The sequence below is a fragment of the Adiantum capillus-veneris genome, chromosome 8, assembly GCF_014529385.1.
Source record: "Adiantum capillus-veneris isolate H3 chromosome 8, ASM1452938v2, whole genome shotgun sequence".
Classification (NCBI taxonomy): domain Eukaryota; kingdom Viridiplantae; phylum Streptophyta; class Polypodiopsida; order Polypodiales; family Pteridaceae; genus Adiantum; species Adiantum capillus-veneris.
Genome location: NC_140938.1, coordinates 12,422,077 through 12,494,165, shown reverse-complemented (window position 1 = coordinate 12,494,165; position 72,089 = coordinate 12,422,077). Strand labels below are relative to the sequence as shown.

The following is a 72,089-nucleotide window of genomic DNA, read 5'->3' as shown; positions in this document are numbered from 1 at the left end:
TTTGGTGAGAGCTCTTGAGGTGTGTGGCTATGGAGTCCTTGAGCTTCTCCTTGCTCATGAGACTTGATTAACACTAATCAATGATTCATTCTCTTTCACTATGCCTCTCTCGTGCTTCTTATAATTGCATATGATGCTTAAATTAACTATATCTTAACTAATTAGTGATTAATCTCTCTCTAATCTTGTGTGATTATCCTCTCTTGCTTGTGTGTGCATGTAGGTTTGATTGGAGTGTGGTGCTCGATAGATCTATGTGTGTGTGCTTGCGATTAGTGTGTTGCATGATAGGATCAGTGTTGTGTGCGTCTTGCAATCGTAGTGTACGTGATTCGGTTGATTAGAGGTGAAGAGAAGTGGATGTGGATTGCGGCTTAGCTCCTCCATAGGCCGAGAAGCTCACCTTGTAGAGTTAACCATTTGTGTTGCCACGATTAGCTCACTAACCGTGTGAGTGTTTCCATGGACCTAGCCGGGTAGCTTATCCCTCTAGATTGATAATTTTGTTGGTCATTGGAGCTATCGCAACGATGGAACTCCCAACATCATGCAACAATCCACAAATTTCTTTAGTCATATTAAAATGGAGATGCAACACACCAGCTCTCACTAAAGATTGCATTACTTGTTTTTAAAAGTGTACGATGGGTGTCATAAAATCTTATATCTAACCAACCCAAATGATTTTCTCATATTAAACTGATCATTTAATGTGGGAGAATAAACGAGAACAAGGGTTAGGATATAGACATGTGCTTATGGATCTATCTCAACATGGGGCCAAGGTTAAAGGGTCCAAATGAGAGATGGTCTGTCAAAGGACACTAATAGTTAATGGAACTTAAAGACCTTAGGGTTAGCTTCATTAAAGACCTCCAAAGGTTAGTGTTAAAAGTCCTTAGACCGTAGGTAAGCTAGGGCTATCCTTGAGGTGGGAACCCGGCCCAAGCTTGAGGTCCTTGTCGTGCTTGCTGACTAAGGTACTCGAGGTGCTTGTCATGCTTGTTGACTAAGGTGCTTGAGGTGCTTAATGAGTAAGGTGCTAAGGTGCTCCATGACTATGGTGCTTGAGGGGCTTAAGGTGTTCCCAAAGTCAACCACAATCCCTACTCGTGGGGGGGTGAGCCCTTATTTTAGGGGCATGAGAGAGAACACACACACCCTCACACATGTCAAGCCTTGTCTAAAGAAGCAACAAGGACACATATCAAGTTCCTCTCCACGTTGCCCTCATAAGGTGCCTACAGCCTATTAGTTGGTCTCTCAAGGGGTCCAATGATAATCTAGCTAATTTAATTAATTGATTATGCATCTATCAAGTCCTCTCTCTCGAAGGGGAAAGGGGGACACTTGTCCCAAGGCTAGCATGGCTACTTGATATACACTATGCATGTGATTGGCTAGACTTGTAGGGGTCCAATCAACTTCCAGCATGAGCTACGAGGGGGGGGGGGGGGGGGGGGGGGGGGGGGGGGCAAGTTGGGGGTGTACTTGGGGGGTATACTCTCTCTCACACACACACACACTCACATGCTCATTCTTGCTTGGCAAAGTGCAAGAGCTTGTTGAGAAGTTGAGAGCCTACACCAACACTCTTGGCTATGGAATGCAAATCCAACCAAGAGCCATGCTTCAATGCTTAAGCTTGCCATCTTCTTCTTCATCATGATTATGCTATTATGCTATGCTATGCAAGAAGAGTGATGATAAGTGAGGAATTATCTCTTTCTCGTATGTTACTTCTTCTTTCTCTTCCTTACCCTCATTCCCCGCTAGCTTTCTCCACCTTCGAAGGTGTTTGAGGCCTTGGGACTGAGGCTGGGCATGGTTAATGCTTTTACAAAGTTTATGTTATGCTATTGATGCATGAAGCTTTCCATCTTCATTGCATCACCTAGGTCACAAGGAGCACAAAGATTTTATTGTATCAAGTCTCTCTTTATGGGAGAATCTATAATACAAAAGCCTATTGGAGGGAGGACCGGCTCCACATAAATCCGGTCCTCAATTGTTGTCATGTTCTTTAATTCTCTCTCTTGCAAAAGTATTGTTCATGCCAAGTTAAATAAGTCTAACGGTTATGTTGCTACCACTAATTAAGTTCACCCTTTATGATCTCAAAGTAGTCTCATAAAAATGCTCACTCTAGTTATCTTAATTCCGTTATTCTCAAAGTTCATAGGCCATTTAATTACATTGGTATCAGAGCTATTGGTTTCTCTTTTCTTGCTTAAGAAGAGAGGTCCTTAAGTTGTCCATGAAAGGTTGGACCTGTTCATTGCAATATGGTAAGTGGGACAAGGATCTTGGTTGAAATGGACTTAGTTCGAGGTACGCCATTGGAAACCGACAGGTTTAGCAAGCGAGCACACTTTATTCCTGTCAAAATGACTATTAAGGCACACCAAATGGCAACTCTCTTCATATCTGATTTTCAAACACCATGGATTGCCAACATCCATCGTGTCAGATAGAGATCCTAGAATGACCAATAATTTTTGGAAAGGTCTCTTTGAAAATCTAGGTACAAGATCGAATTTCTCTTCGGCCTATCACCTACAAATGGATGGCCAAAGTGAGATAGCCAATCTTACGATACTCGACCTACTAAAGACTTATGTTACAGAAGTAGATCAACAGTCACAATGGGAAAATCCTCTTGTAGATTATGCGTACAATAATATTGTCCATACTAATACAGGAAAGGCACCTTTTGAGATCATACAGGGAAGACCTAAAATTCCCTTGCTACTTAAAGTACATTTGGAAGATCCTCGATGCTGATGAGTATAGCCATGACCTACAAGAATCTTTCCAAAAGATTAAGGAGGCTATATCCATCTCTCAACAAAGGCAAAAGGTTGTTGCTGATAAGCACAAAGGGGCCGTAACATTCAAGGAAAATGATTGGGTCTTACTCAAGTTTCCCAAGGCTTGATTGAGGCAAACAACGGGCAAAAATACGGGCCATCAAAAGTATTATGCTAAACTAGCAAAAAGATACTATTGGGCCTTTTCAAATCTTGAAGCCAATCAATGAGATGGCTTCTCAACTTAAGTTGCCCAGCCATTGGCTCATACACAATGCTTTTCATGTGAGCCTACTTAAGCCCTACAAAGGAGAGCCACCACGAGAACCAATTATTGAAGACCCCCCAAAAATTGAAGACCAAAAAGAGGTGCTACAACCCGAAGCTATCCTTCGGCATGAAGACAAGGTACTACGACATGGTAAGATTATCCGACGGTATCTTATTAAGTTCAAAAATTATCCTTTTGAAGATGCTAGATGGATGCAAGGAATACAACTTAAGGATAGTATGAACCTTGTCAATGCTTACAATGCTACATTAGAGTAAGCAAATGTACAAATTTCTTTTAAATGACTCATGTTTTTGTCTTAAAAGACTAGTCCTCTTTTTAATTGTGCACAAATTTAACTAGTATGCCTGCTTAGAATCATGTTTGTGATGACGACGGCAGCTATGTCTCCCAAACCCCAAATGGATTAGTCATCCATCTTGGAATGATGTTGTAGGGTAAAAAGGGATCCTCTACCCGCTAAGAAACATCGACTAATGACTAAGGCGTTATCTCTTCTACCTCATAGTCGAGGACGACTATGATTTCAAGAGAGAGGTAATGTCATAAAATCTAATATCTAACCAACCCAAATGATTTTCTCATATTAAACTGATCATTTAATGTGGGAGAATAAACGAGAACAAGGGTAAGGATATAGACATGTGCTTATGGATCTATCTCAACACGGGGTCGAGGTTAAAGGGTCCAAATGAGAGAAGGTATGTCAAAGAGCAATGCTAGCTAATGGAGCTTAAACACCTTATGGTTAGCTTCATTAAAGACCTCCAAAGGTAAGTGTTAAAACTCCTTAGACTATAGGCAAGCTAGGGATTTTCTTGAGGTGGGAACGCGGCCCAAGCTTGAGGTGCTTGTCGTGCTTGCCTGACTACGGTGCTTGAGGCGCTTAATGACTAAGGTGCTAAGGTGCTCCATGACTAAGGTGCTTGAGGGGCTTAAGGTGTTTCCAAGTGTGAGGTGCTTGTCGTGCTTGCGTGCTGAGGTGCTTGTTGACTAAGGTGGTTGAGGTGCTTAATGACTAAGGTGCTAAGGTGATCCATGACTAAGATGCTAAGGTGCTCCATGACTAAGGTGCTTGAGGGGCTTAAGGTGTTCCCAAAGTCGACCACAATCCCTACTCATGGGGGGGTGAGCCCTTATTGTAGGAGCATGAGAGAGAACACACAGACCCTTACACACGTCAAGCCTTGTCTAAAGAAGCAACAAGGACACGCGAAGTTCCTCTCCATGTTGCCCTCATAAGGTGCCTAAAGCCTATTGGTTGGTCTCTTAAGGGATCCAATGATAATTTAGCTAATTTACTTAATTGTTTATGCATCTATCAAGTCCTCTCTCTCAAAGGGGAAAGGGGAACACTTGTCCCAAGGCTAGCATGGTTACTTGATATACACTATGCACGTGATTGTCTAGGCTTGTAGGGGTCCAATCAACTTCTAGCATGAGCTACAAAGGGGGGGGTCGACCAAAGCAAGCTGGGGGTGTGCTTACTCTCTCTCTGTCACACACTCACATGCTCATTCTTGCTTAGCAAAGTGCAAGAGCTGCATCTCCTTCTTCAAGCTTGTTGATAAGTTGAGAGCCTACACCAACACTCTTGGCTATGACATGCAAATCCAACCAAGATCCATTCTTCAATGCTTAAGCTTGACATCTTCTTCATCATCATGATTATGCTATTATGATATGCTATGCAAGAAGAGTGATGATAAGTGAGGAACTATCTCTTCCTCGTATGTTACTTCTTCTTCCTCTTCCTCCCTGCCCTCATTCCCCACTAGCTCTCTCCACCTTCGAAGGCGTTTGAGGCTTTGGGACCGAGGCCAAGGATGGTTAATGCTTTTACAAAGTTTATGTTATGCTCGTGATGCATGAAGCTTTCCATCTTCATTGCATCATCTAAGTCACAAGGAACACAAAGATTGTATTGTACCAAGTCTCTCTTTATGGGAGAATCTATAATACAAAAGCCTATTTGGAGGGGGGACCGGCTCCACATAAATCCAGTCCTCAACTGTTGTCATGTTCTCTAATTCTCTCTCTTGCAAAAGTATTGTTCATGCCAAGTTAATTAAGTCTAATGGTTACGTTGCTAACGCTAATTAAGTTCTTCTCTATGTTCTCAAAGTAGTCTCATAGACTACTTCTCTTAATTCCGCTATTCTCAAAGTTCATAGGCCATTTCCATTATAGCAGGTATGCACCACTATATTTTCATTGTTGAAATAGCTTGATATTGAAAAGGAAGGTTAAATATTTGACTCTTCTAGCTCGGTACATCTTTATAATAGTCTTGAGACTAACATGTCTTTTACTTTGCTCGTTACAACTATATTTACTTAGGCTTCTTTGTCTAGAGTAGAACATCCCAAATTCACTTCTTTCAATATGAAAAGCTATTTGCATCAAACATGGGATGAATATGCTCATAAGGAAAGGTTCACAAAATAGACATACAAGGCTCACAATTGTGCACATATATAGGTGACCTTTTGTCTACAATATCAATGGCTCTCAACAACCAAATGTTTCTCTTTGCATCCAACTCCACTAAGGATTCAAACAGAGGACTTAACCCTCGTCAATCACACAAAGCTTCAAGTTGTCGGCATTGGTGATTGCTTTTGAAGGGAAGCACATAAATGCAAAAAAAAACAATCCAAAGATTTTGGCCCCACCTTCATTAAGCGTATGTCATAATCAAAGTGCAACAAGAGACAACATCTTGTACAAGTCTTGATAAGGTCTTTGTAAGTTGAAATCTTCAAGGAACACTACCATTAAGTGTTGCCTCCCAAAAGATACGTGTGCCCCCTTCCCAGGGCGGTCACTTATCAAAACCTCCCTACATCATGTGGGTTCAAGAGTTTATTGAAAATACCTCAATTCACATACTATATTTACACTACGAATAATCATCTTCAGTTAACTCACGTGATATGATAAACATTTTGAGAAGTGACTGCCCCGGGGTCCCCTTCTTCTTGCAAAAGTAAATCTTCTATCAATATTCCTACTATGTTTTCCTCTTTAGAAGTCATGACTCCTCTTGGATCCAATCAACTTAAAAACGTTCTAGTTTTAATGACTTGTTGATCACTATGGACATGTCTTCATTTTGACTATCATGCAAACTGTTCCAATTTGTACTTCATATTCTATATGGTTTTAGCTAGGCTTCAAAATTCAAGCTTGATATTTTTCATCTATGCTTCAATAGGCAAGCTTCATGGGTTGTGAAGGTAAACCTCCAACTACTTCGAGTAGACATGGTGCATAAGCTCTCTAAATTTGTGTTATAGTTTATCATGGATGTGAAGAAAAGTTTTTACTTTTTGGATGTATAATACAATCTTATTAAAGAATGTTTGTGACATATTGGACCACTTAGAAAGAATAAGATGACCTCTATAATGCTTGGATACAAAACCCAACACGGACCTCGTAGCAAGTATGCATGTAGAATTGCCTTAGCCTACCAAATGGTAAAGACTTAACGTTTAGCATTATGGTAGACTCCTATGTACATAGTGCAATTTTGATTGAAAAGAGTAGCATCCCACAATCATGGTGACTAGCCTACCTCTAAAATGGGAATTTTTTTTCTCCTCCTCGCCATGTACTCAAGGGTATAAGAGACTGACATGTCGAATTGCGTGCAAGGTCAATCACCTCGTATGCATCATTGAAAGGCACTAGTGGATTTTAAAAAAAGTTATCATTAGGGAGGAAGTAAAGGGAACAACACTTATACTGGTGATGGTTCTTTGGTGGGTGCACACAAAGATGATCAAGAGATAGAGATTCAAAGAGAGAGAAGATAGAGATAGACATAGGGAATTACCTCTATTCCAATGCACCAACATTAAAATTAGACTCAGTTGCTATAACCAATGGTAGCGTAGTGGTGTTAGTTGATGTTTCTAAGCAAGTAGTCTCTCTAGCCCACTATTTGAAAAAAACAACAAATACTACCAATATGTCTACACTTGCTTCTGTGCCACTCTATGTGGATACTTTGCCAACATGGATTTTGTGTGTCCAGTCAAAAGTATTGGGTAGTCAGGGTGATGCTTCATAGGGTATATGCCAAGAGGGCCTTCCACAACTAGATTCCACACCTTAGACATAACCCTCATCACAGTTTGTTGTACCATTTGTAGCTCCCTATGCCGAGCAACCGTAGCCAGTCTATGCTTTGGGCACATTTCCTAGCAATAGCTTTTGCCCCAACACAAGAAGCTGGCATGCCATTCTTGATGTACCCTCTGCCTCCTGGTTTTGATACTTATCTGGCACCATACCTCTCGCCTCCACATCCTTTCCAACATTTTACCCACATCAACCTCCTTCTTCAGAGCATTAGTAGCATGGAGGTGTCATTGCATTGTACTTATCCATTATTATTCTAGTGTTTGTAATGAGTTTTGATTAGTAGCTTCACTCACTTGAAGTGTGAGTGGTCTTGTGGCGGGCCACCTATAGTAGGGCTACAATGTCATTTGCACCAAATAGGCAGCTACAATTGTTTTTGGTTTCATGCATGACACACTCGACTCTTATTTGATGACCATGATCATGTATGTGGTCTAGTGGACCAGAGGTGCTTGGTGGGGCATCGGTAGTGATATTTGAGTGGACACCATGGCTATCCTACCACCACCACTACAATCCAAATATATGTGCATTTGTCTTTTAAGAGATATTTTCTAGAGTTGTGGATGATGTATAGCCATTGTATGTATGATCATTTGGTATGATTTTGATATGAGTCTTGGGTATAGAGTCTAGTCAATGCACACAATGTGTGCAAGCATAGTCTAAGCCTCGACATCTACATTGTACTATGTGGGCACTTGGTTTGGAGCTGTGTGTGCTTCTAGCTAGAGTCCGTGGTTGATACATTGGGAGTAGTTAATGCTTAAATTGGGCTAGGAGTCTATGCTATCTTGCTATTTTGGAATCCGTGTTACGTTTCAACTGTCTAGTTTGTGCCATGGACCGAGGTCTCTTGTATACTACATTGTGGAGCACCCATAAAATAGAGATCACGACCTGGGCACGACCTTGTTTTCTTGCTACAATGTTCATATGCATAATGATGTTGAAAATGTCTCATGATAAAAGGCACAAAGAACTAGCTAGAGAGACTCTCCAAACGAGTTCCAACATAAAAGTCGTTTTAAGCTCTTGAAGGGAGCATTGTGATCTAGGAAGAATATATGCACTAAGTCAATTCTTGGCAACAATTAAAAATTGATTTTTTTTCCTTTGAAGCCAAGTTAAGATTAATGACAACATGCCCCAAATGTGTCTAGGTCTCCTGCATGAGATTGTTAAATTGCATTGCTTGCAAAGGCGTGGGGGTTCAAACTCCCTCCGCATTTGATGTTTGACCAATGGAAAGCATGGATGAAATATCATTCTATGTCTACCTAGAGAAGATTATGTAAACAAAATAATATTTGGCGTTAAGACAAATATGCACTCACAACAACCAATCTGGGGTCATTAATTTGGAAGATGCCAAAACTATTGTTTCTCAAATGGAATACAAGAATATAGTGCAGTATATAGTATAAACAAGATACTCTTTGAAGATATGCAATCTACAATTCTAATACATGAATTTGCACTCATGACACAAGAAAAGTTATGAGAACCACAACACAACCAAACCTGAAAGTATTCAATTGATAACAAGGCAAAAATGGAGTGGATAGACAAAGGTATATAATCCATATAAAAGCTCCTTGTATGTTAAGAAATGCAAATATGACATAGATATGGGAGAAGGGGAAGAATTCAACATGCATGTGATAGCTAAAGGTGACACAAGAAAGATATAGATATATTGACCAACCGACGAAGGAATATGGACATATCTTAACAAACAAGAAGTGGAATGGGGCTTTCTTGGGTAATGAGAGCATTGAGTGGTACCAACAATGACATGAACCGAAGGGTTATTGAGAAATGTGTACCCTAGAGCCATTGACTAGAGGTAAGAGCACACCATTCATAACAGCCAGTCGACCCATGCCTTGGGGTAGAATATTCTACACTAGAAACGGCCCTTATCGAATTGGGACTAGCTTTTTAGCTAACTTTCAATATTTTTCTTGAAATAAAAACACCAAAGATCCTTTCTCGAACCTTGGCCTTTGTAGATGTTAGTCATGCGATACCTTTCAATGAAGCTATTCTGACTAAAGAGTTTGGATGGCTAACACTCTAGTTTCCTCAACCATAGCAAGGTGAGATAAATTTGAAAATTAAAGGCCATCATTTGCTTGAATTGTACCTACTCGTGGGGATCTTGAATTGAGTTCATATGGAGCAATAGCCTCAATGTTGAAGGCTAATTGGAATGGGGTGTATTGAGTGGTGGCAGAGTGGCGGCTTTGAATGCAGTGCAATAAGCCCATGTAGTGCCAAGGATAACCTCCTAAGTGGTTGGATGCAAATGATATGAATTCTCGAGTAAGGTGATCAACACCTTGTTTGAGTTTTTTGCCTGTTGAAGTTCATTGGCCCTAGGAAGGTATGAGCAAGAGTTGCGGTGGAAAAACTTGTAGTTAGATAGTAAGGTAGACATAAGTTCATCGATGAAATGGTCCAAAGGGCATCCAAACCTACAAAATATATTCTCATAAAGGAACTTGGTGACAGTGGTAGCGTGTAATCAATGGTAGCAACTACCTTCATCCATATGGTAGCATATTCAATGGAAACCAAAAGGTATCTTTTATTACCAGGTTGTGTTGTTGGAATAATTGGACCAACAAAATCCGATCCCCACCTTTTAAAGGGTAGCCAAACCATTGACACTTGGAACGTACAATTAGCTTGCAAACTAGGCTTCATAGCACATCGCTGGCAAACAACATAGGCTTTGACATATGCAATGGCATCTCTAAACATTACCATACCATTCAGGAAGTAGTGTCCACCTTGAATAAACAACTATTTGGGAAATCATCCTTAATGCCTAATTCTTCTTCATTTGTTTCCACCATAGAGAGGTGGTCTGCCATGTTGTGATGCTTATTGGGCCAAAGAACCACTTCAAAGTTAAACTCATGAAATAGCAGTATCATTGCCACACTCGGCTAGCCACTTGAGGTTTATTAAGTAGATAACAAAGAGCATGATGATCAATGATCACAATAAAATGCACAACCAACATTTAATGAAGAAACCTTTGAAGAGCATATACAATGGATAAACCTTTCCTTTCACTGGGGATGTAGTTGCGTTCAGGCTTAACACCCAACTAGCATAGTGGACCAAGAGATCCAAATTCAACTCTTTGTTGGGCTGGGTGAGGACAACGCCTACAACAATCGGACTAGCATTAGTGTGCAAATGAAACGTTCAGACCAATTAAGGGGCACATGAAACATTCAGACCAATCAAGGGCAACCAATATAGGTGCCTTAGTAAGGCACTTCTTCACATAAGCTTCAACTTGAGGCTACTAAAAAGGTACACAAGGACTTGTCAAGCTGGTAAGAGGTTGAGCCACATCAACGTACATCCTAATAAAGCAATGATGATGCCTAGCATGGCCAACAAAGCTATGTACACCCTTAGAATTAAGCAACGAAGGCAACTATAAAATGGAAACTATCTTGTGAGGATCAAGTGCTAAACCCTTAGGAGACATAGGGCCCAAAATCATACCTTGAGCCACTAAAAAATGACATTAGTTAGGGTTTAGCTTGAGGTGTGCTGCCACTAAAAAATGACATTAGTTAGGATTTAGCTTGAGGCATGCTTCTCAATACTTTTGGAATACTACAAAGAGTTGGAACATGTGTTCAAGTTCTCGAAAGGTGTAGAACACTCATTAATGTCCTGAGATGATTGTGAATAGGCGGCAAAAAATGACATAAATTGTGCAGCTGAAGGAAAGCAAAGCATTCTTGAGCCCAAAAACCATCTTATTCTATATGAAAGTACCTCATGGAATCACAAATAGTGTTTAGATTGGTCAATTTGGGTGGATGGCCATTTGATTGTAGCCATTGAAGCCATTTATGAAACTCTACATTTCATGCCCAATCACATCCTCTAGGACCCTTCAATGAACGGCATTGGAAATCCGTCTTGTATAGTAACTTTGTTGAGAGCTTGAAAGTCGACACAAACACGGATTATAGTGTAGGCTCCTAGCTCATGGGCTTAAAAAACACAACCAAATGCTTAAACCTTTCCCATTGGGAGGCAAACAATTAGAGTTGCCTTATGATTGCAGGCATGGAGATCTCATACCCATGTCATCTATAGAAAACTTACATAGCGGTTTAAGAATAGTATTATCCTGATCTGATAATTATATAGAAATGAGGACCTAGGATATGTATGTGTGTACACCATACATATTGAACTCTCAAAAATGTATAATTTGCTACTAGGCCTATGGTAGTTTATATCATCTGCCATTGTACATAAAAAGCTAAGGCTCTAAAGAGCGACCTCTGAGAGCCCATTGCTCATGCATTAAAAAGCAAATTTGAGATCCTCCGTCCATGTGTACGGTATACATCTTTACCCCTCAGCCTCTAAGGCCTGTTTTCAGCAGGCCAAACAAGATCATGGCAGTCGGATAGATGCATAGCAACATGGCAACTGTGTGTGTTTGTGAGAACGAATGCTAAATGGGAAAGTAGATCTTTTAATGAGATTTGGAGCTCGGTCAAAGAGGAGGCCTCCACTTTCTTCTGGTGCCCACATTAAGGTTCCCCACCTTAGGGTGAAATGGCCCTGGAAATCAAACGTTTGCGGCCACATGATAACCGCGGGCAGGCTACTGACTAGACGGGGACTTTGCTGCCTACGACTCCGGAGCTGGAGGCCGAGTCAGTAGAAGCCCACTTCCTGCCTTTCTCATTCTCTCTCTCTCTACCCAGCTGGGCGCTCTCAGATCAGGGTCTTTGGTCGTCTCCCTCCTCGCACCCACATACATTTCTGCAGAAAAGGAAAGAGAGAGTACCTTTCTTCCTCGCTGTAGCTCCACGCACGCGCTTACGCGCACATACAGAGAGAGAGAGAGAGAGAGAGAGAGAGAGAGAGAGAGAGATTTTCGTGGTTCGAGCTCTTTGAGCCCCTTTCTGCGTGAATTTCGTCGCACTTTCTTCTACTGCAACGAGCCTGTGATGCCGGGGACGTATGCTGTCCATGTTTTTGCCCGCTCAAGCTAATCACGCATCTCGACATGCGGGCGACTTCCTTCCTTTTGCTCCTGCAGCTGCTGCTTCAGCTTTTCCCTCGCATTTTGGGCAATTCTGAAGGTATGGCTCTGTTTTTAGCTGGTGTGTTTCCTGCGGATCTGATCTTGTCCTGCTCGAGATACACTCCTCTGGAGTGTCAAGATTCAGTCTTCCTTTTCGTTGAGTGGTTACATCAAGTGCTATCAACAGTGATAGTAAGGCATGAGTTCCTGCTTTCTTTGGGATCTACCACATGTACGTACCTACTTGAGAAACCTTATTCAGGAACTAATGGAACGGTGTCACCAGATACACTGTTCGTTGACCATTCTATCAATTCAAAGCTATGGACTATCCTTGATCAAGCAAATTCACCCCTACTTGCAAGATCTCACCCTTTTCTTACTTCTTTAGTGAAAAATTTGCATTCTTTAACACACAGGAAATAGCTTGGAGTGGCTCATTTGTTTGTGTCGTGTGTCATTCTTCTCGCATTACTGAAAGCGGGTGCTCTTGGAGATGTTAATGTATTCTTGGAGGTCTGAAAATTGACCATGCTAGACGCCTTGACGTGATGTATATCACCTGTGGCAGCAATGATACGTGCTTCCTGCGAAATGAGCTACAACTGCAACTTGATATTATTTTATGGCAGAAAAAGAGGCACTAAAGCTTGCATAAATTTGTATGATCCACAATGCTGCTAAAAGTTGGTGGCAAATGACTCAGTTCATTGATATCACGAGTTATTTGGATACGCTAGTCGTATGTCAGGGGTTTTTGTCACGGAGACGACGTTTGAGTTATTGAAGAAGGAATAGAGTAATGCTCCATTGTGACGCAACCTGCCTATAGTTTGGCTAAAGGGCCCTGACTTGAACAAATATATAATTTTTGTACCTGATGTATCCTACCATTCCTAACACCATGCGTTAAAATTTATCTAGCTGATGGGTGGCTCTATTATGAGGAGTAAGTTCACTAAGTTGGGTTGTTTTGCAGCTAGCATGTGTATATGTATATTGTGGAGAGGTTGTTGCTGCAAAGTCTGTTGCAAAGAGTCAAGGGAAGGGGAGGTATTTCTCCATATGTTACTTTTATTATGCCAGGGCCTTGTGGTGGCTAGTCTTGCAGCTGTAGGAGGAGAGGAATCTACTGCTTGGCAATTATTGTTACTGTCACCGTAGGCACTTGACTGGGCCTCGGGAGGTCTTTCTTAATACCCTGGCCCGGAGTTTTTTGTGTGCTCAAGGTTCCTTGCTAGAATAGCTAACAAGCTGCCACTGTAGCAAAGCTTCTTGAGAAAGTCCATTGGAAGTCCCATAGTGTTTATTATGAGGGGACATGATAGTATTCTAGCACTTCAATCTGCAAATAAATATGTCTGGTTTACAATGCTGAGGAATATTGCGGCACAGACTGATTGCTGGCTCCCTTTTTTAAGTCAGGATATGTGGAATTATTCGTAATATCAGGCAGGTGCTTGCACATAGGGTTAACTGGCTCAATAGTCATGGGCAATGAACAAGGCCCTTGTTGTTTTTTCAGCATAATTAAGGGATTGAATGTGCATTCATGAAAGCAGCTGAGTTGTCTTATGGTTGAGTAGGTCAGCTTGTTACATACTTTCACGTGGCATGTATCAGGCAGTACCTAGTTATCTGATGCTCGATCTCCGTGACTGGAATTTATGAAACAAATTTTGTGTCACAATGATCATAATTATTCTTGCTTCCAGCTATAACCTTGCATACTAGACTGCCTGGGAATTCTGAGGCTGAGGGTTGTGCTGTGTTCTGGGGGTGCCATTGTGCAATTTGCAATGTACTGCTGCTTTTTTTCTTTTTATGACGGATGGACTAATTTGACAAGCAGGTGATGCATTGCATAACTTAAGGCTTGCTTTGAATGATCCAAGCAATGTGCTGCAAAGCTGGGACCCCACTCTTGTGAATCCGTGCACATGGTTCCATGTCACATGCAATCCAAGCAACAGTGTTATTAGGGTGTAAGTATTTGTTCGGAATAAGACTGATTTTCATACAGTTTACTTTTTGTGAGGTTTACTGAGCTTTTTCACGGCCATGATTGTCAGTTTCTTTTATGCAGTGATCTTGGAAATGCTCAGTTGTCTGGCAGCTTGGTTCCGGATCTCGGGGAACTATCCGAACTCCAATACTTGTATGTTTCTAAAGTCGATTTTAAGTTCTGTTTGCCTTGAGAATGGTTATAAGCTGTTTTGTAATCTTGAAAGTCTTTGAGCAAAGATCAACAATTGCAATCATGTTTTCTATGCAAGTTTTTGTGTTAACTGGGATTGCTTTGGTCAATGCTCTAGTAGGAGCATATTTTTGGCAGAATAGACTGAAACGGGCCAATGTTATGTAAAAGAGAGGGTATATTGCTTTGTGGCACTATTCAGGCATTCCATTTTGATTTAGAAGTAGGCCAGTTGGCTTTTGCTCTTACAACCCTTATGCAGCTGTTTAGAATAGTGAAGTTGTTGACCTTGTATACATCATTTGGAGCCTCCTTTCAGCGATCAAGTTGTGCTGTAGATTAAGTACCAAGCCTTTAACTTGTTGAACTCCAATCAAGAGTTTTTTGAACACTTCTTGGGGTGATGAAAAGAGATTGTCTGAATCTGTGAAGGTTTTCTTCTAGAAGTTGGTCATTCATACACGAGTCCTAAATCCTAACTAGAGGGACAAAGACTCAAAAGAGGGGAGAGGAGGAAGAAAATTTTAATGCTGTAGGACCAATGAGAGAGAGAGAGAGAGAGAGAGAGAGAGAGAGAGAGAGAGAGAGAGAGAGAGAGAGAGAGAGAGATGTGGTTGGGCTATGGTTACTGAGTAGTATTGGATTTCGATGGCTCCATGCTCCATGTAGGAGATGCTTGATGCCTTACTTAGTATTGATGGCGTCTCTTGCCTTGGAGAGGACGGTTTGAATCATCGGTTTTTCTTGTAGCATCAGGCTATGATTTTCCATAGACACACAATTGCTGCCATTGTCAGTTACCACTTCTACAACATGCTCTGCACCTATCTCCTTGATCACCTTTCTAATGTGTTCATAAATGTAAGAACCTGTAACATTGACGTTGGCACCTGAAGCATCTATGGCCTCCCAAAAGATGGTTCCTTTGCACGAAGAAATCAAGACATTGTACACATTTCTCTTTCGCACATCTGACCACTTATCACAAAGAATAGTGTCACCAGGAGGTGTATTTTTCCTGTTGCCTTCCGTAAATAAGTACTAGATATTTTTATTTATTTTATTTTTACTTGTTTTTTTCGGAACCCTTGAAAAGGTGCAAGTGGACATTGCATGGCCAGTGTGAAACGGCTGTGGCCGAACAGGCTTCTCACATCGGGAGTCTAGGCCGGTCAGTCTAACATTGGTGGGCCAAGTAGCACTGAATTCTGATGAGTATGGAAGCCTGTGTGCGCCAGAAGGAATTTGGGCCACTCGTCAAGTCACAACTTTATAAGTCAGTGGGAACTAGAGAATTAACTCAAAGGGGCAAACTGGACACTTGGCAGGAGGAGAGCTACCTGCAGGACACCTCAGCAAGAGGAGGTGCCCAAGAGAGAGATGGGGTTGATTTTTTACTCATAAGTGACCTACAGTGTGTGTGAGTAGTGGGTGCAGGTCTACAGCTTTAATGGAAAGCTTGCCTTCTCCTTTGTCTCATGTAGCGCGAATATTTTGCTCTCGTGCACCTCTCTCTTCCCTTTAGCACATATGGTAATGCCCCACTAGTTGGGCTACTCAGATGAACATGTACAATTCTGGGGGTTTATGCATGTTTGCCAAGGCAAGAGCCTTCTGAACAGGAACCGGATTAGCTTGCAAATTCCCCACAAGTACGCACAATTCCATCACAAATGATTGCGAGTTTGGAGAGTTTTCTCGCATGAAAACTTGTCCAATTCACAGGGGAACTGTCCCATTGTGTGCGGGATCCCTTGGGACACGCGTAGGCGTGTTCGCTCCGCTAAAAATGATCCGAAACAGGGAATTACAGCCTGCTGTGTTTTTCTGCAGGTTTAGGGTTTTCCACCTAAACTGCAAGGGAAACACCAAGGGAGCCTCGTGAGAGCCTTGGGATGCGTGTACAGGCTTTTGGGCACCCGGCTGTGAAAAACAGAGAATTACAGCCCACTAAATTTCTATGACAGCTCACCAGAAGGCTTCCAGATAGCGAGGGAATCTGCCCTAGACAGGTTCTTTTGACCTACAGGGGTTTTTGCGTCATTATGTTGCCGAAATCAGGTCGAAAACCTGTGTTTTCAGCCCTCGCCAGGTTTGGACAGCTTTGTGAAAGCTTGTGCTAAGTGGTCGGATTGTCTACCTTAAATTAATAAAGAAATACCGAAAGGGGTGCCAGTCTTTGGGGCCTACAGGGTGTCGGTCTTGTGTGCACAGTGACATTCTAGTCGCTGGACGCAATGTGTTCTCTTTCCTTCTCAGTGCTTTAGTGCTCTGTGTAAAGTTAGCAGGTAATTGAAATAGTACCGCCCTCTACGTTGTATAGGCCGGTTATAAATAGTACATCCATACTTCTTCCATGTGTCCTTCAAGAACTCAAGCTGCACATCTATGCAATCCTTCTCCTTTTCCAACTCCCGTGTACGTAAGGTCTCAGATGAAGGACCCTCCCACTCACATTCGATGCGACTCACTGCCCCCATTTCCCTCTTCCATTGCCCACATCTAGCCACATGAAATGGAATGTCACATCTAATGAGCAAACGTGTGATCTCGCGAGTGGCTAATTTCATAGTGTGCTTTTGAAGGTTGGCCTTCAAGCTAGAAGCTTGCAAAGACCCCTTTGCTGAGACATTAACTTTAAGCAAAGTTCTTTTTGCACCTGAACTGTAGAGGTGTAAGGTGCAGCGGATGTGAATGTTGAACGTTGCTCAAGATGAGTACTCCGAACTGTGCTCAAGGGTCCCTTTTACTTACGGAAGGGAGAGCCTTCCGTTCCTTTAATGAGAGAGTGCAAGTGATCACAAACAAAGTGGATAAACACTGTGAATGAAGGTGCTGAGACTGAGAGATAGAGAGAGAAGAATAAGACACCAGAATGCTGTCAAACCCTCCTTCGAAGGCCCCACTCTCTATGGCGAGAGAGGTCTATGCTATTGATTGCACAAATCTGGTACAATGGTCTAGATGCAATGGACTTGCCGACGATGTCGACGACAATGATGACGGCGACGAGACGGTTGATATCTGAAAACGCTAATGGTTGAAATGTGCAAATCTTTATTTGCTGAATTCCAACTCTATGTCGGTGATGACGGCGATGACAACAATGTGACGACGACGCGTTGAAAGCGCAGATGCTGAAATCTGCGTTTTCCGGGCTGAATCTGCAAACTTCGGTGGATCTGACCGAGGGGGGAGGATTTGCTGCGGAAAGGTGAGATCTGCGCGGTTTGGGGGCTGCGGTGCGGAGTCTGACTGCTGCAAATGCAAAACGCTGATGCAAGGGGTGTTCTACCGCTGGGATTCTACAAAAACGCTAAGGATTTTGCTGCTCCCAAAAACGCTAGGGCTGATTCTACTGTTCTGCTAATGCTAGGGCTGATCTGCGATCTGTTGTCGCCAGGCTGTTGCAAATGCAAAACGCTGGGCTGAATCTGCACTTGAAGAAAACGCTAGGTGATCATGCCGGGGAGGGTCTTGCCGAGAAGGTGCCTGTTGAACACGCGGTTCCTACTGCCTCTTTTGCCAGAAAGTGCTAGCACTAGCTTTTCTTATATAGATTCTTGGCCAATTTGCCCTACCCAATTTCCCAACAAAAGTCACTTAAAAATAATAAGTGAAAATTGGCTAAAATAGGGAAAATAGGTCTATACACTGTAAAAATGCTCCTGATGGGTTTTGATGGTAATCCGATGATCATGCTGTGTGCAACCAGAGGATATGCATCTACTCTAAGTGCATGGACATGCACGGTCTGCGAACAGACTCACAAAAGTGCCAAAACACTTCCTAAGCTAGGCAGAGTGAACTGAACTGAACCCATGTCATGAAGTAGCTTGTCCACGTGCACATAGGGTTCGATGTGCTCGTGACATCCCCTCCTTTTCAAAGTGAGGTACTGGTACTGAACTGTATGGCGTCGAGGGAGATCGCCAATAGTGTCTGGAATTCTGTGAAGGACTCTTCGTTGGCCCACTCTGATGCGTGGGTCATGCGATACTTGAACTTCATAAAGGTCTAGAACGCTTGCTTCTTTGGGCCGCGCCGAAAGCAACAAAGTCATCTGTGGCTCCTTCAATGCTTCAACTTCGTCTATAGTCATGCGTCTACCTTCTTCAAGAATCTCCGAGGATGAAAATTCCTGAAACCACTTCCAACACAAAAACATGAACATACCCATTCCATGTAAAGTGACTGGAAAAATTATAGTCTTCTTTAAAGACTGTGCATGCAATGGAGATGAACATATAGACGGATTGCCAAACCGTTCATCAAACACATGCAAACAATGGAATCGAAACTTGTCTTTCTGATCTAAATGTATCAACTGTGGCAAATCACAATGGAAATGCCGATGCTTGATGCTCAATCCTTCTTGTGCTCTTTTGGAAACTGTTTCATGCCAAGGAAGAGACATGGAATGTGAATTCCTTGGGTGTAAACATTTCATCTTTTCACGAGTAATCAGTATACATCTGTGCTCATGAGTGAATCGTGTTTAGCGTACAATATGTCATGCCTATGAAAAGGGATCACATAAGGACGGTGACTAAAATACAAGAAAGTATCACGAATGAAACACTTGAACAATGCGTGCTGACTAATCATTCAAACACAGAATACTTCTTGTGGGGGTTCTTGGGACCTTGACTCGAGAGCCAAGATCGGTTCTTCGTGAGTGATCGAATCTGCAATGAGGTTAGCTTCACTAGAACAAGTATCAACTAAACCATCATCCTTGTGAACAATCACATCATTATCCTGCAAATCACCATGCTCGTGAATAATCACATCTTGATCCTGCAAATCATCATGCTAGTGAATAATCACATCTTGATCATGCAAATCATGTGTGTTGTGCTTTGGAGAAGACAAGACTGAAAGAGTCTCCTTCGCTTGATCCTTTTCAAGCTTCGCCTGCACATTAGAAATGAGAGATGAAGAATGAACAACATGCTCTCCTAGAAGAACCTCAAGACTCCAGAACAAGAACCAAGAACGAAGAACCACAAGAACCAAGTTCCTCGTGAACTTAAGAACCCAAGACTTCAGTGGATGGTCATCACTCGAAGCAGAATGGATACTTCACATGGAGGTGATGAGCATGAGGGTGGTGAAGAAAAATTTTCCCCACCAGGAGGTTGTTCCGACCCTCCCCCTTCCCCATCTACGCCAAGGATTGCACTAACTTCTATGGAGGCTTTCGACATGATGATGATGGACAGGAAGCTAGAAAGCGAAGAAAGAATGGTAGCCATAGAGCGTAAATACGAAGAAAGAATGGCAACCATCGCACGTGAACGCGAAGAAAGAATGGCAGCCATAGCGCGTAGGCACGAGCAAGCACGCTTGGAAGCCAAAGTACGACAAGTGGAATTGGATCGTGAGCGCGAAGAAAGAGAAGCAGAATTCGATCGCGAGAACAAAGCAAGAAAAGCGATGAGCGACCAACACATGAAAGAGTTGTTGCGACTTTTTTCTAATGTGCAAGCGCAGTTTGAAAAGGAACAGGAGAAGGAGACTCTTTTAGTCTTTTCTTCTCCCAAGCATGACACACATGATTTGAATGATAATGATAAGCATGATGAATTGGATGATAATGATGACACACATGATTTGGATGATAATGACAAGCATTTGCATGATCAAGATGTGGTTATTCACGAGCATGATGATTTGCAAGAAGAAGCTGCGATTGTTTACAAGGATAATGGTTTCGTTGATGCTTTTTCTAGTGAAGCTAACCTCATTGCAGATTCGATCAATCACGAAGAACCGATCTTGGCTCTCGAGTCGAGGTCCGAAGAATCCTCACAGGAAGTTTCGATCAATCACGAAGAATTGATCTTGGCTCTCGAGTCGAGGTCCCAAGAACCCCCTCAGGAAGTATTATGTGTTCGAATGATTAGTTAGCCCGCATTGTTCGAGTGTTCATTCGTGATGCTTTCCTGTATTTTAGTCACCGTCCTTATGTGATCTCTTTTCATAGGCATGACATATTGTACGCTGAGCACGATTCGCTCATGAATGAGCACGGATGTATGCGGATTACTCATGGAAAGTTGAAAGGAATTCACATTCCATGTCTCTTCCTTCGCATGACACAATATCCGGAAGAGCACAAGAAGGATTAAGCATCAAGCATCGGCATTTCCATATATGTTCCGTCTATATGTTCATCTACATTGCATGCACAGTCTTTAAAGAAGACTAGAATTTTTCTAGTCACTTTACATGGAATGGGTATGTTCATGTTTTTGTGTTGGAAGTGGTTTTAGGAATTTTCATCCTCGGAGATTCTTAAAGAAGGTAGACGCATGACTATCGATGAAGTTGAAGCATTGAAGGAGCCACAAATGACTTTGTGTTGCTTTCGGCGCGGCCCAAAGAAGCAAGCGTTGCAGACCTTTATGTAGTTCAAGTATCGCTCGACCCACACATCAGGGTGGGCCGGCGAAGAGTCCTTCCCAAGATTCTTTTAGACGTTGTTGGCGATCTCACTCGACGCCATATAGTTCGGTACTAGTACCTCACTTTAAAAAGGGGGGGATGTCACGTGACATATCTAACCCTATGTGTATGTGGATAAGCTACTTCATGACATGGGTTTAGTTCAGTTAGCATAGAAAGTGATCTGGCACTTTTGTGAGTTTGTTCGTAGACAGTGCATGTCCAAACACTTAGAGTAGATGCATATCCTCTGGTTGCACACAACATGATCATCAGATTACCATCAGAACCCATTAGTAGCATTTTTACAATGCATAGACCTATTTCCCTATTTTTGACATTTTTTACTTATTATTGGGTAGGGCAATTTTGATAGCCAAGTACTTAAGAAACCCTAGCGCTAGCATTTCTGGCAGAAGAGGCAGCAGGAACTTCGGTTCAACAGGCAACTTCTCAGCAGGAACCCCCCAACAGACCTAGCGTTTTTGCACCAAGACCAAGATCAGCCTAGCGTTTTTGCATTGCAGCAGCCTGGCGACAGCAAGACCACAGAACAGCCCTAGCGCTAGCAGTTTCCCCGCAGCAAAACAATTCTCAGCCCTAGTGTTTTTGGTTTGCAAATCAGTCTTGGTGTTTTGCTGATTCATTTCGACGGAACTTCAGTAAGCACCAGCGTTTTCAGTTTTCAGCAGTCAAGACATCGCAGAAGAAGTCCCAAACCTCGCAGAGCTCACCTTCCCGCATCAGATCTCCGTCACACGGTCAGATCCAGCGTAGTTTGCAGATTCAGCCCGGAAAACGCAGATTTCAGCATCGTTGTTGTTGCATTGTCACCATTGACATCGTCACCGACATAGAGTCAGAATTCAGCAGACAAAGATTTGCAGATTTCAGCCATTAGCGTTTTCAGATTTCAGCCCGTCTCTTCGTCGTCCTCATCGTCGTTGACATCATCGGCAAGTCCAAGCATTGTAGAGATTTGTGCAATCAATAGTAGACCGCTCTCGCCATAGAGAGTGGGGCCTTCGGAGGAGGGTTTTTGACAACATTCGGGTGTCGTATTCTTCTCTCTCTATCTCTCAGTCTCAACACCTTCATTCACAGTGTTCACCACTTTGTTTGTGTCCATTGCACTCTCTCATTAAAGGAACAGAAGAAGTTCTCCCTTCTGTAAGTAAAAAGAACCTTGAGCACAGTTCGGAGCACTCATCTTGAGCAAAGTTCAACTTTCACTTCCGTTGCACCTTACATATGCACTTGTTGCGGTTGAGTCCAATCTACTAAGGTTAGAACTCACATTGCTTGCTTCTCCTTGACTTTGACTTGGAATCTTTGCATCTTTCCCTTCTTCGTTGTTGACCAAAGCCAAACGGTTCTCTCTCCATTGTGCAAGGCTATTCTTCACATCAGCTGGGGCACTTTCACATAATGACATATCCTTGCCGGGCACATGACCAAGATGGTCCTTCATGTGAGTAACACTCCTGCTTTTCTCCAAACTACAAAAATTACATTTCCACCTCTTTGAACCACCTCCTCCTTTGTACCCGGTAGTTTTGGTAACATACCTCCAGTAAGGGTCTGACATTGCACGCGTGGGAGTGGGAAAGTCAACAGATTGCGTGTGTTGAAGGGTGGAATAGGTTAGGGAGCCCACCTCGAATACTCAGAGAGGCTCCAAAGCCTAGGAGAAAGAGAGTGCTGCTTGTTTGCAGGTATCAAAGAGCGCAGGCTACAACGCACAGAGAATACGGAGTGCTGCGTGCAAAAGGAGGCCCTCCTGAAAAGCAAAGCGCCGAATGCAAAAGGGGTAAAATTGGTTCGCTGGACCATTAAAAATCTGCCCAAGAGCGTTTTTGGGATTTTTTTTTTGCAACCAAGAAACTTTGTTTCTTCCAATCCGAAACGGCCAAGAAACTCTGTTCTGTTTCTTGGGCCAAGAACCGGCGTTTCGTGTCACTATGCATTCGAAGGAAGCTTCACTGTTGGTCCTCTATGCGGTTGCCTTTGGTTGGCAGAGCTTTGATTGTAAATCAACGAGACAACTTGGTTTATGACCTCTTGTTGGACTTTGCACTGAGGAGTTGCCGTGGTTGTGGCATTTAGTGCACAACTTTCTCTAGGGTGGCTGCGATGGCTTTAGAGATACTCGTTCTTAGAGTTCACTAGCGTACTATCATTATGCCCCAAGAGGAGGGTGGATTGTTGGGCATTATCGATCGAGAGATGTAGAATAGCCCATTGCTTTCCAGCTCATAGTCCAAGGTTTGTTTCTTGGGGCGGAGCCTTGGAAGCAATTTTTGTACCATTCATTATGTCACACAATTCCACGCTTGGCTTTCAGGTCAGCGTACTATTATTATGACTTGAGAGGAGGGCGGACTAGCAGGCATTATCGATTCAGAGATGCAGAGTAGCCATTTCTTTCCAAGGTCATAGTCCAAGGTTTGTTTCTTGGGGTGGAGTCTTAAAAGCAATTATCATTATGTTGCAAAGTTCCAAGTTGTGCATGCCCTTGGTGTACCGTGATACAGTTTACTTTTTTTGATGCGCCAGTGGATATTTCTCATATGTTCGTTTAAGTTCAGGTCATTTGTTTCAAAGCTACCCGGAATGGGACGGAAACGGGGAGGAGGAGGGGGCCCCGGAACGGTCAACTAAAGGCAAGTCACAGAAGTGGTCACTAGTGTAGAAGCGATCTATCCGAGATAGATTCACTCCTCCCACTTTGCGGTATGAATGTGAGAAGGCCAGGCTGTCTGGAGGCCTCACAAAGCTAGAGTGCTACCACACATATGAAACCCGTAGTCATACATAACCTCTCCCAAGATGCCAACTCAACTCCATGCATTGTAGTATGGCTACCTCCAATCCTGTGAGAGGGGTCCTCCAACATGTTGAAGTCACCGCTAATGCACCATTGCTCTGCCTGCGGTAGAGACTCTACAATGTGAGACCAAAACTCTGCACGTGCACTCACCACATTGGGCGCATAGATGTTCAGGAAGCCCATGAGGCAACCCTGAACTTGCATAATAATCCACTGAGCCTTGCCTGGCACAATAATCCCTCCGCCCACAATGGCCCGCTCTGCAAAGAATCCGCGATAGTCATACATACCTCTCCCTGGATGCCTTCACGTCCATATGCAGCTGACCTAAACGTCTCATAGCGACCACACAAAATCTGACCACACTGTCTAATGCGGCTCTCACAAAGATGATGCTCCTGTAGCATAGGAATGCCAATCTCACCACCCACAAGGCATGTCTGAAGCTCCTGATGCAGCCGACCCCTCTGACGCTGAAACTGGGGCCCTCCTAATCCTTGCACATTTCATGAGATAATCCTCATGGAGTCAATGAGAGAAAACCGACGCTGCCACAACAACCAACCTCGCTATCTTTGAGACCGATTTGAATGGGGAGTGATCTACATCCGAACGACCTCTAGATAAGCGCGAAAGAAGTGACTGTCCTGCCCAGGCCCAAGCCGAGCGTGTTGCCCAAAGGGCTACATCCTCTGTCCTAGAATCCTCATGTACAAATACATAACAAGGAGAGCTCTGAGTGTCAACAAACAAATGCATCACAATGTGCCTGCAACTCACTGCATCCGGAGGCGTCACATTGAACAAAAGTGTCTGCACCTGATCCGTCACTCTTAAGTCCCTTGTGTGGTGTGAGAACTCAGTAGCTTGAATCTGGAGCCAGTCAAGAACTGTGTGCTAGGTCCACTCTGTGGGATCCCTACCGCACAACGGAAAGGAGAAACCCACCGCTGTGTCCAAAGCCTCAATGCCTCTAGTTGCAAGAAAGAGGACGTGGTCTCGAAAGCAAGCCTCCTCTAGGTCAGGAGAAGAGTCACCCAGGAACCGTGTGAAGCTGTAGTCGAAGAAGTCCCAGCGTCTACGAATGTCAAAGCTAGTCAAACCTCGAGGTACTGTTGCAAAAGGAGAAGTCTGCACCAAAAAAGGAGACCTCAGGTGGGGCTGTCCCTCTCGTGCCACACGGCTCGTAGCGAAAGCACTACCAAGAGATCGCCTCGCGGCAGATGCGTGTCCAATTTCCTGCGACTGAGGAGGAGTGGAGGAGGGGTCGGGAGATGAGGTTGTAGGCCCACTGGGGAGAGAGGAGGGACGGGAGGCGAGGTGGAGGTGGAGATGGAGGTGGGGTGGGGGAGGCGGAGCGGTAGCGTCTGAAGGAGGTGGAGGAACAGAAGTGGACGGGCCCTCCTCAGGCGGGTCTTGCTGAAGGGGGTCAAAACTTTTTCCAGTCGGAACCCAGTGTAACTGTGCTACAGAAGGTCGGTCACCAGGGGGAGCAGTGGGGAAAGCCCACCCCTGTCAGTGGCGGCCAGGCACCTGCTACCAACCGTCAGTTGTCTGATCGCTTGTCTCAGTCGAGGTACCAGCTTGTGCGTCCTGTGTATCTGGCTTTTGGGCATGCTCAACCTTGGGAGGTCGCGCCTGCACTGTGGGTCGAGGTCTCCTATGAGAACATGCCTTTGCCAAATGGCCCATCTGTCTGCAAATGAAACACTAATTCAGGAGGTCCGAATACTCCGTGCTCTAACGGAACCAACCTCCACTCACTTGAGGTAGTAGGATGACCTTCGGGAGAGTATGGGTGTCCTGAACTAGAACACGTACTGTGGGGATGCCGGCCGCCTTGGCAGCTATAGAGGCTGCCGTGCGAGGTGTCTCCAGCACAGTCTCGATCACTGAGCCTATCCTGGAAAGGAGCAGAAGGTACTCCCTCCTCAGGCCAGGGAAGCAGACTGAGATGGGCAGGTCTGCCTCCTCGAAAAGAACGTCGGTAGCTGGGTCGAAACTGTGGCATCACTGTTGAAAGTGTGCTCTAACTGCTCGGATGGCCAGGGGGCTCATTGCAATGACCTTGGACAACATGTCGGGAGTCTCAAACTCTATTTGGTAGTAGCCACGTTCGAGAAGTTGAACATCGAGAATCTTTCCCACCTCAACGAGAAGGTGGGCAAGAAGGAGATCGTGCACTTCCCCTTGGGTTTGGTGCTGAGAATCTTGCAAATAACAGAGGTGGCTTGAAGACGCGCCACCTCTGCCTCTAAGCTCACTTGCTCTGTGGGTGAGAGAGCAAGTCGAATGGTGGGTTCTGCGGGGTCGGTTGAGGGGGCTACAGTGGAGTCCCTCTGTGGAGTAGAATCCTCCATCTGTGTCTGTTGCTGCGAAGGCGAGCGAGAAGGAGTTGAGGGCGTCGATGAGGGCGAGGTGAAACGATGCGGACAACGCAAGCACGGAGCGCGGGAGGGGCGGGCAGCATTGGGCAACGTGTAACAGGCTAAACGAGCAGCTCAGGGCAGCGCGTAGCAGGCTGGGTGGGGCAGCATAGGGCAACGCGCAAAAGGGGGGGGGGGGGGGGGAAGATGAAGCGGGCTAGCAGGGCGTGCACGAGGGGAAGTAGAGGGAGGGAGCGATGGCGAGCGCGAGGTGTAGCAGCAGCAGGGAGCTGGGCTTTGACAAATGGGCATTTGTGATTTTAACAAGAGGGTTCCCAAAATTAAAGGAAAGAAACTAGCAAATATATATAGTGTAACAGACTTGGACACTCCAAGTCAAGAATCAACCGCGACAGCACCAAATAACCACTTCAAAACAATTCACAGATCACAATAGATTTGCACTGGCCCGGCGGAGTTCCGTGCCTAGAGATATTGGCCCCAAAGACTGGCGCCCCTTTCGGTATTTCTTTTTATATTAATCAATCATCAAAGTACAAGAGAGCGGTTAGGGTTTCACTCTCAGACTCTGCGTCCAGATGCTCTGAGAAGTGAGGCCCTCACCACTAATTTAAAGGTTACAAGGGATGCCCAAAAGCAGAGCCCCAAAAGCTTTTAAAATCAAAAGCATTAGTTCTCTCTCTCTCTTAGAGAGTCTTTTCTCTTTTTTTTTATAAAAAAAGCAAAAGCAAAATTCGCGTCGCTCATCATTTTTTCAAATTTTTTTTTTAATAATCCACCTCCGCGATTTCCGGAATTTAGGGTTTTTGGCAAAAATTAGGGTTTGCAGGAATTTTAGGGTTTCTGGCAGAAATTAGGGTTTCTGTTGTCCGCCACGTCATCACTTTGTGACATACCCCCCTCTTGAAAGCATTGTAATCGACCGCGATTACGCCTGCAAAACCGACAAAAGCCATAAACCGTCTTAGCAAACACTGACTGTTAGTACCTACGTACTAGGAACGCACATCTAGCACATGTACAAAATCGACAGTCACATCACCAGACATCACAGGACATCACCAGACATCACAGGACATCACATGACATTCAACATTCATTCGGATCTTAGACCATGATTTATCGGCAATGTATTAACCCCTATTGCAACCATGTCTATTCGAGATCAATCAGACCAAAATGCTGCAGTCATTTCGGCTATCAGTTCCTGCACTCACAAGAAGTCAAGAACAAATCAGTATCATAATCAGGAATTCCATTTCATAAAGTCATCCAGCAGAATACTGTCAGCTCTCAGTATCCGTGAAGCTCAAAGAGACATCAGTGACTTTAGTATCAAAATCGAGGCATCTGTTGACAAAGGAGTGGAGTAACTCCCCTCTTGTGCATCCCACTGCACCAGATCTTCGGCCAAGCTGAATTCTGGGTTCCATTTGGAGTAGACTATGCTAAACCAAAAGCATCGAGGTAAAGTTTCACAATCCGAGGAGTATCTGCTAGGTCCTCCTCCTCCATCCACTTCGCATCAAATGCAGGAAAGTTCTTGAACTTAACCAAGAACCGCCTTCGGACTTTACCTTTCTTCGTATCATTATGTGCCAAAATCTGTTCAGGAACAAGGATCTCCTCGTTTTCTTCCACTTTGGGTTGCTCATCAGGCTCCCCATCATCAGGCACATCACCTTTAAAAGGTTTCAAGAGACTCACATGCAATGCATTGTGAATCCTCCAAGTATCTGGCAGTTTCAATCGGAAGGAGACATCATTTATCTTGTCAGTAATCTGGAAAGGTCCGTAGTATCACATACTAAGCTTTGGAAAAAGCCTCTCCTTTCCCTTTTTCTTTCTTAGGCGTGCCTTCTCAAAAGTAAGAGCACCCAATCATCCTCCTTCAGTTTCCAGTCGCGACGATGGCGATCCGTTGCCTTTTTCTGTCGTTCTTGAGACTCCTGCAAAGTCTCGCGAACCTTGGCAAAAGCCGTATCCAAGTCTCGCGAATATTCATCCGCTTCAAATTTTATAATCTTTCGTGCTCAGGAAGGATGGAACCTTCGCAGCAGTTTCAACAATCTCTCATGGCGCCTTCCCTATCGACGAGTGTATCGTGTTATTGTAGGCAAATTCCACCAAAGGTAAATATCTTTCCCATTGAGTCTTCTGATCTGAGATATAAGACTTCAATAAATCTAGAACCACTGAATTGGCAATCTCGGATTGCCCATCAGTCTGCGGGTGGAACGATGACGAGAACTGCAACCGCATGCCAATGTTCTCCCAAATTGCCTTCCAAAACAAACTCGTAAATCTGGGGTCTCTGTCGGAGACAATTGTCTCAGGCATGCCATGTAATCTGAAAATCTGGGCCACAAACAGTCTCGCTAAGTGATCCGGCTTGATTGTTTTCTTCACTGGAATGAAATGAGCCTGTTTGCTAAATCTGTCAATAACAGTCCAGATACCATCGTGACCACTCTGTGTTCTCGGGAGATCAAAAACGAAATCCATCGCTATACTTTCCCAGGGGCGGGTGGGTATGGGTAAAGGCTTTAACAATCCCTGTGCTTTATGCCGGTTAAACTTGACCTTCTGGCATACCAAGCAACTGCGCACAAACTCTTCCACATCTTTCTTGAGTCTCGGCCAAAAGAAATATCTCTCTACCCCTTTCATGGTGGTAGCAATGCCGCGGTGACCCGTAAAAGGTGGACAATGGCATTCAGTCATAACCTTTTCCCTCAACGGTTGTGTAACGCACAACATAGTCTTTTTCATCAAGTAGCCTTCCCGAAGGGAGTATCCAGCTACTATCTCCTCATCCCGTATCCGTGTGAAAAAATCTGTATCTGTGGCACACTGATCGACCATATCCTCGAAGCTCCTATGATGTATCGCGGAAATAGCAAGAACCAACGGTTTTCGAGACAAGCATCTGCCACCACATTCTTCTGTCCCTGCACATGGACAATCTGGAAGTGGAACTGTGACAAGATGTTCACCCACCGCATCTGCTTTTCCGAAAGCTGCTTCTGTGACAAGAAGTAGCGCAAACTCTGATGGTTTGTAAAGACAGTAAATCCGCTCCGAGTAGATAATGCCGCCACTGAGTAAGAGCGTGGATAACCGCCAAAAGCTCTTTCCCATAGATCTGTGCTGTCATCTCCGGCCTAGAGAACAAACGGCTCTCGTAAGCTATAACATGGCCTTCTTGCATCAAGACCGTACCCAGACTACGACCACAAGCATCACAATATACTTCAAATGACTTCTGCAAGTCCGGCAAAGTCAAAATATGGTCCTGTAGTCAATTTTTCTTTCAATGTCTGAAAGGCAGTCACCTCTGTGGGTCCCCAAGAAAAAGGTACTCCTTTCTGTGTCAAGATATGCAAAGGGGAAGCAACCTCTGCAAACTTTCGTATGAACCGCCTGTAGTACGAACACAGTCCCAAGAAGCTTCTAACTTCATGGACATTCCTCAAATCGGGCCAATCACAGATAGTCTCTATCTTGGCCGTGTCCATTCGCACTCCTGCTGCTGACACAATGTGTCCCAAAAAGTGTATCTGTAGTAGGAAAAATTCACTTTTCTTAGCATTAATCACTAACGTGTGATCTCGTAATTGCCTGAAAGACTTGAAGCAGATGATCTCTGTGTTCTGCCTCATTCTTCGAGAAAACAATGATGTCGTCAAAGAAAGTGCCAACGAATAGCCTGTACTCTCGAAAAATCCTGTCCATCATCCGGTTAAATGTCGCAGGAGCATTGGTTAAGCCAAAAGGCATCACCAAAAACTCAAATAACCCAAAAGTCGTCCGAAAAGCTGTCTTGTAGACATCTCCTGGTGCTATTCTGATCTGATGATATCCACTCTTCAAGTCAATCCTGCTAAAACATGAGGATCCCTGTAACCTGTCGAGTATATCATCGATCCTAGGAATCGGAAATCTGTTCTTGATGGTGATTTTGTTGAGAGCTCTATAATCGATGCACATTCTCCAAGATCCGTCTTTCTTCAAAACCAACAATACTGGAGAGCAATACGGTGAAGTACTAGGCTGGACAAGACCCTTTTCCAAGAGGTCTTTCATTTGGTTCATAATCTCTTCATTCTGTGCTCGGCTCACACAGTAGGGTGGCCAGTTCGGTGGTGTACTACCAGGTATCAGATCAATGGTATGATCTTCAGGACGAGCAGGTGGTAACTCTCCTGGCAGGCCTTCTGAGAAGCAATCGGCGTGAGAGTGTAGAAAATCTTGGCGTTCTTTATCAAGTTTAGACATATTTGTCCTATCATCACCACTCAACTCTTTCATAAAGATCGAGTAAACAAACAGACTGGATTTCATTAATTTTGAAATGGCCGAAGCCGATATAATAGGGACAGACTCGCCCTTCAGTTTAATATCAAGTACAATTGTTCTGCCCTTTTCTGTAGTCAAAGTCGCTTTTCTCGCCCGATAATCGACCACGGCGTTGTTCTTGTGGTACCAGGGAATCCCTAAGAGAACATCACAACCCTCCAAAGGCATTATGAAGAAGTCCTCATGCCCCAAATACCCCTGACAATGCAACCGAAGTTTGCCAATGACAGGTGTAATGGCTACGTCCCTGCCGGGTGCCGCTAGAACTGCCTCTGCAAGTGGTCCCATCCGATTGGGAGTAATCTCGAGCCGCGCCTCCAATTCCGGTGAAATGAAGTTGGCCTTGGCTCCTCCATCAAAGAAAATCAGGGCCTCTTGATCTTTCACTTTGCCCCAAGCTCGGCAAAGTTCTGTACTCTCATCCATGGTGTCGGGATCAGTACCCACACAATCTGGAACCAGTCCTGTTTTCATCTTGCCTTTTCGTACACGATCCTCAGCTGCTCTCGAACTCTCAGGCCTTTCGTCGTCCTTGTCATTCTGTTCTTTCTGTGCCTTTTTAGGGCACTTCGCGGAGATATGTCCAGTTTCCCCGCATCCAAAGCACTTCCCCTCCCTGATGTAGCGAGTCCGCTCCTGAGGAGTAAGTCTGGGTCGTGCATCCTTTTTCTCTGGGTTGCTCTTTCTTTTTCTACTTTCATTCCCAGAAGTCTGTCCGGTTCGTTGTGTCGTGACCTCATCTATGGGGTAGGTCAGACTGCCAGAGTGAATTGCAAAGCCCCGCTTCGCATGACTCATCAACTCCTGAATAGAAGCTGACTTGTGTTCCAAGCAGTGATCTCGGATCTCTGTAGGTAGACCCAATGTAAACCGCTCAATCTGTTCTCTGAACGAGATCTTCTGGAATGAAGAGGCAGGTAGAAAAGAGTTCCAAAATCTTTCACAGTAAGAATTCACTGTATCGCTCTTGGTCATCCGGAGATGGTTCCAAGCAGCTCGTATATCTCGCTCAAACTCTTGAGTCAACCAAGAAGAAAAAAGCCTCTTGAATTTCAGCCATGTAATTGGCACAGTCTTGCTTAATAGAAGCGTGGACCACCAAGTGCGAGCATTCCCCTTAAAATAAGAGGCAGCTCTCCGAATCTTGGAGTGCTCTGAATAGCGTCCTCCCGCGAAACCGATGTCAAACTGTTGAATAAAAGACAAAGCCTTTGAAGCATCTGAGTATCCCGAAAAAGTATCAAACTTAAGTGCTTGGCCACCTTCCTTAAACTCTCGGACTTTCTTGCTTTTATCTTCGAGAAAGTCATACTGGTTGGCTTTGTAAAAATTCCTCTTGTTTGCATAAAAGTTTCCGTTGTCAGAGTCTGAACTGTCCGTAGACGAGTCCTCTGTAGAAGTGTCACTCACTGGGCGAGACCTAGATTTCCTTGCCTTTTTCTTGCCCTTTCCGAAGCGTTGTTTCTTGCTTCGCTTTTTGCTTTTCCTGTCTTCTTCGCTTGAGTCTGAAGAGCTAGCAGAACTGTCAGAAGAAGAAGAAGAACTCGGTAGGCCTTCAAACTTGACGCGCTTCTTCAGTTTCTTTGCTTTGTCGAATGTCGACCTACGACCCAAATATCCCGGGAAGTCAGTACCTTTGTTCTGCTTTTTGCCGTGCTTTTTGCCTTTCTTTTGCACGTCGAAAAGCTGAGCAATCCGTGCATCAACCACGTTCTCCAGTTCCTTCTCCATATATTTCTTGGAGGCAGAAGGTTTCTTGAGAGCGGGTTTCGGGAGTGGTGTTGTGGTTCTCTGCCACTCCATCTGTACCTCTCTCAAAGAGGTCTGGTTCATATATTTTGCCATCTTCGGGTCCTTGGCAAAATTGAGCATCATCTTTGTTGCATCGCCAATCAACTTGCGATGCTCTATCTCTCGCCGCCCCGCCTAAGTAGGCCAAGGCGGGCCATACTCTCTGCCTGAATCTTCGTTGTGATCCCAGCCCGCATCTCCAGATGCAGAGGGAGTCGACTGATCATTGCCTGAAGCCATAGGTGCCGCGGAAAAAAAAATTCGGGGATCGGATTTCCCGTAGAAGAGAAATCGGCCGGGCTCTGATACCACTGTAACAGACTTGGACACTCCAAGTCAAGAATCAACCGCGACAGCACCAAATAACCACTTCAAAACAATTCACAGATCACAATAGATTTGCACTGGCCCGGCGGAGTTCCGTGCCTAGAGATATTGGCCCCAAAGACTGGCGCCCCTTTCGGTATTTCTTTTTATATTAATCAATCATCAAAGTACAAGAGAGCGGTTAGGGTTTCACTCTCAGACTCTGCGTCCAGATGCTCTGAGAAGTGAGGCCCTCACCACTAATTTAAAGGTTACAAGGGATGCCCAAAAGCAGAGCCCCAAAAGCTTTTAAAATCAAAAGCATTAGTTCTCTCTCTCTCTTAGAGAGTCTTTTCTCTTTTTTTTTATAAAAAAAAGCAAAAGCAAAATTCGCGTCGCTCATCATTTTTAAATTTTTTTTTTTTAATAATCCGCCTCCGCGATTTTCGGAATTTAGGGTTTTTGGCAAAAATTAGGGTTTGCAGGAATTTTAGGGTTTCTGGCAGAAATTAGGGTTTTTGCTGTCCGCCACGTCATCACTTTGTGACATATAGTGGTTGTCACAATCTTGTGAGTCATGACAATATAGGCCTAGGCACCACAAGAACAATGTATAGGTTGATTCTAGGCCTAGGAAACTCCAATTTAAGAACAATAAAGGCAAAGATGTGGTCCTTCGTTTACAATGCTTTTCATGTGAGTCTACTACGGCCTTTTAGAGTAGAGGTGCCAAAGGAGTCACTAGAGGTAGAAGAAACCGAGAAGATTTAGAGTTGAGGTGCTAGAGGAGTCTTTAGAGGTAGAAGAAACCGAGAAAATTCTTACACTTGAGCAGGTCCTAGCGCACAAGAAAAGTGAAGGGAAAGTTGGTCCAGAAATATGTGGTCAAGTTCAAGAACTACCTTGCTCTCGATTCGAAGTGGATGGAGGAGGACTTGGCAAATCTTTCATGCTAAAAAAAAAGGGCTAAATCTCAAAATAGGAATTCCCCCATTCTGATTTTTCTAGGTAATGTCTTCTTCTTGTTTTTCCTGCCATATTGTAACCTTTCTTGCTAGCAAGGTTAGTTGTATGGACTCTTGCAATGACATTACATTTTTGTGTTAGTTGAGAGAGAGAGAGAGAGAGAGAGAGAGAGAGAGAGAGAGAGAGAGAGAGAGAGAGAGAGAGAGAGAGAGAGAGAGAGAATGGTTGAGGCCAATTATTTTATGGATATCAGACAACTTGCAGATTTATTTGAGAGTGCGGTTAGAGAGGCCTTAGGGAAGTTGGTTTGGTCAGAGAGATGTGCAGACAATGGTTGAGGCCAACTACATTATGGATATTAGACAGTTTGAAAATTCGTTTCAGAGTTAGTTTAGAGAGGCCTTAAGGAAGTTGGTTTAGTCAGAGAGATGTGCATCTTGGTCTTCCCTTGGCTTTTGAGGTGCGAATGATTTTGAAGGCGCACGGCCTAGGGGTTTCACAGTCCCTTTTTTATTGTGAGCTGCTACAAGAGTTTTATACTGTGGATGCTATAACTTCTGTGGATGCTTTATATCAGTCAGATACCTAGCATTGGATTTTTGTGGTTTTCGCTACATCTCTTGAGGTGGACAGAGCTTTGGGAGGATTTGTGTAGGCTTGACTATACTTCACCACCTGATTAGAGTATCTTTATCCGTAGATGTATCGGATATCCTATGGTTTGATTTGAGATTTTCCCTTGTGTACCACTTTCTTGTATATAGACCTATGGTCAATTTTATGTAATGTGAAGAGTCAAAGCCCCACTTTTTTAGAGAGAGAGAGAGAGAGAGAGAGAGAGAGAGAGAGAGAGAGAGAGAGAGAGAGAGAGAGAGAGAGAGAGAGAGAGAGAGAGGAGGGAGAAGAAGAAGAAGAAGAAGAAGAAGAAGAAGAATTTTAACGTTGTAGGAAACTATCCCCTACCACACTTGGGTGATAGAAAAGGTTATACCAATTTCCTCTTCTTATTAGCACACACCCACACACACACACCTGAGAAGAAGAGAATTTTAACGTTGTAGGAAACTATCCCAAGAGACCTTAAAGATCTATCCGATGACTCAAGACCTGTTATATGAGAGAGAGAGAGAGAGAGAGAGAGAGAGAGAGAGAGAGAGAGAGAGAGAGAGAGAGAGAGAGAGAGAGAGAGAGAGAGAGAGAGAGAGAGAGAGAGAGAGAAATGAAATGAAATGAAATGTTAAATTAACGTCTTCAAAAGGCCAAAATGACCTATGGGACCAGAGCGTTACAATGTGGTGGATCTGATACAAAGTCAGATTAACAAAATGAAATACTATGAAATCCTAATATGGTAGGTGTGAAATAAGTAGCTAGCCGGGATAGCTAAATCACAAGTCACAAGAGATCCAGCATTGGTCGTTGGCGGATCTCATACGTTTCCTCCATGGTCAGCAGTTTGACCGGGCGTCGTGCATGTTGTGCCAAAGTGATCCGAATCCTCTGATGTAGGCTCTGTCGATGCTGTGTAGTTGTCACATGACACATCCAACCCTATGTGTCCGTGGACAGGCTACAGCACGACCAAGGTTCAGCTTAGAAGTGATCTGGCTCTTTTGTGAGTCTGTTCGTAGACCGTGCATGTCCAGTCACTTAGTGTAGATGCATATCCTCTGGTTGCACACAACATGATTATAAGCATTCCCATCAGAATTTATTAGAATCTGTTAGGATATTTTTTCAGTGCATTTAGCCTATTTTACCTATTTTTGGCATTTTTCACTTATTAATTTAAGTGACTTTTCAACAAAAGTAGGTAGGGCAATTTGGTAAGAAAATATATAAGCAAACCAAGCTAGTACTAAATAGCAGAAGAGGCAATAGGAGCCAAGCTCAGCACGCAACTTCTCAACAAGACCCCTTGGTGGATTTCCTCCAAGCAAGAAGAATCAGCCCTAGCGTTTTCTCATCAGCAGATCACCGCGACGAAAGCAAGCACAGACCTAGCGCTTTCACTGAGCATCATCGCCAGAACCCCCAGCAGATAGCGTTTTGCAGAACCTTGACCTAGCGTTTTTGACCTGCATTAGCCTAGCGTTTTTGACCTGCATTAGCCTAGCGTTTCCAGCCTTCATGACCTCAGCCTGCAGCGTTTTTCAGCAATGAAATACTTGCAGATTCAGCCCTAGAAGAGTAGCAGATTCAGCCGGAAAGACCATCAGTTTTCAGCCTAAAGAAACCTCAATTTTCAGCGACAAAGACCCACAAAAATAGCCCCCCAAATCAGCGTTTTCGGATTTCAGCCCATAGCGTTTTTGGACAGCTGCTAAAAGGTTGCAGATTTCAGCCCTTAGGTCGGTCTCGCCATCACCCTCGTCGACACCGACATAGCCTAGACTTGCATCAGTCACATGCATACAGTTTGTACCAGTTTGTGCAATCATAAGTAGACCACTCTCGCTGACAAGAGTGGGGCCTTCGGAGGAGGGTTTTACGTCGTCTCTGGTGTCGTATCTCTCTTCTCTCTCTATCTCTCAGTCTCATACACTTGCACGCACAGTGTCCATTCACTTGGTTGTGATCATAGCATTCTCTCATTAAGAACGGAAGGCTCTCCCTTCCATAAGAACAAAAGGAACCTTGAGCACTGTTCGGAGCACTCATCTTGAGCAAAGCGCAAACATTCATTCCGCTGCACCTTACATTGGTATCAGAGCTTTGGCAGTGTTCTGTATCACTCAAGGAAAGAACCACAAGAATCACAAGTTTTTTTTTGCTTGTTGAGGTCGCACGAACCCAAGTTCGCTTGGGCGTGTTGATTCCTAATCGTGTTTTTGAAGAGTGACAGGAATCCCAAGAAAGAAGGGCTTGTCTAGCCTCCCCTTGTGTCTCTTTTCACTCATTGAGAGCGGACTGTGCACTTAGCGGCCGGCCAATCGACGTGAGGTGGGAAAAAACAACCTTGGTGTGAGCGCAAGGCCGCCAAGGGGTGCGCCCGCGGAAAGGAGTAGAACTCGGGTGAAGAGAAGATCCTTCTTAAATACGGTTTGCAAGCGAAAGAAAACCTCAAGAACCTCAAGAACTCAAGACCCACAAGAACCCTAGTTCCTCGTGAACTTAAGAACCCAAGACCCACAAGAACCCACGAACCCAAGACTTCAGTGGATGGTCATCACTCGAAGCGGAATGGATACTTCTCTTGGAGGTGATGAGCATGAGAGAGGCGAAGAAGAATTTTCCCCACCATGAGGTTTTTCGGAACCTCCCCCTTCCTCATCTACGTCAAGGATTGCGCTAACTCCTATGGAGGAGTTGGACCAATTGTTTCTAGAAAGAAAGTTAGAACGCGAAGAAAGAGAAGCAGAAAGAAAGGCCTATGAAGAAGAAATGGCAGCCATAGATTGTGACTACGAAGAAGAAATGGCAGCCATAGAGGGTCAGTACGACTTGGAAGAAAAAGAAAGTCAAGCAAGATTTGATCGCGAGAACAAAGCAAGAATGCAAGAGATGTTGCGACTCTTTTCTCAAGTTCAAGCATAGATGCAAGAGATTCGGGGAAAGGAGACTCTCTCAGTCTCTTCTTCTCCAAAGCAAGACACACCTGATTTGCATGATGATGATTTGAATGCCAATGATATGCATGATGATTTGGATGTTAATGATGAGCATGATGATTTGCATGATCAAGATGTGATTTCTCACAAGCATGATGATTTGCATGATCAAGGTGTGATTTCTCACAAGCATGATGAGTTGCATGAAGAGGTAGTGATTGTTCACAAGGATGATGAGTTAGTTGATGCTTTTTCTAGCGAAGCTAACCTCGTTGCAGATTCAATCAATCACGAAGATCCGATCTTGGCTCTCGAGTGGAGGTCCAAAGAACCTCCACAAGACGATTCGATCATTCAGGAAGAACCGATCTTGGCTTTCGAGCCTAAGTCCAAAGAACCCTCACAGGAAGTATTATGTGTTCCCATGATTGATACGCACGCATTGTTCGAGTGTTTCATTCATAATTGTTTCCTGTATTTTAGTCAGCGTCTATATGTGATCCCTTTTCCTAGGAATGACAAATTGTACGTGGAGCACGTTTCACTCATGAATGAGCACAAATGTATGCGGATTTTCATGAAAAGCTGGAAAGTATGCATTCAAGGAAGTCACATTTCATGTCTCTTCCTTGGCACAACATAGTTGTAGAAAGAGCTCATGACAGTATGAGGACCAAGCATGGGCATTTCTGTTGTGAATTGCCACAGTGATTGCTTTAGATCATAAGAGAAAGATTTGATCTCATTGTTTGTGTGTGTGTGGTGAACGGTTTGGCACTCCGTCTATTTGTTCATCTACATTGCATGCACAATCTTTTAGGAAGACAAGATTTTTTCCAGTTACTTTACATGGAATAGGTATGTTCATGGTTTTGTGTTGGAAATGGTTTCATGAATTTTCAGTTATGGAGATTCTTGAAGAAGAAAGAAGCATGACTCTAGATGAAGTTGAAGCATTGAAGGAGCCACATAAGAATTTGTCGCTTTCGGCGCAGCCCAAAGAAGCAAGCATTGCAGACCTTTATGAAGTTCAAGTACCGCATGACCCACTCATCAGAGTGGGCCGGCGAAGAGTCCCTTCCAGGATTCTGGATGCTATTGGCGATCTCCCTCGACGACATACAGTTCGGTACGAGTACCTCACTTTGAAATGGAGGGGATGTCACGTGACACATCCAACCCTTTGTCCGTGGACAAGCTACAGCACGACTAGGGTTCAGTTAGTCCAGTCAGTCTAGATTTAGAAGTGATCTGGCGCTTTTGTGAGTCTGTTCGTAGACCGTGCATGTCCAGTCACTTAGTGTAGATGCATATCCTCTCGTTGCACACAGCATGATGATAAGCATTCCCATCAGAATCCATCAGAATCCATTAGAATTAGTTAGGGGATTTTTCCAGTGCATTTAGCCTATTTTACCTATTTTTGGCATTTTTCACTTATTAATTTAAGTGACTTTCCAACAAAAGTAGGTAGGGTAATTTGGGTAAGAAAATATATAAGCAAACCAAAGCTAGCACTAAATAGCAGAAGAGGCAATAGGAGCCAAGCTCAGCAGGCAACTTCTCAACAAGACCCCTTGGTGGATTTCCTCCAAGCAAGAAGAATCAGCCCTAGCGTTTTCTCATCGGTAGATCACCGTGACGGAAGCAAGCACAGACCTAGCGTTTTCATTGAGCATCATCATCAGAACCCCCAGCAGATAGCGTTTTGCAGAACCTTGACCTAGCATTTTTGACCTGCATCAGCCTAGCGTTTTCAGCCTTTATGACCTCAGCCTGCAGCGTTTTTCAGCAATGAAATACTTGCAGATTCAGCCCTAGTAGAGTAGCAGATTTAGCTGGAAAGACCATCAGTTTTCAGCCTAAAGAAACCTCAGTTTTCAGCCCTAAACCTCCAGATTTTCAGTGACAAAGACCCATAGAAACAGCCCCCCAAATCAGCGTTTTCGGCAACAACAGATTTCAGCCCATTGCGTTTTTGGACAGCAGATAAAAGGTTGCAGATTTCAGCCCTTAGGTCGGTCTCGCCATCACCGTCGTCGACACCGACATAGCCTAGACTTGCATCAGTCACATGCATACAGTTTGTACCAGTTTGTGCAATCATAAGTAGACCACTCTCGCCGACGAGAGTGGGGCCTTCGGAGGAGGGTTTTACAACGTCTCTGGTGTCGTATCTCTCTATCTTTCAGTCTCATACACTTGCACGCATAGTGTCCATTCACTTTGTTGTGATCATAGCATTCTCTCATTAAGAACGGAAGGCTCTCCCTTCCATAAGAACAAAAGGAACCTTGAGCACAGTTCGGAGCACTCATCTTGAGCAAAGCGCAAATGTTCATTCCGCTGCACCTAACAGTAGTCCTCTGCAGTGGTGGGCGTCTGGATCTCCCAACTCGGTCACTCGGTCGATCAGTGTGCCTCTGGTGTGAGGCGACAAGGTCTGCTATGGTAGTAGCTCCTCTGGGTGTCGAGTGTCTGCTCTAAAGAAGTCTGTGATGTGTCTCTGAGACTATCTGGCCTCTCCTCTTGTCAGGCTCTCTCTGTGTTTGCGCAACTCGAGCAGAAACAAACCCAGGCATCTCTGATCCTCCTATCTCATGATTGTGGAGAGTGGTCCAAAGCCCTCTCTGAACAAGCAATGGAAGCGGCCTCGTATCTTGTAGTAGACGGGGCAGTGGCATGTGTAGTGTAACTCTGTCTCAGGCTCTATGTCACACAGGGGGCATGTTTGGCCTCTGCTGGTACTTTGTTGTATCTACCAGTCTCGATCCGTTGCTGGTGTGAAGATGTGCGTATCTGGCCAATAGCACACCATATCCCATGAGACAAGTGGGTGTCCATGTATCTGGGCCTTGTCACAAAACCGTCTGCCGTAAGCTGGAGAAGATTGTCTCTGTAGAAAGCCATCTTCGTGCCCAACGCCTGTGTTGACTGTATCCATGTCCTCCTGGTGTTTAGCTGAGTTAGGTTTTGGCGGATGAGCCTGACACCGGCTCGGCGGAGTTCCGTCCCAAGAGGTTATGGCCCCAAAGATTGGCGCCCCTTTCGGTATTTCTTTTTGTATTAAAATTTGTGCTCAAAGTATAAAAGAGTGATTGGGTCTCACTCTCAGACTCTGCGTCCAAATGCTCTGAGAAGTGGGAGCCCAAACTACTCTTATAAAGGTTTACAAGGGATACAAAAAGCAGAGCCCCAAAAGCTTACAAATAAAAGCAAGGCTTTCAAAGGCTTTTAAATTATAGCCATTTAACAAAAGGCCTTGCGTAGAAATAAGCTCACGTAAAAATTGCTTTTTCCCTTGTGTAGGATTTCAGCCTTGCATTGCGTAGCCAAAAAACAGCCCCATACTTCCGTGAACTGTGCCGCAAAACGCGGAGGGTCCGTACGACAGTGCCACGTCAGCATTCAACGCATTTTTTCAAAAATCCTGCCACGTCAGCAATGCTCAAACTTTTGCCGCCACAGCCACAGCTAGATTGTGTGTGTGTTTCTCTTGCGCAAGTGGTCATGCCATGTTAGCAGTTTATGACATACCCCCTCTTGAAAGCATTGTAATCGCCCTCGATTACGCATGCAAAACAGACAGAGGCCATAAACTGTCTTAGCAGACACTGACTCTTAGTACCGACGCACTAGGAATACACATCTAGCACATGTACCAATCGAGAGTCACATCATAGGACATCACTTGACATCACATGACAAATCACATTTAAAATTCATTCAGATTTTAGACCATGATTTATCGGCAACGTATTTAGCAATCTCATCTAGATCCACTCGGACCTCATAGATGCCCAATTGACTAATCCTTATTGCAACCATGTCTATCGAGATCAGTCAGACCAAAATGCTGCAGTCATTTCGTCTATCAGTTCTTGCACTTAAACAAGTCAAGAACAAGTCAGTATCATGTTCGGGAATTTCAGTTCATAAAGTCATATAGCAGAACAATGTCAGCTCACAGTATCCGTGAGACTCAAAAGAGACATCAGTGACTTTAGTATCAAAAATCGAGGCAATCTGTTGACAAAGGAGTGGAGCAACTCCCCTCTTGTGCATACCCGTTGCACTAGATTCTGCCCAAGCTGAGTTTGGGGTTCCATTTAGAATAGACTATGCTAATCCAAATGCTTCAAGGTAAAGTTTCACAATCTGAGGAGTATCTGCTAGGTCCTCCTCCTCCATCCGCTTCGCATCCAATGCAGGATAGTTCTTGAATTTAACCAAGAACTGCCTTATCACTTTACCCTTAATCTTTCTGTCTTTATGTGCCAATATCTGTTCTGGAACAAGGATCTCCTCGTTTTCTTCCACCTCTGGTTGCTCATGAGGCTCCCCATCTTCGGGCACATCGCCTTTAAAAGGCTTCAAGAGACTCACAGGAAAAGCATTGTGAATTCTCCAAGTATCGGGCCGTTTCAGTTGAAAGGAGATATCATTTATCTTTTCAGAGATCTGGAAAGGTCCGTAGTATCGCATACTAAGCTTTGAAAAAAGCCTCTCCTTTCCCTTTTTCTTTCTCAGGCGTGCTTTCTCAAAACGTAAAAGCACCCAATTGTTCTTCTTCAATTTCAAATCGCAATGATGGCGATCTGCTGCCTTTTTTTTGTCTTTCTTGAGATTTCTGCAAAGCCTCGCGAACCTTGGCAAAAGCCGTGTCCAAGTCATGCGTGTACTCGTTGTCTTCAAAAATCTTATCTTTCGTGCTTAAGAAGGGTGGAACCTTCGTAGCACCTTCAATAATCTCAAATGGCGCCTTCCCCATTGAAGAGTGTATCATGTTACTGTAGGCAAATTTCACCAAAGTTAAATACTTTTCCCATTGAGTCTTCTGATCCGAAATGTAAGACTTCAATAAATCTAGTACCATTGGATTAGCAGCCCGTCAGTCTATCAGTGGAATGATGACGAGAACTGCAACCGCGTACCAATGTTCTCCCAAATAGCCTTTCAAAACAAACTCGTGAATCTGGGTCCCTATCAGAGAGAATCGTCTCATGCATGCCATGTAATCTGAAGATCTGGGCCACAAACAGTCTCACTAAGTGATCCAGCTTAATTGTTTTCTTCACTCGAATGAAATGAGCTTGCTTGCTAAATCTGTCAATAACAGTCCAGATACCATCGTGACCACTCTGTATTCTCGGGAGATCAAAAATGAAATCCATTGCAATACTTTCCCAGGGGTGGGTGGGTATGGGTAAAGGTTGTAACAATCCTTGTGCTTTATGCCTGTCAAACTTGACCTTCTGGCATACCAAGCAACTGCGCACAAAATCGTCCACATCCTTTATGAGTCCCGGCCAAAAGAAGTATCTCTCGACACCTTTCAAGGTGGTAGCTATGCCGCGGTGACCCGCATTCGGTTAAAACCTTTTCCCTCAATGGTTGTGTAACGCACAACATGGTTTTCCTCATCAAGTAGCCATCCCGAATGGAATATCTCTGCTACTATCTCCCCGTTCCATATCCGAGTGAAAATATCTGCAAAATCTGTATCTAGGGCATACTGATCGACCATATCCTCGAAGCTCCTATGATGGATCGTGGAAATAGCCAGAACCAACGGCTTCCGAGACAAAGCATCTGCCACCAAGTTCTTCTGTCCCTGCACGTGGACAATCTGGAAGTGAAACTGTGACAAGATGTTCACCCACCGCATTTGCTTTTCCGATAGTTGCTTTTATGACAAGAAGTAGCGAAAACTGTGATGGTCTGTGAAGACAGTAAAATCTGCTCCGAGTAGGTAATGTCGCCACTGAGTAAGAACATGGATTAACCTCCAAAAGCTCTTTCTCATAAATCTGTGCTGTCATTTCCGGCCTTGAGAATAGTCGGCTCTCGTAGGCAATGACATGGGCTTCTTGCATTAAGAGCGCACCCAGACTACGACCACAAGCATCACAATATACTTCAAATGACTTCTGCAAGTCCGACAAAGTCAAAACTGGTCCCGTAGTCAATTTCTCTTTCAATGTCTGAAAGGTAGTCACTTCTGTGGGTCCCCACGAGAAAGGGATCCTTTTTTGTGTCAAGATATGCAAAGGGGTAAGCAACCTTTGCACTCTTTCTGATGAACCGCCGGTAGTAAGAACATAAGCCCATGAAGCTTCGAACTTCATGGACATTCTTCAAATCGGGCCAATCACAGATAGTCTCTATCTTGGCCGAGTCCATTTCCACTCCTGCTATTGAGACAGTGTGTCCCAAAACGTGTATCTCTGGGCTCGGCTCACACAATAAGGTGGTCCGTTCGGTGGTGAATTTCCAGGTTTCAAATCAATGTTATGATTCTCAGGACAAGCTGGTCATAACTCGCTTGGCAGGCCCTCTGAAAAGGAATCGGCATGAGTGTGGAGAAAAATCTTGGCTTTCTTTATTTAGGTCAAAACATATTCGACCTTCAATCATCATTCAGTTCTCTCCCGAAAGAAAAGAAACTGAATTTCATCAAGTACAATCTCTGTGCCCTGCATTTGTCAAAGTCGCTTTCTTGGCCCGATAGTCAACCACGACGTTGTTCTTGTGGTACCAAGGGATTTCGAGCAGGACGTCACAACCTCTCAAGGGAATTACGTAGAAGTCCTCGTGCCCTAAACACCCCTGACATTGCAAACGAAGTTTGCCAATGATCGGTGTAATGACAACATCCCGTCCGAGTGCCGCAAGAACTATCTCTGCCTGTGGCCTCAGCCTGTAGGGCGTAATTCCAAATCGAGCCGTCAATTCAAGTGAAAAGAAGTTGGCCTTGGCTCCTTCATCCAAGAAAAAGAGGGCTTCTTAATCTTTCACTTTGCCCTAAAAGCGGCGAAGTTTTGAACTTTTATTCATTTGATTTGGTTCGGGGCCCACGCAATGTTGTACCAGTTATGCTTTCATCTGCCTTTTCTGCCACGTTCCTCAGCTGCTTTCGAACCCTTTGACCTTCTTCATTCATTTGGTGCCTTTTTAGGGCACTTGGCGGAGATGTGCCTAGTTTCCCCGCATCCAAAGCACTTCCCCTCTTTGATATAGCCGACCCTCCCTCGAAGCGTGAGCCGGGGTCGTGCATCCTTTTCTTTCTTTTCTGTTTTGCTCTTCTTCTTTCTACTTTCATTGTTCGAAGTCTGTTCGGTCCTTTGCATCATGATTTCATCTGTTGGGTAGGTCAAACTGCTTGAATGAATGGGAAAACCTCGTTTCGCATGACTCATAAATTCTTGAATGGAATCTGACTTTTTCTCTAAGCAGTGATCTCAGATCTCTGTAGGAAGTCCCAAGGTAAACCGCTCATTTGTTCTTTGAACGAGATCGTCTTAAATGAAGAGGCTGGTAGAAAAGAGCTTTAGAATCTCTCTCAATATGCGTCCTGTGTATCCTTCTTGGTCATCTGAAGATGGTTCCAAGCAATTCGTATGTCGCGTTCGTACTCCCAAGTCAACCAAGAAGAAATAAAAAGCCTTTTAAATTTCAGCCATTTAACTGGCACTGTCTTGTTCATAGAAGCGTAGACCACGAAGTTCGAGCATTTCCCTTGAAGTAAGAGGTAGCCCTCCGAATCTTGGAGTGCTCTGAGTAACGCCCTCCAGAGGAAGCTATGTCAAACTACTGTATGAAGGCCAAAGCCTTCGAAGCATCTCGATATCCAGAAAACATGTCAAATTTAATTGACTGTCCACCTTCTTTAAACTCTCGGACTTTCTTGCTTTTATCCTCCAGAAAGTCATACTGGTTGGCTTTATAGAAATTCTTCTTCTTTGCATAAAAGTTGCTGTCGTCAGAGTCTGAACTATCCGAAGACAAGTCCTTCGTAGAACTGTCAGAAACTGGGTGAAATCTAGGCTTCTTTGCCTCTTTCTTGCCCTTTCTGAAGCTTTGCTTTTTGCTTCGCTTTTTCCCTTTTCAGTCTTCTTCTCTCGAGTGCTAGAAGAACTGTAAGAAGAAGAAGAAGAAGAAGAAGAAGAAGAACTGGGTACTCCTTCAAATCGCACATGCTTCTTCTGCTTTCTTGTTGAGGCAAATGTAGACCGACGATCCAAATAACCCGGGAAGTTAGTGCTTTTCTTCTGCTTTTTGTCGTGCTATTCGGCTTTGTTTTGCGTGTCAAAAAGCTGAGAAATCCGTGTATCAACCACCTCTTCTAATTCTTGCTCTGTAAATATCCTTGGAGTAGGAGGTTTCTTGAGTGCCGGTTGAGGGGTGGTTCTATGGTTTGCCGCCACTCTGAGTGCACCTTGTCGAAGGAGGTCTGGGTCATAAATTTTGCAAATTTCAGGTCCTTTGCAAAATTTAGCATCATCTTTGTTGCATTGCCAATCAATCGTCGACCTCCATCTCCTCAAGCTCCGCCTGAGTAGGCCGAGGGGGGCCGTACTCTTCGCGTGAATCTTCTTCGTGATCTCTTCCCGCATCTCCGGATGCAGAGGAAGTCGACTTATCTCTGTTTGAATCCATAAGTGCCGCGTAAAAAGGATCGGATTTCCCGATAGAAGAGAAATCGGCCATGCTCTGATACCACTGTAACAAACTTGGACACTCTCAAGTCAAGAATCTACCGCGACACGACAGGAATTCACTTCAAAACAGTTCATAGTTTGATTCGACACCGGCCCAGCGGAGTTCCGTGCCAAGAGGTATTGGCCCCAAAGACTGGCGCCCCTTTCGGTATTTCTTTTTGTATTAAAATCTTTTCTCAAAGTACAAAGGAGTGATTGGGTCTCACTCTCAGACTCTACGTCCAGATGCTGTGAGAAGTGGGAGCCCAAACTACTCTTACAAAGGTTTACAAGGGATGCGAAAAGCAGAGCCCCAAAAGCTGCCCCAAAAGCTTACAAATAAAAGCAAGGCTTTCAAAGGCTTTTAAATTAAAGCCATTTAACAAAAGGCCTTGCGTAGAAATAAGCTCATGCAAAAACTGCTTTTTCCCTTGCGTAGGATTTCAGCCTTGAATTGCGTAGCCAAAAAATAGCTCCATATTGTCGTGAACTGCGCCGCAAAACGCGGAGGGTCCATACGGCATTGCCACGTCAGCATTCAACACATTTTCCGAAAATCGTGCCACGTGAGCAATGCTCAGACTTCTACCGCCACAGCCACAACTAGGGTGTGTGTTTCTCTTGCGGAAGTGGTCGTGACACCTCAACCACTAATGGGGGGCAGCTAGCTCTGCTCGGATAATGACACGTGGTACTGAAGCCTTGGCTCTAATGAGCCACGAGATCATAGAGACCACGCGCTTCTCCATGTCCCCCCACAGTGCGACATGCCCTCCCCTGATAATCTAATGAAGGCCCCCAGATCTTAGCTCCATAGAGCAATGCAGAAGCCACCAAAGTGTCAAAGAGCCAGAGCTTCGTCCGAGGCTCCTGAAACTGAACCTGTGAACACATCCTTTCCAATCTATCCAATGCCGAATCGGCTGTGGTCCATCTAGTCTCTGCTGCTCTTCTCAATGAAAATGCTCTTCTCAATGAAAATGTTGGTCCACTAAAAACCACTCCAAGGTAAGTGTAAGCATCTGTATACTCCACCATCTCCCGGTCGTATGTGAATGCGGGCACTGACCTCCTGATCCATTGTGGGGTGGTATTAAATATCATGACCTTGGTTTTACCAAGGTTGACAGACAAACCACTTTCATGGGCAAACCTATGCAAAGCATCCAAGTGACGCTGCATCCCCTCCGGAGAGCCGGAGATCAACACAATTTCATTAGCATATAACAATAGCGGAATCCATGTCCCTGCCAGCGGTGCACCTCTATCCCCATCTCTCTCAATGTAGTCAGAAACCTCATCCACATAGATACCAAATACAGTAGGAGAGAGCGGACAGCCCTACTTCACCTCGATAGTGGAGTGAACCGGTGTAGATAGATCCTCTGAGGTGCGTACATGCCCTACTATTGATCTGTACAATGCCATAATCCTCCAAATGAGCTCTCTGGGTACTCCCATCTCCTGTAATTTGCGTATCAATCTAGCTCTGGGTACTGTGTCAAATGCTTTGCGAAAGTCCACAAAGCTGCAATAGATCCGTCTCCCACGGGATCTGCCCTCCTCGATGATGGCCCTGAGTGTCAAGATATGGTCAAGAGTAGAAAAACCTTTCTTCAACCCTGCCTGCCCAGCTGCACGCACTCCCTCACTCTACCCATCTACTCAGATGCTGCTCAAGAATGGATGCGTACAACCGTGCCAATGTGTGTTCAATCATGATAGTGCGTAATTCCCAAGCTCCATAGGGTCTCCTGATTTGAAGACAGGTACAATCATAGAAGGGCTCCAAATATCAGGCAAGCCCTCACACATGGCACGGTTAAAGTTTAAGCACGACTGCTAGAAGCTCTGCTAGTAAATCTCTGGCATAAAATGCTCAGCCACCAGGCCATCATGATCATATGCTCTCCCAGTCCTCATCCTGTCAATGATCTTCTTGACATCTCAGCGGCGAAAAAAGCACATGTGTGTGGGCATGGATCGGGGGGGGTCGGGAAGGGGCGGCTGTCCAGAGGAGACAGCTCATGAAAGAGCCGCCATGCCTCACGCGAGTCCTGACTCAAGAATAGTTGGTAGAGATTCTGCTCTAGTCGAGCCAAAAATGCCCTCTTCTTCCGACGCACTAGGCGTCGGAAGTCAATCTGTGACTGATGTGAGTAATGTCCCCCAAAAGCACTTCCCTCTGAAGTGTAACTCTAGTCTGGCGACATTCCTCATCATACCAGCTGTTCTGAGGCATGCTGCTAGAACGGCGTCTATGCTCAAGCTGGGTGTGTGGGTATGCCTCTGCTTGCTGCATCATGTAAAGTCTATGTCAGTATAGTAGTAATCTCCTCCAAAGGTCGCCCTGGCTCCTGAGTGCATAGGTGTCTGTAGATCCCGTCTATGTATACAGAATCCGTCTCCCGCGTGAAGGTGTAGCGAGTAGGGGCTGCTACACGTGGACTGTGTGCTACATTGAACTGGAAAGAGATGGTCAACGACACAATAGCATGATCCATTGCCACCCAACAGGTCTGGGCCCAACTATGAGATCCTCGATACTAGAGATGAGGCTTGGTTGTGCCATGACATAATCCACTGTGCTGGCTCCGTGTCTGGGTGGAAAGCATGTGAAACCTCCTGCATCGGAAAATCTTTGTAGGCCATTCAAGATGGCCAATCCATGTGCAGTCCCCATGTCTATCAAGTGCCGTCCATACTCAGTATGTTCCCATCCTGTGATAGTTTGGATAGGCCCGTCTCTGTAACATCCAGCTCTTTCAGCATCTCCTCTGAAGTAATACTGACTGATGATGGGAAGTCCTAGCATTGAAGTCTCCTAGAATGATAATGTCACCATCTCTAGAGAATTCCCATATGTCATCATCCAAATTACAGAAGGAGGATTGTCCTCTGGGTGGTGCATATACTGATGTACTCGGGGAAAAGTAGCAAATAGCAATGTAAAGATACCTGCCAGTCTCTGCTCTCAATCTCACCCACAAGTACCTAGCTTGCTCATCCGTGCGAGCTATATGTATCAATGGCTGCAACTCCTCCTTGAATAACATTGCCACTCCTCCTGAGCCCCGCCCTCTGTGCTCTGATCGTGTCTCCTGTCTACAGGCTGTTGCACATCTGTATCCACTAATGTGAGGCATAGACTGCCTAGGGGCCTGATGTGTCTCAGAGTAGAAGATGATGTCTCTCCCACTAAAACTATCCTCAAAAGCACCCGCATCAAGACGCATAGATCCATTACAATTCCAGGTAGCACCTTTGAGTGTGGCCCCATAGGTCTCACACTCATGTGGAGCGTGGTTCCAATATCACCACTCTTCCATCTCGGTAAAAAGCAATCTTACCTTTTTCCCTTGCCGCTCTAATCTCTGGCATTACCTCTTGCATATGGGCGACCTGTGAGAGGGTAAGGTCATCCCCAAGAAAGATGCCCGTCTTCTTAAGAGTTGGTCTCTTCTTCAAAAAGTCCTTCGTTTTCATGGAGGGAAAACGAAGCTCCATGAAAACGAAGGATAAGTGCCCTTTCTTTTGAGGTTTTCCCCTTGCTCCCACTTTTCTTGTTGCTTACTCTCCAAGCTCTTGAGTGCATCGGCTCATGAACTCTCATAAAAGCCATGAGTTCTTTTATCTCTTCGTTTACACTATCTTTGTCTTTTAGGCCGCAAATTCTCACATGTAGAGAGCGTACACGTCTTCTTTGCTCCTCTTCTAGGGTCAGGTTGATAATGGTGGGTGTGGATGTTGTTTCCTTACTTTTCCCTTTCTTGGCAACCTCAATCCATTTCTCAACCTCATTGCTTTCTGGTGAGTTTTTGTGATAACGTCCATCCAAGAGGTCGTCATTTTTTTATGCTACTCTTCCCCCTCTTTGATGGCTCGCACTTGCTCTTTGATTCTGTTAAGTTCTTCTATTACCGAGGGTTGCAATTCTCACTCTTCAAGTGTGTTTCGTGATCGTGCCTCCTCGAGCTCCTTACTCGAGCTCCTTTTTGAGTGACGCAATCTCTTCGTCTCAGGCCGTCACACTATCTCCCATTGCAGTGATATTGCTTTCTTGGGCCAAAACGCGATCATTGAGCAGTTTTATTGTACCTAATAAGTGGCGGTTGATCTTGTTAATGGTCTCGACCATTTCTTCTTTGCACTTTTGGATTGCATCTTCTAAGGGGTCAGGCTTGTCATTCTACTTCCTCATGGTTGGTCGTTGCTAAACAAACGAGACGAAATGTTGCGGCAGAAAAGAGACCTATACGCACGTGGGCTTCCACATTATGTATACATGTTCCCACATTGAGCATACATGGTGTATTCAATTTCTGCAATTTTCTAAAATTCTGCAATTTCTGAATTTTGCTGTTTCTGAAATCTGCTATGATCTGAAAATTTGCTCTGATCTGCTCTAAAAAAATTATGCGCAGAAAATCTGACTGCCTGCTGTATTTGAAAATCTGCAGTATTTTGAAATTTGAAAATCTGCGGCTGGGGGGGGGGGGACTGCAGGGAGAGAGTGGTGCGCAGGGGGGGCTGGGCGGGATTGCAGGGCAGAGAGAGAGAGAGAGAGAGAGAGAGAGAGAGAGAGAGAGATGGATGTAATGTAATATTAACATCTTCAAAAGGCCAAAATGACCTATGAGACCAAAAGGTTACATGTGGTGCTAATACCAGGTCTGGCTACAAAAAGTACAAAGAACTGAAAAGAAAATAGTGGGTAGGGGTGGGGTGAAAGTTGATACAAAGGGTGAGCTGATACAATGGAGCTCTCTGACAGTCGAGGCATCATATACATATACATCAGTATCCGGGACGGCTCCTATGTCGCGCCAGTATGGTATGGATCCTGTGTCGCAATCTGCGTCGATGTCGAGAGGGCTCCCTCATCCGTGGGCAACATGCATGAGAGAGAGATGAAATGAAATGTTATATTAACGTCTTCAAAAGGCCAAAGTGACCTATTAGACCAGAAAGTTACAATGCGGTGTATTTGATACAAAGTCAGATTAACAAAATAAATTAAACTAGGATAACAAAATATAAATACTGCGGGATCCTAAACTAAGCAATGCAATGTGAAGACAATATGGGAGGGGAGTAGAGATCCATCTTCATCTGCACTCTGGACGACGAAAGAGTATGGCTTGAATCCTTTGCCATAGCCTCCGTCGAAATTGTGTAGCTCCTCTCCTCCCTCGGGGCCGTCTAGATTTCCCTAGCTCCAATGCTCGGTCTATGAGAATGCCAGTAGTGCGGGTAGACCTCTCCACCGTCGCTGGTTGCTCCTTTGTCTGTTCTTCTGGGTGTACAATATCTAGTGTAAAGAAATCTGTGATCTGTCCGTGGGGATGTCTCTCTTCACCTCTCCTCAGTAAGGTTTCTCTATGCTTGTGTAACTCAAGTAGATAAAGCCCAAGACATCTTTGATCCTTATAACTCATGACCCTAGATAGAGGCCCAAAACCTTCTCTGAATAGACAGTGAAAACGACCTCGTATCTCATAGTATACTGTGCAATGACATATGTAATGTACTTCTGTCTCTAGCTCTAGATGGCATAAGCGGCATATTCTGTTATCTGCTGGTGTCCCTGTGAATTTGCCAGTCTCAATCTCGAGCTGATGTGAGGACGTGCATATCTGGCCAATGGCACAACGCAAACCATGCGAAAGATGTGTGTCCATATAGCTAGGTCGAATTACAAACCCATCCCCCGTGAGGTGGAGAAGATGCTCTCTATAGAAAGCCATCTTTGTGCCCAACTCTGTAACGGCTCTATCCATGTCCTCCTCGTGTCCAGCTGGATCAAATCCTGACGGATGAGTCTATTAATCTCTACCCGTGTTAGAGACCTCAAGGGTGCCTGAAGAGAGTATTGAAAAGGAGGCAACCTGTCCATGGTGAAACCATGTGTCTGAAACCATGATGTCATCTGAGCATACCAGCATGATGTATCCCCGTTAAGAGCTAATTGTCTGGAGGACTCTAGAGCCACCCTGGCATATCTGTCTCTGGTAGTATCCCACAGACTGTGTACAAAGGAGACTGATCTTGTGAGCGCCTCAATCTCCATAGGGGGGGCAGCTAATTCCGCTCGAATGATATCATGCGGTACAGAAACCTTGGCTCTAATCAGCCGAGAGATCATAGATACCAGGGGCTTCTCCATACGTCTCCACCCATCCTGGCCTATAGAAGGTCCCCAAACCTTCACCCCATATAACATAGTAGAGGCAACCAAAGTATCAAAGAGCCATAACTTTGTCCTAGGTTCCTGGAACTGAACCTGTGAACACATCCTCTTCATTCCTCCCAGAGCCGCACCGGCTCTAGTTAGTCTAGTCTCTGCTGCTCTTCTCAAAGAAAATCTCGGCCCAGTGAAGACTACCCCCAGGTAAGTGTATGCATCTATATACTCCACAATCTCCTGACCATATTTGAAAGTAGGTACTGATCTCCTGACCCATTGCGGTGTGGTGTTAAACACCATAACCTTTGTTTTACCTAGGTTTACACCCTGTCCACTATCCTCTGCAAAACTGCGTAGTGCGTCCAAATGTCGTTGCATACCTTCTGGTGAGTCAGATATCGGTACAATATCATCAGCATAAAGCAACAATGGGATCCACGTCCCTGGCAGCTAGGCACCCTTGTCACCCTTTCTGTCAATGTAATCAGACACCTCATCAACATACATACCAAATAGAGTAGGAGAGATTGGGCAACCCTGTTTCACTCCAATAGTAGAGTGAACTAAATCAGATACCCCTTCTGGAGTGCGTACATGTCCCACCACTGATCTATACAAAGCCATTATCCCCCAAATTACCTGTATGGGCAGCCCCATCTCTTGCAGTCTGCGCATCAATCGAGCCCTTGGTACCATGTCAAATGCTTTGCGAAAATCCACAAAGCTACAATAGATCCGTCTCCTATGTGCTGTGCCCTCCTCAATGATGGCCTTGAGTGTCAGAATATGATCAAGAGTGGAGAAACCCCTCCTGAAGCCGGCCCGACCCTTTGCTCGTACACCCTCGCCCGCTGCCCAGCTACTCAAGTGTTGCTCCAGAATAGATGCATACAATCGTGCCAATGTGTGTCCAACCATAATAGTGCGGTAATTCCCAGGCTCTTTAGGGTCACCAGCCTTGAAGATGGGCACAATATTAGACAACCTCCAGGTCTCAGGTAATCCCTCACACATGGCACGATTGAACAACATTGCGAGAACCTCCATCAGCATATCCTTGGCATGTATAAAGTGCTCCGCTACTAGAATTCCTCAAGAATTCCTTCTTCTCTTCCAACGAGTGGAAGCGTAGTATGAGAGCTCTCCTCTTTGAAGATTCTCCCGCGCTCTCACTTTTCTTACCTACCCTCCATGCCTTTGTGTGCAAAGGTTTCTCCATCCCCATCATGGATGTAAGGCTTGTGACCTCTTTCTCCACATTATTTATGTCCTTGAGCCCGGTCACTCTCACATGCAGTGCTCGCATCCGCCTTCTTTGTTCCTCTTCGAGGGTCATGTTGATAAGCGTCGGTGTACAAGGAGTTTCTTGACCTTTCTCTTTCTTGGCGACCTCAATTCATTTTTCAGCCTCGTCCGCCTTTTTCTGTGTCCTTGTTATCATCTCTGCCCATGAAGATGTCTTTGCTACACTCAGTTTCTCTTCCTCTGTGATCATCCTTACCTGTTCCTTGATTTCCTTGATTTCATCTATTACCGAGGGCTGAAATTCGCCTTCCTCCAGCCCACTGCTTACTCTATCAGCAAGCTCCTGTTTAAGGGCTGAGACTTCATTTTTGAGTGTCCGTCTCTCGGCGTTTGGGTTATCCTGTTTGAGGGCTAAGACTTCTTCTTTGAGTGTCTGTATTTCTGCGTTAAGGCTCTCTTTCTCCTTCTTCCACTGTGCGCCTTCATTGAAGACCATCTGAAGGAGGTTGGCCTTCTCCTTCCACCATCCTTCCATCTCTGTTTTCCACTCCTTCATTTCCCTCTTCATCTGCGCCATCCGCTTGTTCGTGAGCATGAAGGTTGCCTTTGCTCGCGACTTGCAAACAGGTGAGACATTCACGGCTTCCGTGTCCTGTGCAGGGTCTTGTGCATGGGAGATTGCTTCCATGTTTTGTCGTTCAAGAGATGTCTCGGGATCACTTACCATTTCGCACACAGAATTTTCGCTGAATCTTGAGTGAATGATGTTGCCGCCTACGCGTGTGATGATGCCGCCTATGCGCTCTTGCCGCCGTCTACACGTATGATTTCTCCGTCTGCATTGTTTTCGCCTCCGTATCTGACCGCGAGCTTCTGCTCCCTCTGCATTTCTGCAGCCCTGGAGCTGCGATTAAGCTGCCAGTCAGAAGGCGGTTAGAAGCCTGATCGTCTACGTATGAAGCTTCTGTTAGATCGCCCAATGCCGCACGCAGCCGTGGAGAATAATGCGTGCCTACTGAGAAGAATGAATGAGAGAGAGAGAGAGAGAGAGAGAGAGAGAGAGAGAGAGAGAGAGAGAGAGAGATGAGATGAGACGAGATTAATTTTATCTTTCTGTTTCTGTCAGGGAGCTGTACAGCAACAACATTACTGGAGAGATACCTAAAGAGCTAGGCAAGTTGTCTCAGTTAGTGAGTCTCGACTTGTATCAAAATGGGTTTTCTGGTTCGATTCCTGACGAATTGGGAGAGCTGAGTCATCTCCGTTTTCTGTAAGCCCTCTTTCTATTTTCTTCAGCACTTGGATTCATCTCTTTTTGGGTTTTATTCCTACATGCATGAATTAAAGTTTCCACATTTTACTTGTAGCCGTTTGAATAACAACACTCTACAGGGAAACATTCCATATTCATTAACAAAGGTCAATGCACTCCAAGTGCTGTAAGTATCGTTTCATTCTTTTGAAGTGGGGTATATTGTGCTCTGAAGGTGGGCTCAAACTTTCATCCCTCTTATTTTTGGTCTACTTTGAGGCTGTTTTCAGTGATCTTTCGAACAATAACTTGTCAGGACGGGTGCCCACCAATGGTTCGTTTTCGCTCTTTACTCCCATCAGGTAGCTGTTTTTCAAATTGTCCTCTCTACCTGTTCTCATGACTATCAGATTGTTATAGTTTACGATTGTATTGGCCTGGAACACTTATTTATTTGAGGTTATTGTGTCTTGGCAGTTTTAGCGGTAACATTTTGCTTTGTGGCCCTGTGGTTGGTAAGCCATGTGATGGGGAGCCTCCATTCCCCCCTCCACCACCTTTCCAACCACCTCCAAGCCCTGCAACGACTGGGAATACTGGAGGTGATCTCTCTTTGCATGAGTGGCTAAAAGTTTTGGAATGTATCGTTTGTTTTCATTTTGTAAGTACTCATCTGTGGATGCTTCCTACTTTGTAGTGCTAGGGTTGAATTAATGATAATAATCATAGGGTTTTTTTTTGGTGCTTCAGGAAGGTCACCATCCAGTACAGGTGCGATTGCAGGTGGTGTTGCTGCAGGTGCTGCATTGATTTTTGCAGTTCCTGCCATTATTTTTGCCTGGTATAAAAGCCGAAGGCCTCAAGAGCATTTCTTTGATGTTCCAGGTATGTTTCCTGCGACCAGTAACATGTGCTGCTGTGCTTGATTGCTAGGGCTTAAATGTGAAGTTTTTTTTTTTTTTTTTTGTTTTCAATACACCTCTTACATAGAGTTTGTGGTGTTTCTGTTGCTCACAGCCGAGGAAGATCCTGAAGTGCACTTGGGGCAACTCAAGCGTTTCTCGCTGCGTGAGCTTCAAGTGGCAACGGACAATTTCAATAACAGGAATATTTTGGGTAGAGGTGGGTTTGGTAAAGTTTATAAGGGGCGTCTTGCAGATGGGTCACTTGTGGCAGTAAAACGTTTGAAGGAGGAGAGGAGTCCAGGCGGTGAAATGCAGTTTCAGACGGAGGTTGAAATGATTAGTATGGCAGTGCATCGCAATCTTCTTCGTCTACGAGGGTTCTGCATGACACCAACGGAGCGTCTTCTTGTTTATCCCTACATGCCTAATGGAAGCGTCTCTTCACGTCTGCGGGGTGAGTGGTGGATGCATTTCTGATTTGTTGATCATTTAAGATTATCTCATATGCATCCTGAAGCATTTGCACGAAAAAGCTTAAGTATCTAGTCTTTCTTGATGATCTCTTGCAGACAGAAGTCCTGGAGAGCAGCCTTTGGAATGGCCACAGCGAAAAAGAATAGCATTAGGGTCTGCCAGGGGTCTTTCATATCTTCATGATCATTGTGATCCAAAAATTATCCATAGAGACGTTAAGGCTGCCAACATCTTGTTGGATGAAGAGTTTGAAGCAGTGGTTGGTGATTTTGGATTAGCAAAACTCATGGATTACAAAGATACTCATGTAACTACAGCAGTGCGTGGTACCATTGGACATATTGCACCAGAGTATCTGTCGACAGGAAAATCATCGGAAAAGACAGATGTGTTTGGGTTTGGAATCATGTTACTGGAGTTGATAACAGGGCAGCGAGCATTTGATCTAGCTCGTCTTGCCAATGATGATGATGTTATGTTGCTAGACTGGGTATGTTGTACACAAATTGCATGACTTTTGTTAATCTTGTACAGGAGCTTTACTCGTTGTCTTCTGGGAGCTTGAGGTTTAACGGACAGATATGTTATGGGCCTTTACCCTGCAGGTTAAGGGTTTGCTTCGGGAGCGCAAGATCGAGATGCTTGTTGATCCGGACTTGAAATCGAACTATGAAACCCATGAAGTTGAGCAGCTGATTCAAGTTGCACTTCTTTGCACACAGAGTGCGCCTGCTGACAGACCCAAAATGTCTGAAGTTGTGCGGATGCTGGAAGGCGATGGCTTAGCGGAACGCTGGGAAGAGTGGCAAAGAGTTGAGGTAAACCGCAGCCAAGATGTCGAACTCGTACCTCATAGAAGTGATTGGATCGTGGATTCTGTGGATAACTTACATGCAGTGGAGCTCTCCGGTCCAAGATAGGCATGCGGATATTCCCCCAGCTCCTGTTCCAAATTCATGGCCCTCAATATAAAGCTATATCTTGGGTTCTTTTGTACATTGAGGTTGATGTAGGGAGCTATATCCCTGCCTCTGTTGTCATCAATGTGAAGGATCACAACACACAAAGTCCCACAGCGTATCAAAGCATTCGAAGCTGGCAGAAACTTTGTAGTCATGATCCATGGGAAGCCTTAGCTCAATGAGGGAGATGGTTTTCCCAAAGAGCCACCACGATTTTGTGGAGGGCGAATCAATCTACATTGTGAGGGTCACATGTTTTTGGCTTGTTGTAACTATTGCACTGAAGATGACACCGTGTTCACGTAATTCATGTTGTGATGTAAGAAATGCAAGGCAACACTTCCCTCGACTGGGGTACAAGAACCTCATTTGTCTGTTGTGCTAGCATTCCTTTTCATTCTGTATCTCTACTGGTTTGGTTCATAAGAAAAAGGCAACATGTGCTTGGAGCACTATGAAGATGAATGATGAGGGACCTATTGGTGTGGCTTGCAGCAATTTCATGTCAGCTTTGTCGTGTTGTAAATAATTAGCTATGATTTGACAGTTCCTCTTGATGTCATACAATGTGCAGTGGCCAGTCGTGCTGGTTTTACTTGTGGGTGTAATAAGCTGGAGAGCATTTGAATGGTGCTTTGCCAAGAGGTTCTTAAGTGATTGCGTTGCAGGTATTGAGAGAGAGAGAGAGAGAGAGAGAGAGAGAGAGAGAGAGAGAGAGAGAGAACTCTTTGATGTTGTAGGAACACTCCCAAAAGACCTCAAAGATCTATAAGACAAGTGTTGAACTCAAGAACCTCTATTCAAGAGGGAATTGGGCTAATCAATCTAACTTGAAGTTAGGTCTAAACTCAAAGAAATTTCAACAAATACAAGGATGTATTAGGATGCAATAAGCTGCAGAGCATTTGGATGGTGCTTTGCTGTATATATATATATATATATATATATATATATATATATATATATAGAGAGAGAGAGAGAGAGAGAGAGAGAGAGAGAGAGAGAGAGTATATCCACGTGTGTGGTAATTCTATGTTTGAGCACAATATGGACAATATAAGTCTAAAAACAGCAACACACGTCTTAAACACAAGGTTCTCCCAAAAAGCTAGGAAACCAAGACGGTGGCTTTGGATATTTCTGTTTATAGGCTTTGATGGACACGCTGCGTATAATTCCTTGTTAGGTTGACAGGTGTTAGGAGGTGGTCTTTCTTTGTCTATAGATCTGATTCTTACTCACAACTATTGTAGTCTTTGACTCTACTGGTTTTAAGTTGTAGGTTAATCCAAAATTACTTACCCATGTGTAATTAGTTTGGTTTTTATGATTTCAGGAATATTTTATCTATAAACGAGCTACTCTTGGATGAACGGTTCATTTGAGGACCCATAGAAACTGGTTAAAGCATGAAAAACTTCCACGATTGACTATGAACGGCATCCATACTATTCTCTAAGCTAACAAAGCTTTAAAACTTTGACTGGAGTATAATCCTCTCTGTTAACATTGTCGCTTTTAGCTCGGATGAGACTCATGGGTTTTTTGATATGATACAATAATTTGGCTTCAGAATTGACTATTCTATTTTCATCAACTTGATGAGGCAATAGGTCCATTCTCAATGGGCCTACTGCCGACTCATTGAGTATGGTGCTTGGGTTAGGGCAGGCGTACGCGCGCGCGTGCACACACACACACACACACATATACATGTCATTTTTATCTGTGGCTTATTGTTATGAGAATAAATACTTACTGATATTGAACACTACATGGATGGTAGGTATAAGTTTAAAAGGTTTTAAGTAGGACATGGATAACAATTGATAGGTTCGTTGACACCTGTAATACGTATTCAAGGCTAACAAATCCATTGTCTTGTTTATATGGATGCAGGTGAGGACTCTATCTTTACTTAGGATCTTTTTGGCTTAGCTGTTGTCCATCACTGTCGAACCTGGCCTCTTTCACTTTAGAATAAGTTAATTTTGACTATCTTATATACAAAACACTAGAATGATGAGAAAAGCTCTCTTCTTGGTGACTCCTCCTGCAAGGTAGCTCGCTGCCTGCTGTGCTTCCTTGACTTCATCCCCCTTGCAGTGCCCACTCGCTAGCTTTCTCGTTGCCCTGCCCATCCCCCCCGGTGCTGCCCGCTGCCCCTCAACCCATCGCTCCTCAGTCCCTCCTGACCTGCGATATCCACTATTGGTCTTTTCCCCTGCTCGCCTACTCCTATTGTGCACCATTCACTACCCCCCCCCCCCTCCGGCCTCACTCTGCTTCGCCTCGACAGTGACGTTTCTGTGACATTACCCATCGGAGCTTCTTAGAGGGTTGTCTTCACTCGGCCCCTTTCCATCACAGCAGTAGACACAGATGGAGACTCATGCTCCACTGCAGAAGGACTCTCAAGAAGCCCCTTCGCCCGACCCTATAGAGCCCACCATCCGACTTGCTCTTTCGCCAATAGAGAAAGCGAGCCTAGGAGCAGAGGTGGAGCGCCTCCAGGCGGCCTCGGTCATCTGCAAGATCATCGGCACACCCTAACAGAGGAGAGGTGTATGATCTTCTCCAGGCATGCCTTTTAGTAGAGGTGGGCAGATCCTCGACTTTCAGCTTCTCGGGCGTGGCTATTACCAGATAGACTTTGAGACTCTTGAGATGGCATCCAAGGTCATTGCGATGAGCCCCCTAACAATCCGAGTAGTTCGAGCTCATTTTCGACAGTGGTGCCATGGTTACGACCCAACTACCGACGTTCTTGTCGAGGAGGCAGACCTTCCCATCTCAGTCTGCTTCCCTGGCCTGAGGAGGGAGTACCTTCCGCTACTATCTAGGATAGGCTCAGAGATTGGGACTGTTCTGGACACACCTCGCACGACAGCCTCCGTAGCTGCCAAGGCAGCTGGCATTCCCATAGTACGTGTTTTGGTTTGGGACACTCACACCCTCCCAAAAGTCATTCTACTACCTCGGGTGAGTGGTGGTTCGCTCCGCTAGAGCGTGGAGTATTTGGGCCTCCCAAATCAGTGTTTCATTTGTCGTCAGATGGGAAATCTTGCGAAGGACTATCCACGGAGGAGGCCTCGACCTTCACCTCAAGCTCAACCTCAGCCTCCTAGGGCTGGCCAGTAGTAGCAGACAGGGTCACAACGTACTTAGGCATTCTCACCCTCCGAGCCAATTCAAGTAGAGGGAGGGATGTCAGTAGGTTCGTGGTAAACGTCGACAGGGGCCACAACGTCAGCCTGGCCCTCCGAGTGGTCGCTAGGCTCCGGGCCAGTAACAGTGGGTTCCATAGGGAACCGTTTTGACCCTCTTCAATAGGACGAGGTCCTAGCGCCACCCTCCACCTTAGGCTCACCTTTGACAGCCCCTCCTGCCCCACCCAGAGGTTTCCTCCGCCCCTTCCCCCCTTGCCCCCCCCCCGCCTCCTCCCCCCTCGCCGCTCTCCTTTTGCCGCTCCCCACACCCCCACTCCTCCATCTCCCACTAGTCCCCCTGCTTCCACATCTCCTACCGTTCCTATCGCGCAACCGACCCATGGGGTAGGACCTTCCTCGGTTGCTAGGAGATCTCTTGGCAACGCTTTTTCCACAAGTCGCTTGGCGTCAGGGACAACCCTTCTTGCGTACCCCCATGGCAGCATGGCAACAATTCCTTGTGGACTGACGAGCTTTGACATTCGTCGTCGCAGGTGGGATTTCTTTGCCTACACTCGGTTTCTCAGCAACCCTTCACCAGACTTTGAGGTAGATTGTTTCAAAGTTCATGTACTGTTCCTTGTAGCTAGAGGGATAGAGGCCTTGGAATTAGCAATTGGCTTCTCTTTTCCCTTATGTGGTAGGGATCAGTCTTAGTGGACTCCGGACTCAGTGATGGAGTGGCTGCAGGCATAGGCCCTCTAGTTCTCTCACCACATGGGAGACCTGAGGGTTACAGACCTGGTACAGACTTTGTGGCCTTTGACCAAGTTCTCAATGACACCTCCAGACCGGCAAGATGTAGACACATTGTGGTACACCTTTTTTTGACACGAAGAGCCCACCATGCTATGTATACATACATTGTGGTACACTTCTTTATTGGCAGGATGTAGACACATTGTGGTACACTTCTTTACTGACACGCAGAGCCCACCATGCTATGTATACATACATGAGGACTCTTAGACAGAGGAGGTTGCCCTGCGCACAACATGCTCTTCTTGCGCTTGGGCTAGACAGTCTTTGCATTCACGCCTATCTCGGGGACGCTCGTATGCGCATTACTCTCCATCCAAGCCAGACTCAAAGATAGCGCGGTTAGCTACTATTGGAGCATCAATTCTCTCTCGTTCCCCATGAGGATTGGCTCATGGAATGTGCAGGGATTAGGTGGGCCCCAATTTCAGTGCCAGCGGGGTCGATTGCCTCAAGAGCTTCAACGATGCCTTGTGGGCAAAGAGACTGATATTCTTATGCTGCAGGAGCATCATCTTTGTGAGAGTCACATTAGACAATGTGGTCAGCTTTTGCGTGGCGATTTGAGACATTCTGGTCAACTGCATTTGGACCTGGTGGTATTCAGGGAAGGGTATGTATGACTATTGCAGACTCTTGGCAGCAGGCCATTGTGGGCCGATGTATTATTGTGCTTGGCAGGGCTCAGTGGATTACTATGCAAGTTCAGGGCTGCCTCTTGGGCTTCCTGAACATCTTTGCGCTCGATGTGGTGAGTGCACGTGCAGAGTTTTGGTCTCACATTGTAGAGTCTCTGTCGCATGCAGAGAAATGGTGCAATGGGGGCAACTTCAACATGTTGGAGGACCCCTCTGACAGGATTGGAGGTAGCTATGCTACTGTGCACGGAGTTGAGTTGGCAGCCTGGTAGAGTCTATGTATGACTTTGAGGGTTTCAGATGTTTGGCAGCACTCTGGCTTTGTGAGGCCCCCAGATAGCTTGGCCTTCTCTCGCTCATACCACAGAGTGGGAGGAGTGAATTTATCCCGGATAGATCGCTTCTACGCTAGTGACCACATCTGTGACTTGGGTGGGTCAGTTTGCATCTTGGCTGGGACATCTTTTTTAGACCATGGGCTAGTGATCCTCACGGTGACAGAGACAGAGGAGAGGGAGCACGATGCTACACATCCCTGCGAGGATCTTGTTGGACTCAGAGCTCAGAGAGCGAGTGGTGGTTCTTTGGACAGAGGGCTTGGACACACATGACTCTCCTACTGACAGAGTGGCCTCTGGACTTGCTCAGCTTAGTCATTTATTTCTCCACGAGTCTATGGCCCACGCGTGGCTGCAATGAGGGAGGAGGAGCAGCGTCTCCGCCGGGGTGTTGCTTCCTTACAAAGGATGTAGGAGTAGCACTGAGACAATGCTTGGTTGGAGGAGTAGTTGCATCAGGCTCGCCAGCATAGAGGAGAGGCGTCATGAGTTTGATTTCCATTGACAAGCATCTAAGTGGACCTAGGTGGGTGACATAGTGACTGGGTCGTTCTTTGAGGTAGTGGGACCCCGTCATGCGCACACCAATGTCCGCTAGTTGAGGAGATCTGACGGGTCCGTTGCTTCAGAGCCGGAGGATATGCGTGCAGTTGCTAGTGGCTTTCACCATGACCTTTGCTGTTAGCAGAACCTCAGTCAGAGCCATGCAGAGAGCAGGTTTGGGCACAGATGCCTTGTCTTGTGACTAAGGAGATGCGACAGAGGCTTGAGATGCCTCTCCAGCTAGAGGAGCACCATGCGGCCCTCAGAGCACTTCTTGAGGTAGTTTTCTTGATGAGGATGATTTGACTCCCATCTTGGAGTAATGGGACTTGCTGGGCACGGACCTTTGCAATGCTTTTTAGTACATCTTGCACACACATAGGAGAGATGCCTGACAGCATGAGTGAGGGATTGATCTACCTAATTCCCAAGGAGGGAGGCTCTTTGGATGAGATTTGGCAGTGGTGGCCCATCACCATCCTCAACCCAACCTACAAAATTCTAGCCAAGGCTCTGAGTTTGCCACTTTTAGAGAGCATTATACATGGGACCCATAAAGGTTTTGTTAAGGAGCGCAATATCCTTGACAATATCTTCACTTTTTGGGAGGCGTATGCCCTCGCGCACCTCTAAGGTGAGGATCTGGTGATACTTCTTCTCGACTTTGAGAAGGCCTATAATAGAGTTGACTGGGACTTCTTGGAGGGTACTCTACATAGGACGGGCTTCTCAAATGCTTGGATCAAAGGTGTGTCCGCTCTCTACAGACGTGCACAGAGTCAGGTGCTTTTGGTAGGTAGAAAAGACCGTTTCATGCTCACACGCTCGGTCAGACAGGGCTGACCTCTAGCCCCCTTCCTCTTTTTGTTCCATGTTGAGGTGATGAGAAGATTCTTGGTTTCAGAGCAGGTTGGTTTTGTGGCTTAGCGCTCCCTATTTGGGGTGATGAGCTACTAGATACTGTGTTTGTAGACGACTCAATTTTGTACTTGGAGGGCTAGGAAGCCAACCAACACAGGTGTGAGCAGGCTTTAGAGACGTTTTGTTGTGCATCATGCGCAATGCTCAACTGGAGGGAGACAGTGGCTTTCTGGGTTGGTAGTGCTTCTACGCTTGATTGGCTGCCAGGTGAGGGTTTTATATGGATTCCCTCAGGGACTGCAGTTTGCTACTTGGGTTGTTAGGTTGGCTTGGACTTGTCTCCTAAGCAGAAAATTCTCCCCTCCTCCTGTTCATCAGGAGGAAGTTTCTACATTAGAGTTTGGCATGACTCTCTTTGGCAGGCAGAGTTGTAGTGGCCAACCAGGTGTTGTTGGCTACTATGTGGTACATTACATCTTGTTGGGATCTTTTCAAGCTCCTGCATTAGCCAAGTAGAGAGGCTGATCAAGAAATTTCTTTGGTTAGGGCGTGACACTCAGATAGCCCGGGCCAAAGTAGCATGGTAGATCATCACTCTACCTTGTTCTCGGGGGGGGGATCATAGACCCAGTATGGTAGAGCAGAGCCCTTTATGGGAACTTTGTTGTTAGTGGACTGCTTCCAGGGGAGGAGCTCTGGAAGGAGTTTTTGTTGCAGCAGCTTCAAGCTCGAGTGCCTCAGGCAAGAGGCCCTTGGAGAACTTCCATCAGATGTTTCTTTACAGAGATGCACGTAGTTGGTCTGAGCAGGAGACTAGAGGATTGTTCTGCTGTGAGCCGGCTTCACTCTTGGGAGTAGATGCGGAGAGGCCTGGAGCAGCTATAGCCCATCTGCACGGAGGAGCGCTTGAGATAGCCCCTTGTTTGGAACCCCATGGTCACCACTCCGAGAGGCCACTTGGCTGGTAGTAGGCCTAATGTTTCTTGGGGTCCCATGACAAAGGGTCCAACACACACTCTAGGTGATTGGCACGGGACCAACACGCACTCTAGGTGAGCGTCTTCAATTCTCAGGTTTACTAAAGGAGTTACATAGCATCCAACTATAGGGCATGAGGGGGTGCAGATCATGTGTCAAGACAGCACAGAGGCAGTACCCACTGAGTGGCTCACACCTCTAGAGACATCAGCTCCCAGATAGATGGGGGCCTTCACGCAAATGGAGGTCCTTATCGTAGTTCGAGCTTGCTCAGAGATTGTACCCTCCATGTTCTTCGAGACATAGGGCGAGGGTCAACTACAGAGAGTCTCAATAGAGGGCAACGTCACTGTTTGTGGGACTGCCCTATGGCACAACAAGTTTGGCTTTGGGTCCTTTGGCTGATGCTGCCAGCTCTCTTCACAGCACGACAATACACTTGGGGGCAGCTGCTTGGTCCACTCTCACGGGCCCTGCACTTCAATTTTCCACCAGCAGCATGATAGTGATACAGGGTGATCGACCTACACTCTAGCATCCTACAGAGCTTACCCCACAGGAGTGGTGCAGTGAGAGAGAGGTGTGTTGGGAGCTCGTCTGTGGCTTGACACTCTGGTTCATTTGGCACGCCCGTTGCTTTCGCTTCTTTGAGGCTCGCCTTGTGCCACCAGGAGACTGTTCGAGATTTTTGGCTGGAGTTGATTCACACTCTCAGGGGACATCTCGAGACACTTTAGGGAAGCTCTGATCAGATGCGAAAGCGTAGAGAGGAGTTCCTTCGACTTTGGCACCCTGGGTATTTCTTCACCATGGTCCGGGTGAGCTCAGATGGCACTACCGTCCACCTGTGTGGCTTTTCCCTCCTCCCATCTCTTGATTTAGCCCTCATTGTACACATGTTGTTTTTTGATTGGGAGTGTCTCCCCTTATGATTGACGTAGCCCTCTTTAGTAGAGGTGGTTGTATCCCTATGGGCAAATTTATTAACTAAGAGAAGGATCTTTTTCTTGGGAAGAAAAACACTAGAATGATACCTCATTCTCATTAATGTACAGAAGTGAATCAATGACTAAGTTGTTTTTGTGCTAATCATTGTCCTTTGTCTAAAGACAATTGTCTTTTGAATTGTTATGTTCGTTTGTATATAAGTGCAAGTCTAAAGAAGACAACAACAACAACAACACACACACAGACACACACATTCTTTTTGGCTTTGTATAAACCTAGGACCTCATGAGACCCTACATGTTGTATTCAATTGAACAAATCCGTTGAGAATCACCACGATGTATCCAACAGAGAACCATGAGTGTTAAATCTAGTGAGAACCCATCATGACGTATCACGAGAACCTTGTATATGTATCCGACAAGAGATCTAGGCACTATGATTTGATCATTGGATTAATCTAGGCTTAGGAGGGTGATTGTTGGGGTAAGCATAGCTTATACCCCTAGTATGGAGACTCTTCCTAAGTCCATATGCATGATTACATATCCAAAATGATGCCCACATATGTATATATGACCAATGGACCTTTTTGGCACTTTTCCACTTGCATACGAAGCCAATAGATAGGTCAAAAGCAGCCCCAAAAAGGTGTGCACGAGTTTTGCCACTTGATACTCTCCTCTAGGGCTAATTTGAATGATTTTCCACACCTCATTGATGATGTCACACAAGCTGCCAGTTTTTCTTCTATATATTGAGCTTATCTCTATGCTGGAATATATATGTAACTTCATTCTGCAATAAGAGCTTGACCAATTTCCATCACCTTGTGTTCTTAAGCATTTTGTATATCAATTGGGATTAGCTTTGTCCCAACATGAATAAGACATTAACCAATCTCCCTTAACTACACTAATTCGAACACTACTTTTTAAGGTCAAGTCCTTCCACAAGGTAGTAATTGAAAATCTCTTTCGAGTCATGCTCTCAAAACTTTGGCTAAGATTTGGCCATGTGGTCAAATCTTAAGCTCATTTTGAAAGTGGGAATTGGGAAATTCCCAAAGACACTAATATGGTGTTTTATGCATGAATATCACATCGCTGCTACACATAATTTATGAGAAGCTGGATCCCACAAGAGAGAACGCATCTCACCTTTTCCATAGCCAATGAAAATGCACTTTTTAGGCTTTGGCTCTAGCTTCTTTCTAAGCTCTTTTGGTACATGCACAGAATCCTCACAAATAAAGATTCGCAAATGATTATATGATGGCTTACAACCACTCTAAGCTTCTTCTGGAATACTACCATCAAGAGTCTTACTCGGTGATGTATTGATCGAGTGACCTATAGTCTTAAGAGATTTAACCTTAAAATTGTGAGAGGAAAATCATAAACCAATGACCAAACTATGGCGAGAAAGACTGATAAAATTTGGTAGGGTCGACACAAAATAAACAATATCTCAACCAAAATCTATGAACAAAAGATGCATAAATTGAATTAAGACTATGGTAATTAGTATAACCACGAGTGATAACGCATCTCACCACTTTCTCCATAGCCAGGCCAAGCTTATTCTAAGCTCTTTTGGTACATGCACAAAAGCCTCACAAATAAAAACTCACAAATAATTAGATGATGGCTTACAACCACTCTAAACTTGTTTTGGAATACCACCATCAAAAGTCTTACTCGATGATCTATTGATTGAGTGACCTGCAGTCTTAAGAGTTTCAACCCTAAACCTATGAGAGAAAAATAGGAAACCAATGTCAAAACTATGGTGAGAAAGACTTGTAAAATTTGGCAGGGTTTGGCGCAAAATAAACAATATCTCAGCCAAAAGTGAACAAAAGATGCATAAGTTGAATAAAAACTATGGAAATTAGTATGACTAGATGTCGACATAACGATTTTGGATGGGGCCGAGGGTTAGCCAAGAGCCCTATGAGGGCATGAGATTCCATATCTAGCTGGAGCTTATAGTTTGAAGAAGTAGAAAGGAATACCAAGGGCTACCTCCTTTGTTATGCTTTGAAGCTACCTAAGAATATACCTTGCCCGGGGAATCAAGAATCGGTGTTTGACGTGGGAGGGAGCCCCCATTGCACTACTAGATGAGATATCAGCTATGAGACACTGGATTTGATGGATCCCATTCATTTGGGTCATATGAGGATTTATGAAATGGTACGAGGAGGCTTTGATGGGACAAGAGAGGGCCTGGGGACCCAAGGAAGGACATTCATTCCCTCGAGCGAAGTATTTGTGAGGTGACACACGAGGCCATCTCTAGGGTTTCGCTCGCTTCTCAGTTGATCCTCCCGAACCTAGTGAAAGGGATTGGATTATGACGAAAACAAGAGTGAGCCACTCATGGTGTAATTAGTAAGTTAATTATAAGAGAAGAGATGAGAGAGAGAGAGAGAGAGAGAGAGAGAGAGAGAGAGAGAGAGATTAATACTAGTAGAGGTGGCAAATCATGAAGTAGATTGATAACAAACTAGATGCAAATGATGGGTACAAAGTAGGCTAGAATGATGGGTAATGAGTGTGGATATGCTTGGAGTGACTTTGCACCGCATGATAAAGAGCAGTAAGTACTACTTTTCATCCACATAGAGAATACCTTACCGAGGATGGAGCATGGTAGAGAGGAAAATCAACACCCTCTAGAAGTGCAAGGAATTTCCAAGCACTACATTGTACAATAATATTCCTAACATTTTTGTGCTCTAGGATGCTCGAGATAGTAGTCAAAATCCCATCTCGACTAGTTCATTAACATAGAGAAGGAAAGTGATAGGTAGCAAGCTATCCTCTCATTCAATTCAATGTCATGATGACTAACATCAATGTTGTTTCCTTTGTATTGCAAGGAACAAGTGGAGAAGGAGATTGTGAAAGAGTCTGTTGCAATCTCTGACAGTGACAATGATCATGACATAGTCATTGGAAGTGACTTCATATCACTTGTAACGAAAACAAAGTCAAACATCATTGCCTGGTGCTAGGTGCAATTGTACTTCAATTTGAACCCTACGAAATTAGGGGCAACTGAAATTGAGAAAAGTTGGTTGGACAACGTACTGCTATAGATTTGTAGGTAACTTTGTGGCAACACTGCGAATGATAGTGCAACATTACAAAACGTCCGTACTTAATTGTATGCAAAGCGTGAAAGGCATGCTGCAAAATTTTCAACTCAATGCTGCTAATGTGTAGGTCTCTGTATTACAATAACAAATAAGTTCCTTGACAACGCAAACCATAAAAGGCATCCTACAAAATTTTTGACTCAACGTTGCTAATGTGCAGGTCTCGAAATTACAACAAATAAGTTCCTTAACAAGGGCGATAGTGTCTTTCGAAGCGCAAGTGAATTGTCTCAACGCATATTTCAATAGGGTTGTCAACGTTGTTTCTAGAAATTTTTGTTAGTAGGTTCCTTATTGTTGTTTATAACAAAGAGTATTCTGTAATAATTTCTTTTAGCTCCACTAGAAACTTGTTGTAATTGTTAACCTCATATAACACATCTATACTATATATGAAGCAACTTAAATTTTGAAGGAAGGAAAGGGCCTCTCTCACTCCCTTGTTCACTTTTAAAAAAACCTTGCAAAACATCTAATTTAAAATGCAAAAGTGAAGGGTAATATTGTGACAGCCTTTTAAAAATGTAAGAAATGACAAGGCTTTTCAAATGTAACAAGTGATAAAATCACGAGGCTTTCCAAATAGGATTGATCATACGATGAAACTTATAATGCCTGAAATTAGACTGTAGTTTGTCACAAATTACCTCTATAAAAAAAAGCAATTATGTTTAAAAAATAATGAAACAATTCATCTCCAAAGCCTACATAACCAACTCAAATTCTAGTTTTAGCATCTTGTATTGATACACAATCGGTTTTCTTATGAAAAGCTCGAAAAAAAATTTCTTTGGAGAAATTTAATCTCACAACCACACAACCTGGGGTACTTTGAAATTTTGGAAATTTTAAAGGGCATTTTGGGAATTTATGACAAAATATGGGGAGTATTTTGGAAATTTTTGAAATTTGAGGGATGTTTTGGGAATTTCCACAAATCAGTGGGGTATTTTGGTAATTTTGTTTATTTTATTTTTTAGAAAAACATTGTGACGGTGATGGCAAACGCTGGCAACGATCGAGCCTTCAAATATTATCCAAGAGATTGCCGTCGCTCGCCCTCTGCAATGCCCACCGGCGTCGTCAGCTGGTTGTCTTCATCAAGGGCTCTCTCTCTCTCTCTCTCTCTCTCTATATATATATATATATATATGTGTGTGTGTGTGTGTGTGTGTGTGTGTGTGTGTGTGTGCACAACGTGCTTCATGCATGGCCGCCCCATATCGCTCCTCCAACTGAATATACCACCTTTGATATTCCCAATTTGCTCGTCCATTTGCCGATGTAGTGGGCACAGTGAGGACTCGCAGAGCAAGCAACCCGTCCTTTGTGATGCTGCACAACATGGAGCTCACATGTGGGCCGAGATAGAACTCCTTCAGCAGAGGCAACGAGGCCACCATGGAATTGCAGGCAGGAAATGCAACTACAGGATAAAAATACTGATGTTCCCTCATACAGAGGGACCGCAGGCAGAGGAATGCCTCGATGCCGATGACCTGCATATCTTCGTCTTTTAAACACGGCCACAACCTATTGATACAAAGCGCTCACAAGTTTTATAGTTTTGAGCGAGGGTTTCTACAAGCCAATGGCCAGTGGCGCAAGCCCTTACTTTTAGAACGCAATGTTTGACTGCACGCAGGTCTTGGTCCAGCTGGTTGGAGAGGCAGCAGTACCACAACGACAAGGAGGTGATGAGGCGCCACACGGCGTGCAGTCCAATTCTTGTAATGTCGGGGCCACTGTGGGAAAGCTCTCTCATTACGGATGGAGTTGCCAGAGTCTGCTACAAGAGAGTCTTCGTTCACGTGCAAGATGGAAGGAAACGAGGCTTGCACAACCCAGCGCTAGAGTGGCAAGGTCGGAGTTGGTAATGACAATGCAGCAATGCCTTGTTTGAAGCATGTGGAGATGAAGATGGGTGACAGCAGTGCAAGCGAGTGCCAACTTAGTTGTTGCATCACGATATTATGCTTTGCAACCACTATCTAAAATCTATGGAGCTCATTAAGAAACCCATCATCACGTGGACGAAGGTTGCCGCTCTCAAGTCCCACTATCAAGACAATGTTCATTTCATCATTTCCCTTCAATCAAATAAACAGGCACTTTCTTCATTCACCAATCAAAAATTTGTCTATTTCAAAAAACAAAAACTCCACAATGCCCACTATCACGGGGAACCAATAAAATATTATAGAGATCAATCGTCTTTCAATGAGTGTTTGCAGAGCTCTATCTTTATAAATCTTTATAATGAGTGTCTTCTCTGGCAACCAACCAACCAAAAAAATGTACATTATTTTGAAACAATCTCTCCTTTTCATTAGAAACAAGTGATAAAATCACAAGGCCTGCGCCTTCACGTAGATATAATAGAAAGAAAAAGTGTATTTAATACAAAAATAATAATTTGGTCATAATTTCTTCAAAATATATATTAGAATATAGACTCTTCTCAGCTCTTTCTTCTCTCTAATCTGCTCGTCACCCTTGAGGGGATTTTGCACACACATGACGAACAGAGGACGCTCTCAGTTCATGTGTTTCCACCTTTCCTACGCACAGTCGAGGGTGGAACTGCCTATCATTTGAGATCCTTAGACTTTTCAAATTCAAATTTAGACTCCCGGTTTTCTTGCTGATGTGTGACTACATCTGTTGCTTCTTGCTGAACATTTCCATATTTTTCCTGTGATGGAGACAGGGTCAACAACTCTGTAATTAATGGTTCAGCTTCTCTTTCTTTGACTGCAGGTATTTCCATTGCTTCTTGCATGTCAGGACCCATAGAACCCCTAGATAGAACCTCCATTAAAGAGTATAACCTTGCAACAGAGAGTGGCTCAGCAGCGTGTATGGCAGCCGGTACTTCTTGGCAAAGTTCTGCCACACACACACACACACACACAGTGAGCGCACAGATACCTCTCTCTCTCTCTCTCTCTCTCTCTCTCTCTCTCTCTCTCTCTCTCTCTCTCATGGGGACCCACCTGGTTTTCGCCCTGTCTCTGGCGCACACACCCTGCATTGAACAGGTCTGCAATATACACAATGCTACTCGGTCCCCTTTCATTACATTACATGGAATCTATTGTGATTCCAAACGATTTATCTAATCACTTGAGCAATGGTTGAGGTCGACCCCAATGGGGTATTTGCTGTGAGCTACCAAGCTTGTGTGAGTGGCTGCTCCTCGGACTGGCAAACCCACACAATTAAACAAAAATCTCCCTTCTCAGCCCCTCATTTCTCACGCAGGTCATGCCACCCTCCTCCCATGTGAATATGCCTATATTTGTCGCCTGCACCTATGAGTAACAATAGGCCCGCTTGATAGCAAGGCAAAGAGACACAGACAACAATATCCCTTTGCAAGCTGTCTCAGACTATGTGCGTGAGGCGCAACTGCACTAATAAGAAATAAATAAGAGAGAGAGAGAGAGAGAGAGAGAGAGAGAAAGAGAGAGACGACATTAACGAGCCACATTTCATCTACTGCCTCTTTGGGTGTGTCTCGTTGCTTGTTTCCTCCCTTGTGACAGCTTCGCGTCAGCTCGTGGGTCTCCCTCGTCTACTCCCGCCTCAGCATCTGCAACTCCTCCTTAGGTGCGACCCCCTGCCCTTGCCTCAGAAACAGCCCTGTCTCGTGCCTCTTCTTCCATGTTCCAAGGAATCCCTGCGGAAATTTTCCTTGATGATGAATCCCATGGGCGATGATGCAGATCCTGGTGATGAATTCCGTGTTGTAGAAAAGAATGTGGTTCAGAATGACACTCTCAGCTTCGCAGTCTGACAATATCCGGTGTCCATGGTGCCCAATGTGTGTGTGTGTGTGTGTGTGTGTGTGTGTGTGTGTGTGTTGTGTGTGTGTGTGTGTGAGAGAGAGAGAGAGAGAGAGAGAGAGAGTAGCAATGTGCCAATGACTTATTTGTCGACTTGGGCTCCAAAGATAGAGAGCCAACAA

At 44.8% G+C, this 72,089-nt stretch overlaps 1 protein-coding gene across 1 annotated transcript; it reads left to right on the top strand.

The window, feature by feature from the left end:
* The first annotated feature begins 11,924 nt into the window (after nucleotides 1-11,924).
* LOC147451683 (LRR receptor kinase BAK1-like) lies at nucleotides 11,925-57,177 on the top strand. Its single transcript, XM_086517574.1, has 11 exons — nucleotides 11,925-12,395; nucleotides 14,190-14,322; nucleotides 14,424-14,495; nucleotides 54,213-54,356; nucleotides 54,454-54,525; nucleotides 54,629-54,700; nucleotides 54,816-54,940; nucleotides 55,089-55,223; nucleotides 55,356-55,697; nucleotides 55,813-56,207; nucleotides 56,323-57,177. The coding sequence occupies exons 1-11, from the start codon at nucleotides 12,320-12,322 to the stop codon at nucleotides 56,635-56,637; spliced, it is 1,881 nt and encodes a 626-aa protein (XP_086373700.1). The 5' UTR covers nucleotides 11,925-12,319; the 3' UTR covers nucleotides 56,638-57,177.
* Nucleotides 57,178-72,089: the final 14,912 nt, after the last annotated feature.

Excerpts from the sequence above, each read along its gene's own strand:
- LOC147451683 (XM_086517574.1), top strand. The coding sequence starts at position 12,320 with ATGCGGGCGACTTCCTTCCTTTTGCTCCTGCAGCTGCTGCTTCAGCTT. Across the intron at positions 54,357-54,453 it reads CTGAGTCATCTCCGTTTTCT|CCGTTTGAATAACAACACTC; the intron begins GTAAGCCCTCTT and ends TTTTACTTGTAG. Across the intron at positions 56,208-56,322 it reads ATGTTATGTTGCTAGACTGG|GTTAAGGGTTTGCTTCGGGA; the intron begins GTATGTTGTACA and ends TTTACCCTGCAG.